At 35.1% G+C, this 56,113-nt stretch overlaps 2 protein-coding genes across 8 annotated transcripts; one reads left to right on the top strand and one right to left on the bottom strand.

The window, feature by feature from the left end:
- Positions 1-2,100: 2,100 nt before the first annotated feature.
- On the bottom strand, positions 2,101-13,902 carry LOC121410543 (mitochondrial tRNA-specific 2-thiouridylase 1-like). 4 transcript variants are annotated; one of them, XM_041602702.1, is made up of 10 exons: positions 13,866-13,902; positions 9,788-9,953; positions 8,439-8,629; positions 7,902-8,074; positions 5,591-5,644; positions 4,366-4,432; positions 3,860-3,960; positions 3,329-3,470; positions 3,017-3,099; positions 2,101-2,562 (listed from the first exon to the last, which is right to left on the bottom strand). In XM_041602702.1, the coding sequence occupies exons 2-10, from the start codon at positions 9,928-9,930 to the stop codon at positions 2,431-2,433; spliced, it is 1,086 nt and encodes a 361-aa protein (XP_041458636.1). In that variant the 5' UTR covers positions 9,931-9,953; positions 13,866-13,902; the 3' UTR covers positions 2,101-2,430. The 4 variants fall into 4 exon arrangements, with proteins under 4 accessions (XP_041458636.1, XP_041458635.1, XP_041458637.1 ...); XM_041602701.1 differs by lacking the exon at positions 13,866-13,902 and adding an exon at positions 13,375-13,859; XM_041602703.1 differs by lacking the exon at positions 13,866-13,902 and adding an exon at positions 13,632-13,859.
- Positions 13,903-22,126: 8,224 nt separating this feature from the next.
- Positions 22,127-55,596, top strand: LOC121410542 (myotubularin-related protein 14-like). 4 transcript variants are annotated; one of them, XM_041602699.1, is made up of 22 exons: positions 22,129-22,453; positions 23,668-23,856; positions 25,636-25,769; positions 27,077-27,133; positions 28,771-28,868; positions 31,212-31,326; positions 34,234-34,309; positions 36,369-36,435; positions 37,365-37,487; positions 37,958-38,102; positions 38,924-38,998; positions 40,119-40,182; positions 41,232-41,317; positions 42,844-42,920; positions 43,242-43,278; positions 44,001-44,068; positions 44,395-44,459; positions 46,823-47,006; positions 50,611-50,719; positions 51,434-51,462; positions 54,214-54,336; positions 54,609-55,595. In XM_041602699.1, exons 3-22 carry the CDS (start codon positions 25,665-25,667, stop codon positions 54,796-54,798), a joined length of 1,893 nt encoding a protein of 630 aa, XP_041458633.1. In that variant the 5' UTR covers positions 22,129-22,453; positions 23,668-23,856; positions 25,636-25,664; the 3' UTR covers positions 54,799-55,595. The 4 variants fall into 4 exon arrangements, with proteins under 4 accessions (XP_041458634.1, XP_041458632.1, XP_041458633.1 ...); XM_041602698.1 differs by lacking the exon at positions 23,668-23,856 and having other exon boundaries at positions 22,128-22,453; positions 44,398-44,459; XM_041602697.1 differs by lacking the exon at positions 23,668-23,856.
- The last annotated feature ends 517 nt before the right edge of the window (positions 55,597-56,113 follow it).

The following is a 56,113-nucleotide window of genomic DNA, read 5'->3' as shown; positions in this document are numbered from 1 at the left end:
GATCAGGCGTTTCCCAGAAGGGATGGCCTTCCGTTGTAGGATTGAATGATAGCAGTGCTCGTTGAGGATACCCTCTACTCTGTGCAAGCTACCTACCTTTCCTGCACCACAGTGACCCCAAACCATGACATTACCACCACCATGTTTCAGTTGGCTTGATGCACTGGGGTAGCATCTTTTCTCCCTTTCTCCGTCTCACATAGGTACATCGCTTGCTGCCAAACACCTCGAACTTTGATTCGTCACACCAAAAAACCTTCTGCCACTGCTCCAAAGACCAGTCTTTATGCTTGCTAGCACAAGCAAGCCTTATCTTCCAGTTCTTTTCTTTGAGGAGTGGTTTCCTTGAAGCCACATGGCCCATCAGCCCTGCTCCACAGAGACGCGTCTTCTAACAGTTGAAGAACATACAGGCATCTCACGGGTGTTGTTGAGGTCAGCTGTAATCTGTGGGCAAGTCAGGCAACGGTTGCGTAGACTGCTCACCCGAATGTATTAATCTCAGCAGGACATGTTGTTTTGGCCTACCACTTCGTCTACTGTCCCTATTAGACCCAGTGGCCTCTTTGCATTTCAGGCTGTAGTGAACAGCATGGATACTGGCTATTTCTCGCATCGAGTAGCCTTCTTTCCTCAAAACTACAATTGACTGACGTGTTTCCAAAGAAAGCTGTCTTGTCTTAGCCATTTTAATTTTGTGACTGACTTCTGACTAAGAAAAACTGAATAGGCAAAATGAATGAAGGTGCACTGGAATAAGTGTAAAAAACTCTCAATAACTTTTGAGTTCATGAATTTCGAATTGCACTGATGTCAACTCCACTTTCATGCATTTTCTTTAAAGGATTAGGAATTTGTCAAGTTCAGATGTCAGTTTTCCAGGATAAAGATGCAGATTTCCATAAATTAACTGTCTTATGAACAATACTGAGCAACAAATTCTGAGGACATCACAAAATAATGGGAAATATTTCAGAATAGAACCCCAAACAGAACAATGTTAAAAGAAGTTAGCATTTTTTAGAGAATGCCATCTTGACTGGTAGCCTGCCCACCTTGGCAGTTGGCAGCTGCACATCTCCTAAGAGCTTTTAATTTGTTTGAATCAATGATAAAATGTACAGTAAAGTCTATCAAAGTTTGAAAAAAACATACACTGAAGGCAGGTGTTCCCAAACTTTTGCAGATACATGTAAAATATGACATTGATTGAAGTGACAGCCATGCAGTCTGAAACACCACAGACTTGTTCTTTGGAATGAAGTTGGTATTGAATACCCTTGTTCTGACAAAAATGATAGCAATGATTGTTGACTATTGAGATAATTGGCAAGTTCATCTCTCTCGCCTTCTTTCCTTTTAATAGCAGAAAATATACTGACCTAGTTCTGAAACCAAAGAAATAATATAATGCCTAAATTTACGTTTATTTAAAAAAACCTTTAAAATTTACTCTTATGTGTTTAGATTAACGAAATCACAATCACATTAGAAATATTGTCTTTATAAGACTAAAGACAATTGTAGTTTTGTCTGATGTGGTTAGGAGAGTGCAAATGATTTAATGAGAGAAATGCTATATGCTGATAATGCCTTTGGTTGAGGAGTGAGAAATGGAGGGGCAAAGGGAGAATTTATGGAAATGGAGAAAAAAATGATATCAGAAAGGAGCTGGAGGGATGGTACAAGTGAATGTTTTGTGATGAGGATTAGTGATTGAACCTTTACGAAAGCTTTTTACTGGCTTCATGTGCAATAGAGAGAGAAGAAAATAAGTGTGTCTTAACCTTTGAAATTATTTTTGAAACATAATTTAAAGGCAATGGCATAATGATTTGCGTCCACTTTCTCATCCGTTTCCAGCAAAGTTGACTTGCGTCTTGAATATACATTGGCACAAAATTTCATTTGTCATAGGAACCAGTAGTACCTTTGCCCAAATTCATGTGTTTCTCTCTGTGACCAATCATGGTAGTATGAATTTGCTGAACTGGAACACAATTCTTATATTAAATGATTAGATTTAGGCATTTAGATTCATCTCATATTGGTCAAGGAAACATGCTTATAATTGGAATAGACACAGAGGACAAAGAAGAATACTTTACAGGCACTCTGGTATTTATTTGTCTATAATCACTATTCATTTTGGCCCAGTATCACTGATATTAAGTTAATTCTGATTTTCCACCGATAGTCTCCCTGTTCATCTCAGGAAGTGATGATCCTCCTTCCATGTCATAATGCAAAATAAGTGCTCTCTGAATCATCATACCAGTTGTTATTATCTTCCTTGGTAAAAGACGATTCTACTTCAATCGGTGATAAGAGTAAAGCTCCTTGATTCACAAAGGTTACAAGATGCTGTTCCCATTGTACATTGACATTTCTTCCACTTCATTAATTAAAGTTTCCTATTTCGTAGCATCATCAACTATTGAGCCATTCTGCTTTCCATTCTCCACTCTGGTATTTCTTCCAGTTCATCTCGTACAGTGATGGTCCTCGTTTCATAATGACGGCACTGCCTAGGCATTCATCACCATGGTAGAACACAGCAAACTAAAATAAATATGAGAACAAGATTGAAAGTCATGTGAGGGTCAAAATATCTTAAGTAAACCTGGGTGCTGTTTTTTCCCAGATGATTTCATGAAAAGTTTTCTTGATTACGATGATCGAATGAAGAAATTACCATCCTGGAACAACAAATGTGCCCAACAACTTTGTTTTAATCCACAGACAAAAAGCTCAAAAGAAGCCCATTGTATTTACATGTACATGTCTTGACACAATATGATTGACATATAAATCAGGAAGCTAGCCCAAATAGTGTGTGTGTAATAAACAGACATTATGCATTGCTGCTATTATCCCTTTTACCTGCCATATACTGTAGGGGAGAAATTACATGAATTATTGAACGGACATGCACTCAAATATGCATGTACATGGCTAAGTCATATCTTCAGATTTGTGCATATTGAACAATGAGAGTTTAAGAAAATGTACATACCTGACCTGGTGTTAGAGCCCTCATTGGTTTACTGAGAGAAACAATAACAGAGCCCATGGAACTCAAAGTCAAAGTACATTTTGCTGAAAGACAAAAAATTAGACCATGGTTACTTATATTCTTGAAAACATGTACTTTTAAAATATTGACACAATGAAAATATTCAGCAGATGCTAAGGATTACTAGATAAATAATTTCATTTTTCAATTTATGGAGATATGTAAGACATGAACACGTGCATTGGTACCTCTGTTCGACACACATGTACTGGTATTTCAATATCTGTTAACTGGTTTACAGGTGGTACTTACTGAGACCATGGACATGCTGGAATCTGAAATCACAATCCATCATCTGGTCCTCTATTAATTCTCTTGGTGGCTGGTGGATCCAATGGACTGGTCCAGTCATAAAGGTTTCATGAAACAAGGCAGGGTGGTGGGTACTAGGTGCCTTAATGATATAGAAATTAGAGTAATTGAATAAGATATTACAGATTAGCATGAAGGTTAAAATGCAGGGTTGGGTATACTACACAACTGAAAAGTTGGTGTCTGCTCAAAAGACCATGTTACAGTTTTAACTTAAACTACTTTGGCATCTCCAAACCAATGCAAACTTGTGTATTCTCATTATCACACTTCAATTTTGTATCCACCTTTAACTATGAACAAAGTATCAAAGCTACCTTGGACCAAACTCATGGCCCTAGCTGCACTAGCCGAAACCCATTAAAAGAAAGGTATAGTTGACCATTACTGTAAAAGGGAATGGAAACCAGGTTGTCAAAAGAAAAAACAAAATTGCCACAGTTTGTAATTATTGAATTCGGAAAAACTTACCACAAAGATAGTGTTATTTTCAGCATCTTTGTCTACCACAAACCATCTTTCCTTCATGCCACCAATGTTGGCTCCTTGACCAAGAGTGAATAAGAAATGACCTGTTGATGTAAGCAGATATATCACCAAGATGTATGAACTGCATGGATTTTCTTATATTATCATCACCTATATTTCTATTCCATGGCATTTTTCTTCTGGGAGTATTATAAGAAATATGAATATCAATATTGAAATCAATTTTAACAAAGCAAGATTTAGAAGATATTGGCATATAAGGGGCAAACATTACATACACAGAATAGTGTAAGCTACATACAAATGTAGAATGTGAAATCACTCTACTACTTTCCGAAACATATTCAGAATGATAGGACCCCCCCCAAAAAAAAAGCTCCCTATTTTACAAATAAGTCTGTATCCATGGGCTACCTTGAATAAAATTTACTTTGAGAACTTATAACAAAAACTTTACAAAGCTGTTTTGAAATGGAATGTTGATTTACCTTGGTGTTCACCTACTACTGTGTCATTCTCTACAGAAATAAAAGTTCCTTGTTTGGGTTCAAGATACTGTCAAGATTACAAATGGATGCCAATTAATCAAGGAGCAATCATTATATACAGTATGTAGTAAAAATACCTTTAAAAAATACATGTAATTAGAAATGAAGGTGAAGGTTTGAGAAAAATCCATAAAAGATTAAGAAAGTTATTAGAATTCAATTTTTTTTTAATTGTGATGTCATACATGAGCAGCTACCCTTTATGTTATGTAATATAAATACCCGGTACATGAATCTCCATTTTTTAATTTATGGTTCATGATGATGAATACATATTTTTGTTCAAGAGTGGTTTTAAAATGATTTCTGTCTGTTGATATTTTGAAGGTACAATTAAAAAAAAATTACAATTTTTTGAAAAAAGTGACATTTGATTATTTAGAATTTACTTAACATGGAAAGCTGGTCGCATGTGACATCACAAATGAAAAAAATCATTCTATAAAATTGTTAATCTTTGATGAATTTCCATAAAATATTCACCAATATTTCTTATCATTTTTTCTGCTATTTTTACAATTTCTTTGTAAAGGTGAACTTGCCCTTAAAAGTGTTCCTATATATTACTTGACTTCTATGTGAATATTGAATTTTTCCATCACAGCACCATGCATGAGCAAGCATACATTGCAGATAAAAGTTTTAATATGAAATATGAAAATCATGAAAGGGCTTGCATGGTTAATGCAAAATATTTAAAAAGTACGCTTGTGAAAAGATAATTTCCAGCATTTTTCAGGTATTTCTGAACTACATAAAACAAATGGAAAATACTACATTGCATGAATCGCCAGCAGACACTGCCTATTCAAATAAAATTTCCACACATAATATAGATAGAAAAAATATCTGTATTCATGATATGGCTATTCCAGGCCTGGATATTCTTTGAATTTTGTCTTTATGAGAGCTTACTCATGCATAATCTAATCTAACACAAAAGTTAACTTTAGTGTAGGACCACTGGGATGCAGGGATTTAGATTAAAACATGAACATAAAATGACACCACTTTGATAAAAACAACTGACCAAATTATTGGCAGTTTTAAAACTTCAGGCTCCTAAAGTTTGAAACATCTAATAAACATTACACCGTTATCTTCAAATCGATTGACTTGATAATTATTGCGTATCAAAAACAAGTTACAAAAGTATTATACATACCTCCTTAATGAAAGTTTGAAAATGCCTTCTTCCAATGAAGCATATCCCCATACTCTGTAATGGAATTACATGATAGCCAAGTTATATCTACAGTTACATTGTTAATACAGTCAAATAAATGATAACTTTCTCATGCTTTCCCTATTCTTCCCTTTTCAGCAATATATGATGTTACTGATTGCACAATATATACATTTAATATCAAACATAAACTATACTGAAAACCTAAACAAGTGGAATGCCTCTGGCCGTCTCACCTGCATCACGCGGTTCAATATAGCAGCAGTGCTCACTTTGAATACTACTCTAACTCGCACAAGATGTTCAGTGATACATGGTTACTCTTATTTCCCTTTTTTATGAACTAGACCAATAAACTTACAGAGATATGATGGTTATTCAACAAAAAACCCCAACATGGCCAAAGTTCATTGACCTTACATGACCTTTGACCTTGATCATGTGACCTGAAACTCGAACAGGATGTTCAGTGATACTTGATTACTCTTATGTACAAGTTTCATGAATCAGATCCATAAACTTTCAAAGTTATGATGGTAATTCAACAGATACACCCAATTCGGCCAAAGTTCATTGACCTTTGACCTTGGTCATGTGACCTGAAACGCGCACAGGATGTTCAGTGATACTTGATTACTCTAATGTCCAAGTTTAATGAACTAGACCAATAAACTTTCAAAGTTATGATGGTAATTCAACAGATACCCCCGATTCGGCCAAAGTTCATTGACCCGAAATGACCTTTGACCTTAATCATGAGACCTGAAACTTGCACAAAATTTTCAGTGATGCTTGATTACTATTATGTCCAAGTTTCCTAAATGACCTTTGACCTTGGTCATGTGACGTGAAACTCATGCAGGATGTTCAGTGATACTTGATTAATCTTATGTCCAAGTTTCATGAACTAGGTCCATATATTTTCTAAGTTATGATGACATTTCAAAAACTTAACCTCAGGTTAAGATTTCGATGTTGATTCCTCCAACATGGTCTAAGTTCATTGACCCTAAATGACCTTTGACCTTGGTCATGTGACATGAAACTCTAATAGGATGTTCAGTAATACTTGATTAACCTTATGGCCAAGTTTTATTAACTAGGTCCATATACTTTCTAAGTTATGACATCATTTCAAAAACTTAACCTCAGGTTAAGATTTGATGTTGACGCCGCCGCCGTCCGAAAAGCGGCGCCTATAGTCTCACTTTGCTTCGCAGGTGAGACAAAAAAATGGCAATTTGAAAACAATCCTGCAATTCAGGACAGGACTAAAAAAAATCAATTTTATATTTTAATAACATGTGTCTTGTTTACAACAAAAAGTAATTTACCCCTCTTTTTTTGGGGGGGGGTGGGGGCGTTTCATTTGTTATATGAGTTTTGCAAAGTTGAATAACGAAACAAATGTTTTACTTTGGATATTCTTAAACATGTCTCTCACTAAAACTGAAGCTGCTAATCCAATTGAAATTTGGGGAGATCGGCTTTCTGGGATCCATGCTAGTATCATACACTTCAAATTATAGGAGCCTAGGTTAAGTTAAACTAAAGTTATCGCATTTACAAGGACTTCAGAAGGGAATTAGATGAAAACCTGTCACTGTGACCTTGAACTTTTGACCTAAAAATCAATAGGCTTCCTGGGATCCATGCTAGTATCATACACACCAAATTATATGAGCCTAGGTTGAGTTAAACCAAAGTTATCGTGTTTACAAGGACTTCAGAAGGGTAAGATTTCATTGAAATATATAAACAATTTGATGCAGAAGTACATGAAATTGCGGATACACTTAATTGTATGTAAATCAAACGCACACAAATATGCAGAATTCTACTACACAGTCGGCTTACATGAGTGGCTGTATTAATAGAAAACAAGAGTTCGACGAATCAAAATACCGGTACACATCTTTATTATATATTTTGAACTTAGAGCAAATAGGCTAAAACTATGTAATATTACAGTTGAAAATAGTTTTAGTAGAATTCTAAATTGACCATGCAGTGTTCCAACTTACCCCATACCATGTTCCAACTTACCCCGTATATGGGGTAATTTGGAACGCTTGCAATGGTCTTGTTTAAAGTGAATTTTTTCAATACCATCATAGAGTTAAAAATTTTATGGGGTACATTTGAAGCCCTTAGATATATGCTTTACACGGATATATTTATTGTTTCTAAAATAAAATCTATTTGGATATTACAGCCATTTTTGTCAAAAATGTTTCAACTATCCCAAATCTCCCCTAAAGATCAACTAGAACCAAACATTGCTGATTACCTCTTTCCTCTGTGCTGCCCTCTTCAGTCCAACTTCATTAGCAATGCGCTTTACTATGTCCTTGGTTAGATGACCCAAAGGGAAGAGAGTTTTTCCTAATGCTTTCTGTGTGATTTGTGAAAGGAAGAAAGTCTGGTCTTTCCAGCTATCGAGCGCTTTCAAAAGTTTCACTCCTGCAAGGGAAAAACAGATGTCACCTAGGATAAATTATGTATTTTATATTTTTGTTGGTATGGCCATTTTTCTCTGCACTTTTTCATTTCATCAGGTGGAGAGAAAAAATGAAATAGGGGATGCATGCAATGATCTCATGTTCACACTGTTTTAATAATTTACTAGTGAAGAACAAAATTGTCAAATTGATTTATCTTTCATGGTAAATGGCACTGATATGTAAACTAATTACAGGCTAAGGCTGCACATTATGACAACATAGACCATAATACTGAAACTTCAATGAATGAATGAATGAAAAATGTATGTCCATTTTTCCCAGATAATTGTTTGACACACAAAAAATACAAAGTCAAAAGATACCTCTAGCAGCAGAATTCTTGTCATACAGAAACTGTTCCCCTATACTCGTTTGAGCATAATGGCCCGTTGCTAATCCATCGGCATCATACTTCGTCATTGCATGGTCTAGAAATTTGTCAAACTTGATGTATTTATTGCATAAAATATCAGGATTTGGTGTGAACCCCTGTTGGTATTGCTTTAAGAAATCACTGGATTGGGTGAGATTAAGATGAACACTTTCATTTTAAACAAGCCACTTCAAAAATTTCTCTGCTTATTTCTGCCCAAAAATAATTTCTAATTTTAAACAAACATCACAATCATGAATTAAACAGAAAGTGGAACGCCTCTTGGCAGTCTTGCCTGCAGTATGCGATTCCATGTAGCAGCAGTGCTGACTTTGAAAGCAGCTTTTGAATAATTATTCACAAAATAAAACATTCATTCATATGATAATAAGATACTATGTCCATTGACCAAAAATGACCTATGACCATGATCATGTGACCTAAGACGTGTGCAATTCAATCATTCATACTTGATTACCCAAGATAGTATAGGTCTAGATGTTTCATGAAAATGAACAAGATCCATAAACTTTCTAAGTTATGATGCCAATTCAAAAATACCCCTAACATGGCCAAAGTTCATTGACCTTAAATGACCTTTGATCTTGGTCAAATGACCTGAAACACGCACAAGATATTCAGAAATACATGGTTGTTCTTAAGTACAAGTTTCATGAACTAGATCCATTGATAATAAAGTTATGACAAATCCACAAATACCCCCAACATTACCAAAACTCATTGACCCTAGATGACCTTTGGCCTTGGTCATGTAACTTGAAACTAGCACAGGATATTCAGAGATACCTGATAGCTCTTATGTCCAAGTTTAATGAACTAGATCCATAAAATTTCAAAGTTATGATGACAATTCATCAAATACCCCCAACATGGATGGCCAGTTTGACTTAAAGTGACCTTGGCTTTGACCTTGGTCATGTGACCTGAATTTGTAAGTTGTGATGACATTTCAAAAGCTTAACCTTGGTTAAGATTTCAATGTTGACAACGCCACTGCTGTCTGAAAAACAGCGCCTTCTCTGCTATGCAGGCAAGACAAAGAAAAAAAATGTGTTCTCAATATCATTGGTTCCTCTTTGCTTATCCTGTCACTAAGGTTGCCTGAAAGAATTCGAAATTTTACTGCCGTTATTTCTTTAAATTAGAGAGTATAAGTTGCAGCTGCATTGCTGAAGCAAGGGTACATAAAATCATTATTACAATTACTATTAATATCCGTCAGAATTCTTATAAATACAAAGTATCATGATCATCAAGATTACATGTGTCCTTCCTTACCTAAACACATCATGCCAGTATTCCTGAACAAAATTGACCTGATGGAAGGGAATCTGAAGAATGTCACAAGCATTTTGGGCGTCCTCACAATCTCTGTCTGCTGTACACATCCCGGTCTCATCCAACACATCCCAGTTACGCATGAATAAACCTGTCACTCTGAACCCTGGACCCAAAAATGCAGCAGAATCAATGGACATAATTTGATTCAACTAAAGGGCAAATTATGATATGGGATATCAGTGTTAAATGATGTTGAAGAGAATCAATGGATTCAAAATGTTAGAATTTGTTCCACATGTATAATAAGAAGGAATTGTTGTTTAATTACTACCTTTTTGAGGCAATGAGGGAAGCTGCACAGTTAACTTTGTAGAATCTTTAACCAGTGGAATTCCTCTGGCTGTCTCACCTGCATCACGCGATTCAATATTGCAGCAGTTACAATTAAATAATCATTCACAAAAAACACCATTCATATAATGATACAATACTTCATTCATTGACATTTGACCTTTATAATCATGTGACCTAAAACATGTCAGTGATACTTTATTACCCCTATGTCCACATTTTATACACTATATCTATAAAATTGGAAAGTTATCACAGCAATCTAATAATTATCTCTAAAATGGCCAAAGTTCAATGACCTTAAATGACCTTTGACACTGGTCATGTGACGTGAAACTCTCATGAGATGTTCAGTGATACTTGATGACTCTTATGTCATGTTTTATGAACTAGACCGACATACAGAATTATGATGGTAATTCAACAAATACCCATAACATGGCCAAAGTCCATTGACCTTTGACCTTGGTCATGTGACCTGAAACTCACACAAGATGTTCAGTGATACTCGGTAACTCTTATGTCCATGTTTGATGAACTAGACCAATACACTTACAGAGATATGATTGTAATTCAACAAATACCCCAGCATGGCCAAAGTTTGTTGACCTTATATAACCTTTGACAGGTCTTGGTCATGTGACCTGAAACTCGGACAGGATGTTCAAAGATACTTGATCACTCGTATAGCCAAGTTTCATAAATCAGATCCATAAACTTTTAAAGTTATGATGGTAATTCAACAGACACCCCATTTGGCCAAAGTTCATTGACACTTGACGCTGGTCATGTGACCTGAAATTCGCACAGGATGTTCAGTGATACTTGATTACTATTATGTCCAAGTTTCATGAATCAGATCTATAAACATTCAAAGTTATGATGGTATTTCAAGAGATATCCCATTTGGCTAAAGTTCATTGACCCTAAATGACCTTTAACCTTCGCCATGTGATGTGAAACTCAAGCAGTATGTTCAGTAATACGTTATGGCCAAGTTTCATGAACTAGGTCCATATACTTTCTAAGTTATGCTGTCATTTCAAAAACTTAACCTTTGGTTAAGATTTGGTTTTGACGCCGCCGCCGTTGGAAAAGCTGCGCCTATAGTTTCACTCTGCTATGCAGGTGAGACAAATGGTACTACTCCTCACTAGACCTGCCAAATTATAGAGTACCGAAGTGAAGCGATGATGTCACAAAAAAAGTTTTCAGCATTCAGCGTTTTTGATACCATATTTTGTTAGAGCATGATGAAAACCCCCCACTACCAAAATTTGATGGGAATCAGTCAATGGGGGCCTCAGATATGACTTCACGAATACATAATTAACATTAGAACCAGGCCAATTATAAACCATGTACACTGATTTCAATGGGGCTATGTATTCATGATCGAGGTCATATATTGGGGCCCCATGGACCGATTCCCACCAAATTTGGTTGTGGGTTTTACTCATCACTCTCTACCAAAATATGGTATCAACAAGAGCACATAATACACCTGCCTGTAACACAGAAAATGGAGTTTTTGCTCTAGCAAGAAAAGTGGAAGGTGGCTACTTCACCTTTGACCTTCTGACCTCAAAATCAACAGAATTGCTGGGATCTACATATATGCTAGTATCATACACACTAAATTATATGAGCCTATGTGAAGTTCAACTAAAGTTATCACGTTAACAAGGACTTCAGAAGGGCAAGATGAAACATGTTAGTGTGACCTTGACCTTTAACTTTTTGACCTCGAAATCGTTAGGCTTCTTGGGATCCATGCTAGTATCATACACTCCAAATTATATGAGACGAGGTTAAGTTAAGCTGAAGTTATCACGTTTACAAAGACTGCACGTCTAGGACGGCATATAAATAAGCTGATATGCAAAAGTGAAAATTGATAAGGTCACACTAAGGTACTCTATACAGTGCGTATAAAAAAAATGGGATAGTAAATATAGTTCTTAAAGGTCTATATAGCTATAAAAAATTTGTTTCAAATTATGATATCTATATTTTGATGCTCTGAAATCTTATCTTTGAAATGCCATTTAAAAAAATGAATTTTGTTTTTCTAGTTTTTTATGAATTCTTGTTTAAAAATGAAATTGATAGCATAGAAATGTCGGTAATGAAGTTATATATCTCATTTACTAGACCAAAAGCTTCAGTCTCTGTATTTTGGCTGTTCCGCTGAACTGCACTCACCAATACATGGGGATGATAGTAAAATGTCGGAAATTGTTGAATAAATCCCCAGAAAAGACCGTTATTCCTGTCTACTCATTTACATGATTTAGGGCTAGATCTTTTTAAAAGGAAAATTGTAGAAATCTCAGGGGCTAGTTTCAGGTTTTTTTGGCTGTACATGCAGATGAATGGGCTGGAATTCCTGCCCCTGGCTAATAAAATAAAAAGAAACAGAGAGTGGGTGACGTCATTGGTCCCCTCATTTGCATACAAAACAGGATACTGTAGGCCTATTGTGAAATTAAAGGGGAATGAAACCTTTGGAAAAAATAGGCTTGTGTAGAAACAGAAAAATCAAAGAATAAGAATAAAGAAAGTTTGAGAAAAATCAGACAAATGAGAAAGTTATGAGCATTTGAATATTGCAATCACTAATGCTATGGAGATCCTCCTATTGGCAATGCGACAAGGATGTGTGATGTCATTGATGAACAACTTTCCCTTTGGTTGACTATAAAATACCATCAAAATGTCTCTTTTTGCTTTTTCTTATGATGATACAAACTCTTTATCCATGATGTATTCTTAAAAAATATGTATTACATGCCCTCATGTAGAAAGAACACATGATCTATGGATAGATGTGATAAAAGAGGCAATTCAAGTGAAATATATACTAAAGTAATGGGGAGAGTTGTTCACAAGTGACATCAAACATCTTTGTCGCATTGCCAATTTGGTATCTCCATAGCATTAGTGATTGCATATTCAGATGCACATAACTTTCTCATTATTAGTCCAATTTTTCTCAAACTTTTGTTGATTTGTTTCTTTAATTTTTCTGTTTTCACACAAGCTATCTTGTTCCAATGGTTTCATTCTCCTTTAAGCAAAATATTATTAAAATAGAACTTTCTTATTTTACATCCGATTTTGATCAAATTTTCAGTGTTATGCCTGTTTTGAATATTTCTCTTTCTATTCAAATCAGCTTTTTGTTGGGGGTGGACTTGTCCTTTAACTGAAGTTTTAGTTAGGAGATCTACCTTTGCTTTTCAGGATCCAAGCAGCTACACTGCTGTCTACACCTCCAGACATAGCACACACTATATGCTTGGCCTTGGCCATGTTTTTGACGATGGGATCAGCCCCGTCCACGATCGATGAAGCAGAACGAGCTCACTCGCGTAGCTCGATGACTGGACCACTGCCAGCTAGTACACTGCATGCACTGGCACTGCTCGGTCTCGGGAGCTCGCGAGCCGGACAGCTAGCCGCCGCGCCCCGCTCCCGGACTACTCACTCTGCTGCTGCACATCCAACGGTCCAAGAACAGCCGAGTCTGTCTGACTTCAATCTTTAGTCTAGAAACGTCTTGTTCCGAGTTAGCTAGCTAACCTCGCGTGGATATTTGGTGTAAGCGTCCCACTTCGGAGCTTAAAGCTCTGCTGTTGTGCTATTTTTTCTTAATTTCGAGAAACTAACAATATCAAATTATGCATTTAGGCCTATGCCCGTATGCCAATAGATGACTTACGTTACGTGACGCCGGTACATGCTGCCAGCTGTTGTTGCTAACATTTAATTTTATTCATAGGATAATTGAACGAGCGGCCAAAGTTCTTTTCTTTTTTTTTTTTAAGAAAACATTTTGGCTGGTAAATTTATTTGGGTACTTTTTCTATTAAACCTCTACCCGAGTTTAAACTGTGAGGAAAAATTTCGACATTACTATTGGTATCAATTTTACCCCTTTCTTCCTCCTAACAGTTTTTTTTTTTTTGGGGGGGGGGTCAGTCATTTCTTTCCCAATAAGCATGACAAGGATCGAAGTTCGTAATTTTGTCCAGGATCAGGGGAGCGTTTCATCAACATTTTTGTCTGACACTGAGATGTCAGATCTGACAACTTTACTTGATATTGATTGGCTAAGAAGCAGAGGTGTTACTATGATACTAAGTCAAGAATAGAAACGATATTCCGTCTTCAAAAAAAGGCACTTCGCATCTGTACACAAAGTTTGGCATTGACTAATCCAATATTTCACAACTTAAAGACATTGAAAATCGAGGATATTAACACATACCAAATAGCCATATTTATGTTAAATTTTCCACAAATAAGCCATTCCAATTCCATTTCGCAATTTTTTTATCTATAACAAAGTCATACATACTTATCCAACGCGCCAACGCGTCATTCAACAGAATATCCATTTAACAAACCCAAGAATCTTACTCACTCATAAAACAATTCGCCACCATGGTCCAGATATTTGGAATGCCTTGCCACATAACATCAATCAGTCCGCGTCTCTCAATTTTTTTTTAAGCTTCTTTGAAAAAGTTTCTTATTTCTAAGTATTCTTAAATTATCACCTGCACTCACCCACTAGCACTCACTCGCACTTTTAAAAAAAAACTTCATCTTGTCTCTCCCCATTAAATATCTAAACTTTTATACTTTCTCTTTTGTGACATCATTTTATCGAATTCTATTTATAACCTATTACGGTTCCCATGTAGCCCTCCCTCATGGCTGCTATTGTTTCAAGCAGTTACCTGCCTATTATAGCTGGCCCCTGCATTTTTACCCACTTACTATTTTACGCGCTTCATTTATGTATTTTTCAGCCTTATTCATTATTTATATTTTCGATTGTCACACAAAAATGTACTCATTTATGTCATTGTTATTGTATCATTCTATTTTCATTTGTTGATTTATGAATAAAATGCAGAAACTCCTGCAAATCATAACTGTCGGATAAAATGGGACTTGTCGGATAAAACGTCCGACAACTCCTTTCATGAAACGCTCCCCAGGGGCAGGGCTCAAGTTCATTTTTAAGCTATAGCTCTTCTTGTCATTCTTCTCTTAAGATCAGAAAGGACTTGCTGGCATGAGCTTTACAAGAGACCCCACTATCATCATCAGGACGGATCCAGGATATGTAAAAAATAATAATAGTATTGCTTCTATAGCGCATTTCAGTGTTCAGAAAAAAGTGATTATTGAGCCCCCCCCCCAAAAAAAAAAAAAACACCTAAGAAGGTCTGATCACTCTCAATTAATGGTGACATAGGCGGCGGAAGCGGGGGGGACAGGGGGGACGTGTCCCCCCCTAAATTTGTTGTCGATGACCTTTTTTTTTTTTTTTTTTTTTTTTTTTTTTTTTTTTTTTACTTTTCAATTTATTTTCCTACGTCCCCCCCAAAATTTTTGGGTTGAGAACCTTTTTTTTTTGCTTGTCAAAAATTTTGTGGTTGTCCCCTCCTAAAATTTTTTGCTTCCGCCGCCAATGAATGGTGATTTATGTCGCATTGCCTTTTTGTGTAATTCATCTTGCTTAATATGGGGAGCTTCAAATATAAAATTCAATATACAAAACATATTTCTCGGAAATCGAACTCTCATTATTTTGTTTAATCTTCAAATTAATTGTTAAAAAGTCCTCTGTAAAAATTGTTGTTTTATGGTCTGAAAATTAACATTTTCTACTCGCGCTACACGCTCGAAAAAATTGATTTGTCTTATTGTACCTAAATCCTGTATTCCATAAATTTCTCAAAATATCCCTTTTCAGGTCGGATTGTCAAAATGTATATCAGTATTAACGCTGCACACTGGCATTTGGTGAGATATACTTTTCGGCTCTCCCCTGAATTTGTGCTCGCATTGATTGTTGAAAATATATTAACTCGTGCATCTTATTTATAATTACAAAAGTGTTTTAAATGTCCAGTTTGAGGGCCATGATATTAACAGATTTCCCGCTCTTATTAGGCCTATTAGATTTTATAGAATAATAATTTAATAATCAAATTGTCCCTCTTTTCAGAATGGAATATCGACAATTTTTATCTCGCGCTTAAGAAGAGAATAGCTAGGAAGACAGGCATCATTTTCGTACGGTAACATAATGTTCTTAGAATGTCCCGGTCCTATATGCCAATTTCATGATTAAAAAAAGATATTTAGAATGCCTATAGATTCTAGGTCGAAATCTGAAACACGGTTGCGCATGTTTATTCGCAGCTTGTTTTCCGGATCACTTTCATGACTTTAGGCCTATCCAGTTTCAGATCACAATATCAAATTTTTTCTGCTCGCGCTTTTCGCTCGCATTATTTATTTTAGCAAGATTTCCGATTAGGCTTACTCATTCTTCTTATGATGTATAAAATATAAATGGAGTGTCACATTTTTTGTCTCACCTGCATAGCTGAGTGAAACGATAGGTGCTGCTTTTCCGACGGCGGCGGCGCGCCGTCAACATCAAATCTTAACCGAAGGTTTTTTTAAATGAAAGCATAACTTAGCTTAAATATGCATGGACCTACAGTGGCGTAACTACGGGGGGGGGGCATGTGCCCCCCCCCCCAATCGGCTGGCCAAAAAAAAAACGGGGAAAAGGAGAAAAAGAGGTAAAAAGGAAGAGAAAAGTAGTGGGGGAAAGAAGAAATTGTTGTTTATCATAGTGTTATATTATATTATGTTATATAACATAAGAAGCATTTTTTTTTCACAACTTTATGAAACATTATTTGCTTAATTGTGTCTTCATTGTTCCTGGTGCTCGCATATATTTTATAACGAGATATGTAGACCTGCTGTACTAAAGCCTCCCGTTTTCAAATCAATATACAACAAAATAATATATTTCCTCGCAATTAGAGTTATTATTGTTTTAAGTAGTGATATGTTCTTCTTTTTTCATGACTACTGAAAGTTATTGCCCTATTTTAAGGTCTTAATATAAAAAAACTTCCCGTCCGTGCTAATGTTCGCATTCACTCTAAAAAATGAAGTGCTAATTTAGCTCTTAAAGAGCGTGTATAGTGACTGCACTTCGGAGTGCTGATTTGTCTAGTTCAAATTTGAATTAGACAAATCAGCACTCCGAAGTGCAGTCACTATACACGCTCTTTAAGAGCTAAATTAGCACTTCATTTTTTAGAGTGTTAGTGGATTGGTGAGATTTCTGCTCTTCATGAACTCCTAAAATCAGTCCTTAAAATGTCAATTTTTCTGATCTGAATATCAAAAAATTTTAGCTCGCGCTTCGCGCTCGCATCATTTGGTTAGTGAAATACGTGGGGTCTTAGTGAATTCCTACAAACAAGCCTTGGAATGCCCCTCTTCATGTCTGAATTTCCTAGATTTTCAGCTCGCGTTTCGCGCTTGCAGTATTTCATTAGTGAGATGCGTATGATAATCATGATTACAATGACTTCAAAAGTGCTCCATGTGTTTAGATGTAATTCTAACAAAATCAGCAAGCGCTTGGCACTCGCATTGGATGACTATGGTGAGATATGTATACTCTGACTTAATGGATTCGTATAACTATAGTCCTTAAAATATCCATGTTTGTGGTTAATTATATACAAAAATTTCAGCTCGCGCTTCGCGCTCGCATAATTTGGTTAGTCAAATACGTAGGGTCTTAGCGAATTCCTACAAACAACCCTTAGAATGCTCCTCTTCAGGTCTATATTTCCTAAATTTTCAGCTCGCGCTTTTGCGCTTGCAGTATTTGATTAGTAAGATGCGTATGATAATCATGATTACATGACTACAAAAGGTGCTTCATGACTGTGTTTAGATGTAATTCTAACAAAATCAGCAAAGGATGGCAATAGCATAAGATGACTATGGTGAGATATTTATACTCTTAATGGATTCTAAAATATAATCCTTAAAATTTCCTTGTTTAGGGTCAGTATATACAAAAAATTTAGCTCGCGCTTCGCGCTCGCATTGTTTGTTTAGCGAGACAGTTAAGTATCATGATTACAAAACAATTCAATTTTTAGCCCTCAATATCAAAAATTTTCAGCTCGCGCTTCGCGCTCGCATTATTTAATTAGGTCAGTATACCTGACAACTGAGCGCGCTCCCTAAGTGACCCGAAATTTTTGCTGGTGCCCCCCCCCCCTATGCCGTGACCCACGGTACGCCACTGTGGACCTATATAGTTCATGAAACTTGAACATATCAAGGTTGATCAAGTATTACTGAACATCGTGCCTGAGTTGGTATGACCAAGATCAAAGGTCAATTAGGGTCAATGAACTTTGACCAAGTTGAGTGATATTTGTTGAATTACCATAGCATTGAAAGTTTCTGGATCTGATTCATTCAACTTAGAAATAAGAGTAATCAAGTATAACTGAACATCCTGTGCGAGTTTTAGGTCACACGACCAAGGTCAAAGGTGATATAAGGTGCAGTGGACCATGTGGGGAGTATTTGTTGAAGGGATTTACCTGTGGAGGACTGTTTGCAGTTACCCATGAAGATGATATTTCAAATAATGCGAGCGCGAAGCGCGAGCTGAATATTTTTGACATTCCGACCTAACAAAAAAAATTGGTCATTTTAAGCACATTCGTAATCATGCATGAGAGGGATAAGTAGGCCCTATGTAATTGATCCGAGCTCGAAGCCCTAACTGATATTTTTTAATCATTATTTCAACCTAGGACGGGGACATTCTAAGAACATTTTTTTATCACATGTATGAAAATGGTGACTATCTTCCTAATATTCCTAAACGTGAGATGAAACTTGTCGATATTCCATTCCGAAAAAGGACCAAAGTAGATATTAGGAATTCATGAAAACCTTATTTTCTTTTTCATTAATCTACATGTAATATGCTTAATGAGAGTGTTGAATTTAGGCTTGAAAACCTGATATTTTAAGCAGTTTGTATTCATGAATAGGCCGCATATAGATTTAAACATTTTCACATTAATGGAGCGCAAATCGCATGCAAACCGATTTTTTTTTAATCCACTCAGAATTTAAAGTATAGCTTCTTGAATTGACATAATATGCGAGCGCGCAGCGTTTGCATAATATAGCCGCCTTATATAGGCCTATACGTTTTGACAATCACTTCTGAAAAATCGACATTCCATTTTCAAATAGCACTTGAAAAAAAAATCAATTTGTAAAATGAATAATATAATGAAAGCTCGATATCCGACAACCGCGTTGCCCTGAGGATTTAATTTGGGAGGGGGTTGTAAAAGTGCACTCCCTATACCCTATAGGGGGTGGGTGTAGGCATGGGGAGTTTCCCTTTCCCGCGCGAAGCTTTCGATGTTTCATGAAAAGGAACCGGCTCTCTTGTCTCTATAGTACCTATATATCAGCTCCAATTCAGTTGAATTTATTGTGATTTTGAACCTTGTTTCCAAAAGTGATTGTGAACCACAAAAAGGGATGAAATTAAGGAAATCAAAATAATTACACCGGGGGAAGCGCGGAACCTAAAGCGCTTTAACTTTTTTTTTGTTGAAAGAAAAAGGGTCCCGGGAAAGGGGTAAAATATATAACTTCATATACTTCGGCCTAACCTGTAATTCCATGCCCTTTAACTTTAACGGGCAATAAACCCCATATAATAGTCCTATATAGCCAACCGCGTAGCCAAGATTTAATTTTGGAGGGGCGGTGATGCACGCGAAGTGTGGCAACACTTATACAGAACGCGCTCCCTATAGGGGGTGGGTGCAGGGAGGGGGAGTTTCCCCCTCCCGCGCGAAGCTTTCGGAGTTTCATAAATTAAAATGACTATAGGAGCCGTCTCTCTTGTCTCTAGTACCTATATCAGCTCCAATTCAGTTGACTATATTGTGATTTTGAACCTTGTTTTCAAAAGTTATTGTGAACGCATGAAAAAGGGATAAAATGGACGAATTTGAAATAATAATTACCCCGCGCGAAGCGCGGAAGCTTGAGCGTTTTATCAAGTTTTTTTTTCCAAAGAAAAGGGTCCCGAGATAAGGGTTCTCTAAGTTAAAATGAATGCTTCCCTTGAAAAGATCAGATTTGATTACAAACAATTATATCTTAAACTCGCAAAACATGAGGAGAAGAAGGGTAATACCCTTTTTAGACAGGCTAAAATTTCCTTAACCCCGTACTATTGGTGGGGCTAGATGGCAATTTAGCCCCACCTATAGTACGGGGTTAAGCTTAGCCCACTTTCGTTTTACACAGCGTTTTTGCAAAGTGGGCTAACCCCACCTATAGTACGGGATTATTTGGCCCTGCAAAAAAGCAGGGTTATCCCACCAATTGCGGTGCTAAGAGCAATAGTACGGGGTTAAGATCCCATGTGTAAAACGAAAGTGGGCTAAGCTTAACCCCGTACTATAGGTGGGGCTAAATGGCAATTTGGCCCCACCTATAGTACGGGGTTAAGGAAATTGTAGCGTGTGTAAAAAGTGTACGAGTGAAGCACTTGTACTACGAATGATCGACAAAAACCACTAGTCCGGGGTTAGCGAGTTTCGTGTGTAAAAAGCAAGCACTCCTTATCCGGGGTTAGCAATAACAATTTGGCATGTGTGAAAAGGAAAAAAAATAGTACGGGGTTAAGGATAGTACGGGGTTAGCGATAGTCCGGGGTTAAGAAAATCCTGTGTAAAAAGGGCATAAATGTCGGGAGGAAGATATTTCTCCCTGCCCTGAGCAATGAAACTCTGAAATTTTAAAGGGCAGACGTTCCATCAAATGCAGATATCCCTAATACCCCATCGGCTCTAATACACTTGATTTTCTAATACTATTGAACTTCATTAAAAGGAAAATAATGCGCAAAATGTTTAATCTTCTGTGAATTATTTAAATTATATGAAAAAGGATGATTTCTTTTACTATAATCCAGAAGCGCTTAATTTTGAATGATTTAAGTGTCATTCTAAATTTCAAACTGAGGGCGCAAAACAGGACAGGAGATGAATCTGCAGGGAAATAAAGTTTAATAGAATTTGACAAAATAATATTGTAATTTTGTTTTATTTAATTCGACACGAATTGTATACCTTCCTCTTTTTAAATTAGGTACCTGTTTGCCCCCAAATTATGATTGTTTAGTAATGAGCTGAAAAGCGGGAGAAGTTGCCAATATGGAGGTGACGGCAGAAATTGATTTAAAGATTTTACCCGGCTAGAGTCGACCCGACCAGAAGTTGCGCGATCAATTTGAAAAAAAAGAGATAACTTCATATACTTCGGACTAACCTAATTCCATGGAGCTATAAAACATGTCTAATTCCATGCCCTTATGTATACATTTGAACTTTGACTGACAAGAAACACATATAGCTGAGGTGGAAAAACAGTAGAGAAAGGGTGAGGGGATACAGAGGAGAGCTGCAATATTAACAATTATCCGCGCGCAGCGCGGAAGCAAAAGAGCAAGAGTGAAGGAGTTTCTCTTTTGAGAAAAAATAAAGAATAAAAAGAAAAGCCCACAAAGATACCTTTCTTCCCTTCCTCCCTTCGCTTTTCCTTTTCTCTTCTCTTTTTCCCTTTTTTTTTTTTTGGGGGGGGGGACCGCCCCCATCGCCCCCCTGGCTACGCGCCTGCCTATAGCCGAGGTGGAAAAGCATGGTCAGAGAAAGGGTGAGGGAAACAATTAAGGAGAACTGACTGCTTATTGTCATTTAACACGGAAGCAAAATTTATATATATAAATTTAGAGCGAAGTGAAGTAGTTTCGGTACTACTAACTTCTTTTGTTAAAAAAGTTTAAGAATAAAAAGAAAAACCCACAAAGCTACCTTCTTTCCCTTTCCTCCCTTTGCTTTTCCATCCTCTTTTTTTTCATGGCGGGGGGGGGGGGTGGTAACCCATAAACAGAGGCGTTATGTGTCTTAATCAAGTCCATGGAGCCGGAGCTATATTGATCCATGCGCAGGCTAGGCATGAGGATGAAAAGTAGACAACCAACTCTCGCTCTTATATATGACTTTGTCATACTATGAAGAAAAAAATAACTGTCGCATGACCCATACTATCGACGCGACTAGACTGTATATGTATGTATGAATCAATAAGGATTTTGGAATTTGGCCCCAGTTTCAAGTCGGAGATCATTTAGAGTCTACTGCGACAAAATTTGAGTTTTAGTCGAAAAATTAAGGAAGACACAAGGAGTCATTTACGTTTGCATTTCTTGAACGCTTTGGCTTAATTTTCGCTCAAGCAGGAAAAGAGAATCGGACATTTGTAGATGGAGTCGACGAGCACTGACTGAGCTTAGCTTGCGCTGTATGCTGCCTGAGTTGGGCGAGCGATCCGCTAGCTGCCAGGTTCCGTACGGTATGTCTCCATATGTATACCCAGTTGTTGTGTCCGGGTAGGTTGTGTGTCCGGACGATCAATTTTAGAAAGTCATTTGGAATAATTTACAAGCGAAGTTTTCATTTTTAGTACACAATGTTCAGAAATATAAAGAACAACAAATACAAGATGATTACAAGCATTGCATTGAATTCATATTTTTAGTGTGATCCAATTAGCCGGTGGAAAGGTGGGGGGGGTGGGGGGAGGAACAGGTCCCCCCCAAAAAAAATTGAGATGGTAACTTTTTTTTTTCTTGTCAATTTGTTTCCTCCGTCCCCCCCCCCTAAATTCTTGTGGACCCTCCTTAAAATGTCTCTTGCCCCCCCCTCTAAATTCTGGTGGACCCCCCTTAAAATGTCTCTTGTCCCCCCCCTAAAATTTAAGTTGATGACCTTTTTTTTTTTTTTTTTGCTCGTCAAATTTTTTACATGTGTCCATCACAAAATTTCAGGTAGACCACATCTAATTTTTTGGGTTTCCACCGCCAATGATCCAAAGACAAAAAAGAAGGCTACATAAAGATAAAGCGTCCGGACACCCGACCCCCATCCTACGTATTCAATTAGCAGTGAATGTCTTACTCTTCGAAAGTTTCGCTTATTTAAATAGTTATATGAACGAGCCAGTTACATCCAAATGAGAGAGTTGATATGTAACTCACTATTTCTTTTCTTTCATTGTTTGTATTATATACAATTTTTCTATTTTTACGAATATGACGATTAGGACCTCCTTGCCTGAAGCACAAAATAATGGAATTCTACGTGTTCAGGGAGGAATGAAACTTCATTTCACATGACATTGACGAGAAAATAAAAATATTTCATATAATAAAATACAAAAGAAATAGTGAATGAGTGATGTAATCAGTTCCTCATTTGCATACCGACCGAGATGTGCATCTAACTGTTTTGTGAATTGAAGCAAAACTTAAAATGCCATAACATTTTTATTTTATATCTGATTTTAATGAAATTTTCAAAATATATTAAAATATTAAAACCAAAAAATTCTTCCAGGTTCATCAAAAGGCCAGGGTCTTTCAGGATTCCTTCTTTGTAAGCACGATTAAGGACTGGAATAAACTCCCCTCCTCGATTGTAAATTGCCCCTCCCTGGAGTCATTTAAACTAAATCTGAAACAACTTCAAGTCATTCCACACACATTGCCCTACTGTCTTCACTCTTAGCTTGGATGTGTCTCCCAACGACATTTTGCTGACCCAACTGTTCAAATTCAGAGTAGTAGAGGCGCCGGTTACCTGGGACGAAGTTCGTGCAGGCTCCACACATCCACTCCACTTCACTTCCGCTACACTACGCTCCACCTACCTGAACTTCGGGATGGTGAACTTGATTGGATATTCCTAGTGACAAAGGTGGGATCAAAATTGGTTTATTGTGAAAATTAAAGAAAAAAAATATAACGTGAAAGAAATATAGCTTAATTTCTTACTCTTCACACTTAAAAACTTTCAAATCATCGCATGTGATCTTTTCCCACCTTTGTCACTCGGAATATCCGATCGAGTTCACCGTCCGGAAGTTCGGGTAGGTGGAGCGTAGTATAGCGGTAGTGAAGTAGAGTGGAGCCTGAACGAACTTCCCCCGAGGTAAGGCACCTGCTAGCTTAGTCTTGAGGACTCCATGATGATGTCTTAAAAAAAAACTGTGACATATACTTCTTCATCATTGAAGTCTTGAATCCCCTCCCATACATTATATGCATAAGAGACCCATGTGAACACAGATGGATTTCTAGGAAATCCATTTTTTTTATTAAAAATTACGTAAATGTTCGTGATTTTATTTATCTCTACACCTTCCTACGCCTAATGCGGAGAAATGTTTAAAAAAAAATAAAATGAAATGTTAAAAACAAACGTTTCGTACCAGACCGATGTCGTATAGATCCCTTGATCCAAATGTACACAATGCAAATACAATAGGGTCGTCCCTTGAACTACTTACGTATAACATACATCCGGTAAGCAATGCCATTTTGAAGAACATTTTATAGATGAAATTATTATTTCACAAATAATGAATTTTATTACGTGATTACATTAGCAGTATTATACTAATAGTGCTTGACGCTGCTACTGTCGAATGACATTGGTGGCCGAAGATCAACCAAGCCATGGAGTATGCAGTATACCATATAAACTTTCTGCTGAGCCCTCCTCTATTGAAGACTTGGCCACTGAAGCTGGTGCAGCATAGATGTTAAACTGCATATGGGGTGTTAGTCATCTATTATGAAACAAGCATAACACCTTTGTACCATTTCTAACTTTCTGATATTCTCTTGTGTGGATGGGTCCCAAACTACCACAGCATACTCCAAAACAGGTATCAGAGTCTTGTACACCAACACCTAAAGTTGTCTTTGATGAACAGGCCTTCATGTCCTCTACAGAAAGCCCCATACAGATTTAGCCTTCTTGGTTATTATATCCACATGATGATTCCATTTCAAGTTGCTCTGCAGATTTACTCGCAGATACTGTACTTTGTGGAGTGTTACCTGTAAGCGCTCCCCATGAATGTCATAAGGAAAAGACACTATATTAAGAATTTTCTCTTTTTAAAGAAAAAAAAAACTGGATTTGGGTCTTTTTTTAAAGAGTAAGGAATTACCAAAAATTTATATCAAGACCTGTATTCTAAGAAAAATGTAAATCAATCATTAACTTGGGGGAATATGCTCCCTTGTCAGAAAGGATGATAGACTTCACTTCAGTCTGTGGAGGAAGTGAAGTGAAGCAAGATGGAACAACCAAAGAAAAGAGATTTCAGCTTTTGTTTTGGTCCAATGTGGCAGATGTAGGCAGTCGGTTGTATGTATATGTATATTATTGTAATTTTGAATTTTCTAACTAAACATTGGATTATATAATTAAAAAGCCTGCCATCAGCTGTAAGCTTTTTTTTCAGCAAGATGCTGTTACCTGTTTCTTAAAGGGTTTTTAAATGGGAATATAAGGATCTTGTAATTTTGGACTGACTCATGAAGTAATAATAAAATCATTGAGATCAAAGTCCTGAGTGTTTGAGTAAGGGTATTGATAAGGACAGAGACTGACTGATTCTCAGTGACTGAAGTAGACAGGAGCAATATTCTAATATAATTCTGTATCTGGTTTTCTATTTTACAGCATACACAGCATTGATAAGGAAAAAAAAGATGGGGGAAAGTCAAGGAGCAGCAGTTGTGAACGAGACTGACTTGCGTCAAATATTGGGTCACTTCTCTAAGACTCAATACAGAGCTCGTGATGGCAGTAGCAAAGTAGGTTTACAAAGCCAGATTTCTAACATTAAAGAGGAAATCCACCACAACAAAAGTTGGTTTGAATGAAAAGGGAAGAATAAAATGGCACATTATAATGAAAATATCTCCCATATCTGATGTAAATTAAAAAAAGTTGTGATGTTTTGAATTTTACTTTTTTCACAATTATGCAAATGAGAAAGTTTCTGATGTCACACACTTCATGTTTCTATTGTGTTCTATTTAAATACATTATTGTAATGTTTGCAGATACATGTACTTTGTATGACTACTGTATAAAATTAAATAACAACAGCTTGAACAACATGCAATACCAATTCATTTCTTGTTTGAGAGGAATAAAATTGTTTTATTAATATGTTATGAGGATTATTTCTATATTTCATATTTATAGAGTATAATAAACACAAAAGAAATTGTAAGTGGGTGATTTCATACTGACCAGGATTAGAATATAAGGGCTAAATTAGCATGTACATGTGTAAGTTGTTAGCATTTAGGATGAAGGAACACATTTTGATAACTAAAATTACTGAGTTATTCATATGTACATGTACTTTTGGAGGAAAATAGAATTCTGAAGGTCTCCAATTATAAAATCTTATTATTGAACAATTGCAGTCCATATTAATAACCTTTTGTAAATTCAACAGTTCTTATGATGTCTATTTGTTCTCTCTGTTAGATTTTTAACCAAGTCAATGATTTAGAGGATCCATTTACATGTAAATGTATGAAATCATAACAATGGAAATAGAGCTGTTTGAAAAAGAAAAAAATTAACATTGTTCTCCTGATGATGTGGAATTCTTTAACAGTGTACACAAGTGTTTCATTCGATTTTATTCAGTTTCAATCTCATACATGTGTATTTCATTTTTACTTAGAATATTAAACATTAAATGCTTACAATGTTTATCTCTATGTTCATGTATATAGTGAAATCACAACTACATGTAATTGAGTTGGAATAGCAATGAGTTGAAAATCCAGATATGTTGGTAAAAGTTGGTTTATGATAGAGTGATTGAAATTAATGAAAATGAAATAGAGCAAGAATTCATTTTGAAAATTTTATTTTTATTTGTTATGTACCAATATTATGATACAGACATCATCCATTTCATCCACTGTGGGGCCATCCTAGAGCTTTTATCTTTATTCTGTAAAATTCAGTTTGTGTTGTGTGTGCCTTAATGTTTTAGATCTACTTGAGATATATTCTAATGACAAATATATTCAAATGATATTTTTTTGTGTGTGTTTCATAATTTGTCTTTGTATGGTATCTTATTTTGATACAGGTTGAAGGATTTGAGAGGAAATGTTTGGCTTTATTTGCAAAGGATTACAAATACTCAGTAAGTTGATTAGCATTTTTTGCCTTGATCTTGCTCTATAGGCGGTTTCAAACCGCCTCGATCACAAGAATCCCCGTTAAATTACGAGAACTTTTTAAGGCTAAAAAATACCCGTTAATTATTCCTGCATTCACACCGCCCCGAAACACATCCTTCGGGATAAGTTCCCGAAGTTACGAGCATGCGCAGTGTGGTCTGATAAGCAGGCAAGGCGGGAGATTCAAAATCTCTAGCCCAGCAGCCACCCACGCCGCCGCGCCCAACGACACGCTGGGATAAAAGTTCCCGTAATTTGCTTTCACATCGCCAAAATACCTGCGACCTTGGAAAAATCCCCACGAAAGTTCTCGTAATTTCGCCAAGTACCTACTATTTAGCGGGTATTTTCTTTCGGGGAGATTACGCGTAGTTTGCTTTCACATTACCAAAATACCTGGTATTTTCTGATCGGGGTAAATTTCCCGATCAGAGAATACCTGGAACTGGCGAACTTCGAGGCGGTCTGAAACCACCTTATGTGAATAATGGTAGAGATTGACATTTCATACATTTTGATTCTCTGTTAATAACATGAAGGTGATTTAAAAAAATTCAACCTATGCAAATTTAGTTCTTTAAACTTTAAAGAAAGTTTATTCGAGAGAAGTTCAAGCATACAAACATGATAAAGATGGTATTTCTACAACCACTTTCATTGTTTGCTCATGTACACCAACCACCCCCCCCCCACACACACACCACACCTTCACTCTCCAGTCTCATTGTTTTACTGAGAAAAAATGTGGCTCTAAGAGACCTATATAAAGTCTTGTGATGGGCTCATGGGCAAGCTTTAGGAAATGCCAGTTGTAATCAATAGTATCCTAGAACAGAATATTATTTATTATTTGCATAGTTTTGCGGTTTGACATTGCATACATGTACATGTACACAGTGAGTGTATTGCCAACCGGGCTTGTATTACCAAACACGCGCATCATACACGCCAGAAAATAATTTCATAAGCTCATAAGTTTGCAACATCCTTCCAAATGGAACTTGAATAGAAAAATGATGAAAAATTGTCAAAAACATGTTTTCAAAGTGTTGTATTCTCAAAATCATGAAATATGGTCAAAACAGTTCATCAGTGATTACAATGTATGTTGTTTTCTCAACTTTTCCCATAGAAAACATGCGAGTAAGTAATACAATACCTTTTTCAAATGTTCATAATGTTACACATGCAAAAAGCGGTCCGATTGGAAGCTGATATCGTAAAAAAGAAAAATGATTTTGGCAAAACTTATACGTATTTATATTTTGTCGGTATTTGTGTATTTATAGAAAGTTTGGTGAATTTTATTAGAATATTGTGCTTGATATAACTAAATTCATGAAAAGTGTTCAGTAATATGATCCACTACCATACATGTATGAGACCACTTTATTTCAGATTGTAATAAGATGAACTGACAGAAATGTATTGTAAAAAGTTGTTATTTCAAAATATATTATTAATTATACAATAAAATAGGATATTTTTTTCAATGTTAACTACGGTAGTTTGTCTCTTTCAAAAGTTATATTGTGTCTTTTAAAGGATTTGGTTAAAGTGTAATGTTTAACTGACATATTTTCTTTTATTTAATTGAAAGGTAATCCTGAATTCCAATGGGGAGTTATGTGGTCACTACCCAGGCAAACTAGTTGTACTAGAGTATATGCTTGGAACAGATGGGCTGCTGGGAGAAAGGTAATTCCTTCAAGTGTATCAAGCACTGATATCAAAATGTTCAAAAATTTTATGTAGGATATGGGATCAAATATGTCCATGTCTGTGGTTTCGTTATGTAGGAATATAATCATGATTATACCCCTATCAAACAAAGTTTGAAGGGGGTATAGGAATTAGTGTATGGTTGGTCTTGATTGACATTGGTCTTGAGGTAAAGATGTGCAAGATATATGTAATGTGTGTTTCAGAAATCATGCTGCCATGGTTACCGTAACAACATATTATGCAGTGAAAATCTTGCGGTTTGAATTACTTCATCAATTTTCAATCATTTCTCATTTAACTTTGCTCATGCATTAGTTTCGAGGTAAAAATGTCCAAGACACATGTTTTGTGTGTGTTGGAAATCAAGTTGCCATGGTAACAACATATTTTCATAAATTAGGTAAAAATCTTGCGGTTTGCACTTATTCATTAGTTCTCAACCAATTGTCATGAAATTTGGCTCCACATTGGTTTAAAGGTAAAGATGTGCAGGGTATATTTTTACATGTGTTGGAAATCGTGTTGCCATGGCAACAGCATAAATGTAAAAAAAAATAGGCCAAAATCTTGCATTTTGAACTTCTTCATCTTTTTTTAACCAATTCTCATATTTAGCTCATGCATTGGTCTTGGGGTAATACTAGGAAAGACATATTTTTTTCCATGTGGTGGAAACTGTTCCCATGGCAGTGGCATACGACCGGGGTATTTATCACCTTTAGTTATAGTTAGAGTGGGGTAAATAAAGCCTACTTTTTTATAATTCCAATTACATCTTTTTAATGTAAGGCAGTAGAAACATGATTAGATCTGGTACAGTTACATTAACTGAACTTTGTGAAATTTTGAAATCTACGCTGAAAAAATGTTCACACCGAAGATCCCCAACACAGATAAGCGCACGTGGGAGAATGTATAATTATTGCTTAGAGCGTCTGGCCCGACGCTCTACCCGAATCCTGTGTTTATTTGCTGATTTCTCAGCAATTACACAATTTCTTCCAGAATCCTTTGGCACATGCATTTTATTTATACAAACAGACACTTTGGTGGTAATTTCATTGGATTCTGTACGAACTCATTTTGATATCGTTACCAAAACTAGCATTTACCTTTAACATTTACAACAATCATTTTAAAATTTTGTTATTTATTAAAAGTCCCCATTTTGGGATTTTATTAATCCAATATTATGGAAAAAGAGATTCTCAGATTGTATTTTCTGCTGTCTTAGTTACATTATTGTGTATCTACATATTGGTTTTGGACACAAACATATATAATCAAATGTGGTGATGTCTAAACTGCATTTTAAAGTTTTAATAGATGTAATCCTATAGAGTTTTAATTATGTATTAATGTGGGTGGCCTCATTTGCCCCATCGGTCATGTTGAGTTCATAGGAATCCAGTCAGACAAAAAAAAGAGGAAAAGTGGTGAAATTTACTACAGTTCTGGCATGCTCAATAATACCTTACACAAGTAAACTCAGGGGGAGGGGGGCACTTACATATATTGGTGGTACGGGAAGTCTCGCTTTGATGACCCCCTTTTTTCAGACCTAATTTTCAGTTCCATAGATACTCCAAATGACAAAGTTCAGTTCAGAACCCGCCCAGCCCCATTAGCAAGACCCCTGTTATGAGACATCAGTTCCCCAGCCTTGCCAAAATTGTCAAAAGCGAGCACCGCATGTGAGAGATGCACGTATGGCTTCGCAACTCCCCACATATATTATAACTAGTAGCCGCTCCTTGCATGGCTAGTGGATGGACAGCGCTATGGTGAAACGTACCTGCATTGCCACCATCTCATTACGTAGACCCTGTTTTTCACATTATACCCTTTTACACAGTTCCTTAGACCACCATTTCAGAGTTTTGTATGGCACACCCCCATCAAAAATTAATTTGAGTGCCCCCCCCCTCGGAAATAAAATAAGATAAAATTTTATAAACATTTCTGGGTAGGTAAAGTACTCGCCTCTCTAAAGTAGCAATACTACTTTCAAAATTTTGATGTTGAGGTGTTGCTGGATTAGGTTGTGGTCCTGGCCATGTGCACTGGGGTGTGAGGCATTCTCTATGCTCAAATCTGTGCTAAGGAACTGTCTCAAATACTCCACAAACAGTAATCCATTTGACCCTACCATTCTTTAGTGAACTGAAAAATAACAGGTGGCCTTATTTAACCCATAGCCTTATTTACCCCCACTCTACCGTACACCATATCTATAAACTTCTTGAAACATCCATCAAGCATAACCAAATAATTAAAAGGATTCCTTGTTTAATACATGTAATGACCATATTACAGAGACCATGTGGAGAGTATGTATGATGTTACCAAGCTGAGAGAGATGATGTGCCGCTCAAGATTTGCAAGGTGTAGGGAAAGATTTGTCATGCCAGTTATCCTTTGTGATGGCAAGGTAAGTTTGTTCTTAGTATTCAAAACGAATTATTTCTTGATATATATATGTTTCTTGTTATCATATTTTCCAATGTGTATTGATATTTTTTAGGGTTTTCAATTTTTGTGTTGTTGCTAGTCATCAGTGTAAATTCAACTAAGGTAATTGGTCCAGGAGAAATTTGCTGCATATTTCTTTGTGATGTTTAGACTGTTTTTGTGAATTCTTCCTACGCTTTTGCTATATGGTTTCCAATTTTGAAGCATCACAGTCACATTACGGTGCACTAACACCATGCGCTGCCTACGGCTGAATGCGAAGACGACCCCAAAGTTAAAAAATCAGCCTTTCTGCTGCAACTAGATTGTCCACTGTATTGTGAATCCACCAAATTAATAGCAGATGATTATATTTTGGACTTGATAATAATGTGAGAAGTTTCTGATTAAGGAAATTTTGAATACACTGCACACTACAACAAAGTAATAGTTTACTGTTAAGTTTATGATTTTCAAACTTTCTTGATTTTCTGAGTATTCACCATCTATGACATTTATGTTTTAAGCACCTTACTGAAAGTGAGAATGATGCATCATATTTAAGAGTAAGACTTTTGTTAATAAAGGAAAATAAATGCTCAAAATTGATGCATATCACACCCTGGTAAAAACATGTCAAAACTTTATTTGGATCAGTGTATTGCCCTTTAGGTTTAGGGAAATGCATATAAATCAAAGAGGTTCCAACTACGTACAACTATGTACATCAATTTGTTTGTCAATAATGAATGCAAACCTACAAAATTTATTCTAATCTAATAACAAAGGGAGGTTGTCTCATAATTGCATTTCTAAGTAATTTATGTGTTTTTGCATAAACTGTTGGTCAAAACAAAGCAGATTGACTCTTAATGATAGACATTTTATGGCACCAAACCCTGTCATTTTAAAATTGCATTGTGAAAGTAAAACTAATTGATTAAGTGTGGCTCTGTCATAAATTATTAAAGATTATTATAGATTAGTGCTTCAGATTATAGTCAAATACTTTGAGTGAAACCCTAAGTCCCTGTCCTATCGAATTTGATGGTGTCATCAGGTCTTTAATTTCTATATTTTTAAGACAAGCTCATTTTTCCAAACGGCATGTTACTGTATAACTGCACAATATGGAAAAATTACAATAGCACAAAATATATCCAAGGTCAATGAAAGCATTGAGATAATTCAGTAGGGCATCCCAAGGTCAAGGTCTTGATGGGCTTGGATTAAGTTAAGCCCTCTTTCATTACAAAATTTGAATAATAATGTGATGCAAACTTTTTTTATTTATTCATAAACACCTTCAGACTTTTCTTCTTTCTGGGGAGAAGTTTAGAAATGAGTGGTATACAGTGCATATCAAAAAAAACGTGACAGTTTTGAAAAGTCCATAAGAAATTGGTTTCAAATCATTATGTCTATATTTTTATGTTAATAGATGCTCTAAGATCTTATCTTTGAAATGCCATTCAAAAAATAAATTTTGTTCATGCTTGAGCAAACACGGGACATTTTTGTTCAAAAAGAGGCTTGCGCCAAAATGGCAGAAATGGGAAATTTGATGAGTAGAGTTTGGCTACTCAGCAGACTTCCTCTTAATCTTTTCATTATCTTTGCCATAGTTTTCGAATTATGCTGTCAAATTTCATTTACAAATTTACTTATTTTCCTGAATTATATGGTTTTTCATTTAAACGTCTTTTACCTTTGAATTTTCCTTCATAAGTAAGAAAAGAAGAGACTTTTTGTCAACTCAAGTAAGAAGATTCGCATTATTAATTTGGAGAATTTGTAATTATTCAAATCCTTTTATTATGTGGAAAAATATGTCATTTTACCTTTAATAATTATTATGTGAAACAAATCATGTTATGGTACGTATAAAAGGAAGGAGTCCTATTTTCAAGGGGTTATTGAATCCTTCACCAAGTTTAATTATGTGTTTGACAGGACACACAGGAAAGGATTCATGTCTTTCAATGGCAATGGTGTATTGAGTCAATTTTGAATACGCAAGATATGGCAGATCGGATAAAATGTATTAAAAAGTTGTGAAGCGAGGAAGCCCAATTTCCACTTTTTTATTAAAATATCGAATTTTGTGATTTTGACATAATATTCAGAAAATGATATCATATTTCACTTTCTATGGTTTCTATTATTTTCCTTTCCACTTTTTTGTTTGGTCATTACTTTTTTTATGGGGGGGGGGCACCCCAAGCCCCCACCCCTCAGTATGCCTCTGTTCAAAGGCACCATAACCTTTGTAGCATACAATGAAAGGATTTAAAATAAAATGACCGATCTCCCATACCTTGGTTAAAAAAAAGTTCTTGCCTAAAGAAGAAATATTCAAAGCTAAAAGAGAACATATCAAAAAGGAACAACAGAAATATTTAAGCAAATAAGTGGATTTTGAAATGAATTTTGACCGCATAATTCGAAAATTATGGCAAAGATAATGAAAAGGTTAAGAGGAAGTCTGCTGATTAGCAAGAAGTCCGACAATCATATTGATAATTTTATGCCATTTTGGCGCAAGCCTCCTTTTTTTCCCAGACAAAAACATTCCGTGTTCGCTCAAGCATGAACACAACTAAATTATATTAATGGCATTTGAAGGATAAGACTCCAGAGCACGTATTGACACCAAAATATAGAGATCATTAATTTGAAATAAAAATTTTGTAGACTTTTCAAATCTGTCCCGTTTTTTTTATACGCACTGTAGTATCCTTTTTACTAACATGAATGTGAGGCGATATTAGGGAGAATTGAATTGAAATATGGACCTGCCAGGGAAATAAATTGCTTTGTCTGTTTGCTTGAATACATGCTCTTCTTACTTTGATAATAAATCCATGTGATTTGTACATATTTGTAGCATATTTGCAGATCAGCCACTCTCTCTGGAGGGCCTGAAATATATGGACGTTCAGGATTCAATTACTTTTTCTCAGGTACCATTTTTTGTACATGTACAAATGTAATGATAATGCGTGTATGAGGAGTGAGATTGTATTGTCAGTACATGAGAAGTAGAATCAGTGCTTGGGCTATGTTAATGGTTATTAATTGTGTTTCAACAAGATATATATACTACTAATTACAGGATGTCATTATTTATTTTACTGACTTGTTGATATCAGATATGTAGGTGAGCAATGTCCTACTAGTTAACAATATTGCAATATATGTATGTTAACTATAGATTCTATGAATATATAGATATTCTGTTATATTTTGTTGTACCTTTATCTGTTTGAGTATGGTAATTATTTCTTTTCAAATTCAAATGGTTTTAAAATGGTATTCAAAAGGTTTTAATCTATTTCCTTAACACGAAATGATAGCGCTGCAAAATTTAATGACTTTTTCTTTAAAGTCTCGTGCAAATTTTGAGACCAAATTTGCAACTTATGGGTATAGCATTGTTACACCATGTGACTTTCTACAAGACAATTTCATGCAAAAAATGGCTCATTTTTATACTTGTGTACAAAGTTTGTGGGAAATGAAATTCATAAAAGGGTGATTATTTTTTGTTCTAATTGATCTGCTTAATTGATTTAGGGTCTATAGTTAAATGGTCTGTAATAAGCTCCATTGAAAAAAAAGAAAAACAAAAGATTAAAAAACATAGAAATATATATAATTCTAAAAACAAAGAAATACATAAGGAAAAAATTGGCTTTCGCAATTTTTCTTTGTGGAAGTCTTTAATTTAGATTACAAAGATGACATCTGGAAAAAAAGAAGAAATTTATAGTGAAATCGGGTGTTAAATTTGCAAATAATGTTCTTTCACAAAAATTTATTATGAATAATTTTTTTTTTCATATTAAATGAAAAATGATTATTTTCAGATTTTTTTTCATACTGGCTTGTAGTGTATGTGGCAAAGAACATGAGTGCCAAATGTGCGATCGCATGAACAGTGGCTGAGATCAGAAGAGGGGCCATCATCCTCCCCCCTCCCGTCCTCAATACATCTCAAATAGCCCAGTATTAATAGGGTCAAGAAGATTTAAAGTGGGTCAGTCAATATTTTTGTCTTGCCCACCAGAGGTGAAGGCGAGACTTCGGGATCCAAATGTCGTCCGTCCGTCACAAACCTGTAATGACACATAACTCCACAACCGTAAGTCGCTTTTCAATCAAACTTGGATGGTAGATGGACTTGGGGGACGTGCATGTTATGCTGCAGTCGGAGGTCACATAGTAAGGTCAAATGTCATTTTCAGGTCAACGTTAAAGTTTACATGCAAGACTCTCTTATGACACCTAACTCAGGAACCGTAAGTCGCTTTTCAACCAAACTTAGATGGTAGATGGACTTGGGGGACGTGCATGTTATGCTGCAGTCGGAGATCACATGGTAAGGTCAAAGGTCATTTTCAGGTCAACGTTAAAGTTTACATGCAGGACACCTAACTCCGCAACCGTGAGTCGCTTTCAACCAAACTTGGACGGTAGATGGACTTGGGGGACCTGCATGTTATGCTGCAGTGGCAGGTTACATGATAAGGTCAAGGGTCATTTTCAGGTCAACGTTAAAGTTTACATGCAAGACTCTCTTATGACACCTAACTCCGCAACCGTAAGTCACTTTTCAACCAAACTTGGATGTTAGATAGACTTGGGGGACGTGCATGTTATGCTGCAGTCAGTGGTCACATGGTCAAACATCATTTTAGGTCAACGTGAAAGTTTACATGCAAGACTCTCTTATGACACCTAACTCCGCAACCGTAAGTTACCTTCCAACAAAACTTGGATGGTAGATGTACTTAGGCGACCTGCATGTTATGCTGCAGTCGGAGGTCACATGGTAAGGTCAAAGGTCATTTTCAGGTCAACATTAAAGTTCATGTGCAAGGCTCTTATGACAAGTGTTATTCCATCCCAGTCATTTCACAATGTAATTCTCTTGCGTGCCCTCGCAAATCACGATATTTCTGGTTATTTTTCAAAAGTGGGCGAGACACAAAATTGCTTTTGCCTTGTTTTCCTTAACAGGAGGTGAAAGTGCAGAACCAGAGGATGAAGAAACTTTTACCAATCTGAGTAGGAGTCCATCTACAAGGTCAGTGGTATACATAGCTAGTGCAAAGTGGATGCTTAATATGTTGGGCTCCTGGTACAAGTTTGTGAGTAGACGGGTTTAGTTTGTTAAAATATGATATTGCATTAAACTGAATCAGGTGAAAAACATCCTCCTTTCATTTGAATTTTTATACGCCCAGTCTCCCGTCCTAGATGGGACGTATTATGGTATCACGCTCGGTGTCCATCCGTCCGCAAATTTTTCCCTGTAAATGCAATTACTTCAGTTTGACTTAACCTAGGCTCATAGCATAGATCCCAGGAAGCTTAAAGATTTCAAGGTCAATGGTCAAGGTCACAGTGACATGTTTTCATCTTACCCTTCTGCAGTCCTTATAAATGCGATAACTTCAGCTTAACTCAACCAAGGCTCATATAAATTGGTGTGTATAATACTAGCATGAATCCCAGGAAGCTTATCAATTTTGAGGTCAAAAGGTTAAAGTCAAGGTCAGAGTGACATGTTTTCATCTTGCCCATCTGAAGTCCTTTTAAATGCAATAACTTTAGTTTAACTTAACCTGGGTTCATATAATTTGGTGTGTATAATACTAGCATGGATCCCAGGAAGCCTATTGATTTGTAGATCAAAAGACATGCTTTCAGCTTACCCTTCTAAAGTCCTTGTAAATGTGATAACTTCAGTTTAACTTAATCTAGGCTCATGTAATTTGTTGTGTATGATACTAGCATGGATCCCAGGAATTCTATTGATTTTCGAGGTCAAAAAGTTAAAGGTCAAGGTCACCTCCTTCCACTTTTCCTACTTGAACAATAACTCCATTTTCCGCGTTAACTATAGGCGGGCGTATTATGTTCTCTTTGAGTTGACATTTTAAAGGTACAAATCTTTAGAATATTTATCAAATTGAACTATCTATCAATTTCTTGTTATATTTTGCACTACAGTAGCAATGATTGGCCATTGTTTGACCGGTACAGAGGTCAAGATATCAAGTTGTTGAAGATGCTGTCTGTGACAACTGTATGTGACCTCATGCTGGAGAATAAGAAAGTTAAGTTTGGAGTCAAGTAAGTGACTTTGTAATGATCTGACATTTGCTCAACTGACCTTAAGTTACAATTACAATTATCTATTGGTTTGTTGCGCTTATTGCAAAGACAATTGGTCTTTTGCCAAAATTTCCCAATCCCATTTTGGACAGGATTGTAACTTGGATTTTGGTTACATCAAAAATTGTGGGTGAGATTAGGTGTGTTGAGTATTTATTTTGTGTTTGTTGTACTTACGTACATAATGTTTTGTCTGTATTAAAATTCTATGGAAAAAACAGCCAATATCCATAAGCATTATTTTAGGGTTTGATGAAGTTTTATCAATGGAGGGCTGGTCCATTGTGTCTAATGTGTATAGTTAGCGAGAATTATTGCAGCAAAATATATCTTTAAATTATTCAATAACCTAATAAGATAAATAGAATGAAAGCAAAATATGTAGATGATAAATAAAAATGAGATTATGTTATATCATCATTTGACAGTGTAACATCATCAGAGAAAGTTGACAAGGAGCATCGGTACTCTGATTTCTGCTTGCTTTCGTTGCCATATCCTGGATGTGAATTCTTCAAAGATTTCAGAGATAATGGCTTCAATGGTGTTAATCTCTTCTTTGACTGGTCCCAGGTAACCAAAATACATCATATACATGCATTGACATACGCCGGGTGGGGGAGGGGGGGTTACAGGGGTTTTTAGACCCTTTTTGTATGCAGGGAGGTAGGTCTTAGGGTCTCCACCCCCCCCCCTAATAAATCTCTAATGTTTGGTGGAGACCTTTTTTTTTGGCTTTTCAAATTTTCATTCAGTTCGAACCCCCCCCCCCTTTCAAAAAACCTACCTACGCTACTGTATACATTTCTTTCTTGATCAACAAATACTATAAAATATTGGACTTATGGCAATGTCCTCAATTTCAGAAAATGGAACAAAACAAGATAGTTAATTGATATTGTTCACAAATTTCATAGACTTGGTATTTTCACTCAAGTTGACAAAATAGGTTTGATATATACTTTATAAATCTCAAAATAAACTCTGCTATATTGAATCGTGTAATACAGGTAAGAATTCGTAGTGCCGTTCCACTTATAATAGAATGCATGAAGATTACATAATTTAAAATGGTAAACAAAATACCAATTTTCTCCCTTTTTAACAGTAGTGAGAGAATAATAATAATACAACTTTGACAAATGATAAATTTTGCATTCAGATGCTTGTAAACAAAAATTACTTATCTACAAAGATTGGATATCAACATTAGTTAAAAGGGTATCAAAAATGATTGAGAATCTGATAAGCTCCCAAGAATGGGTTACCTGTCATATGAAAAGTCATACATCTTACAAACATCTGTATGAAAAACCTCCTTGACATTGTATCGATTTTACAATATTGATGAAAACAATAATCCTTTTAGTTTTTATTTCTCAACATGTTAATAGGACTTTGTAGATGCTGATCTGAGTATTCCAGACAGAGTAGCCACTGCAACTGGCATTGATTGGCATGTTTACAGGGTGAGATAATCTATCACTTCATTTATCAATACATCTAATCACAGCTGAATCCACCACGCAAAATTTTTTGACTGCATCGCTTGCTGACTTTTTACTTTCAAGGAGCGTGCAACTTTTGAGACCAAAATTGCGAGCTCCTGATTTCGAAATTACACAACATTTCGTAAGAGCATGCAGACCCAAATTTGCTAAAAAATGTGAATTTGTGTACAAAGCCAGTACATATGATGTGTTTAGCCAAACTTCATTAATGGATCATTATTTTTCCTTTTACTGATTAAAATCAATTAATTTCAACTTGTTCATGGTCAAAATAAAGTCCCTGACAATATCCATTGACAAAACATTGTCGAAAAACAAGGAAGTACATAAGAAATTTAGAAAACAATAAAATACATAAGAAAATAAATGTGATGTTGAAATTTTTATAAAGTTCATTTGATCAGATTCTTGTAATGAGTCTGTAAACAAAAATTAACATTTTAGGGGCATTATTTAGTTATTCAGAGCAAACATTTGATTTTATGCATAAATTAGCATAATTAATTAGCAATGAGATTTTTTCAAGAATTTGATCTAACAGATTTGTAGATTATGTTGGTGGGTAATGCACATGCCAATTTTTGTTGTGATTGCGATTGACAGCCGAGATCATAAGGGGGTGCTGAATCAGCCAGACTTCTTTGGCGTTGAAGCAGCCCAGTCTATTTAGGATTAAAAGTCATTTCATATATACCGATGGTGCCATTTCTGAGGCAGACAGATAAATAATGTCAGATTACACATAATAATGCTGTATAATCTACAGCACTTACATGTTACTGTTTTGTTAACAGAATTTATTGTTTATATGTGGTATTAATGACAAGACAATAATGTTACTATGTAGTAGGTCATGACTTTCATTAAAGGATGTAATCATTGCAAGAATGGTTTAATATGGGAACACTTTGAATAAAATCATGATAGAAAAATTATTATTGGAAGTGGCATTTTCTTATATGGGAATCTAGGAATATGGACAAGCAGGAATCATCATTTCCAAATTCTGAATTGTCAAAGACTTCAATTTCTATTTTTCAATAACGACATTGTTGATGTTTTTTTAATTTTATTATAGTCATGGGATCTGGTAAGGATAACGCAAAACTATTTGAAGCTACTCCTGTTCCTCATCAAAGATGGTGAGTGATGATGAAATCTTACATAAATTTATGATGCTACTAAGTAAATCAGATGGTTAGATCAATAAAATTTCACTCTTATTAGTTATTATAAGGCATTTTAGCAGATAAATAATTGTCATATTTTGCTTGCTTCTTTCAATCCAAGACCAACGAGCTATTATTTGGAACAATTTATATGCCTGTTATATAGGAATACTGTACAAAAACAGAGGACAACATTGGTCATATTTCTGCTTGTGTGCTTGCGCAGTAGGAGCCGATTTTGATCACTAATTTCATTACATGCGAAATCTGGTTGGGACCAATTTCTGACCCAACACATTGTAGATCATGCAGTAAGTGTATGTGCACACCATGCATGATGCGGGACTGCATGGTAACAATTTACGTCACAATTGCTTATTAGCAAGGATTACTTAGCCAAGTTTGTGATTAATCTAACATCAGTAGTGATAAGCCAACAGACATTTGAATAATTCCAAATAATAGCTTTTATTACACATTATACAGCTGTAGGTAATAATAATAATGATAATGATATTGACTGGCTATTCTTTTGCGGAGCATCAAATATATTGCCCTCGTGTTAAGACTTGGTGCCAATGTGATTCAGTTGTGAGCAACATATTTTATGTTCCCCTCAAAGCCAGTCAATATTGTATAAATAGTTAATTTCTACAGTAAAAAAAAAAAGTGTCAAGTTATATATTTTCTTTTATTATATCTGACAAGGTATTATTTAATTTCTCCTATAGCACAATTTTATATATGTTGGTAATTTGTTTCCATGACTTTTTCTTAGTATATACTCCTCATATATACTCCTAATGCCAAAATCAATAATGACTACCGTAAATATTAAAATTTGAACCGAAAAAGGCTTTTTAGTTATTTTTGCAATGTGTTTTAAAATTACTGCGAAGAAAGACTGTTTATAATTATTCTTCCAAGTTATTTGCTTTATTTATTAATTTACGTATTTGTCTGACTATTTATCTTTTACTAATATTTAGTGGTATTTATGTATTTTTTCTTTACTCTTGCAGGAGATTCTGGTGTGTTAGTTCACTGTATATCAGGCTGGGATCGCACACCTCTTTTCATCTCTCTTCTCAGGCTTTCTCTTTGGGCAGTAAGAAATTACCTCTCATTTTATGTAGAAAAAGAGCCATGTGTATGGTAATAATGATGTAGTATGATATGCAAGAGTTTGTGGAATATTTGTTAATTAATATTTTTAAGATGTGCTTTCAGTATTTATTTAAAAAATGTTCACAATGGTGATTCCTTGACATTGTTGGTAAGCTATTCTAAAGTTTTATAGCTTTTCAAGTAAGTGTAAATTTAGTTTTTTAGATAAAATTTGCAGAGTTGGTACAAAAATGACAAATTAAAGGTAAAGAAAATCAGTGATAATAATATACTGAAATTTTTTCAATCTATAGGGGAAGGCAGGGTAAGCTGTGACAATTTTTGCATTTTGCATGTTAGAATTGATATGACTAGTAATATTGTAGAAATAAGTACCTTGCCTTTAAATTAGATTCTCGGGAAATCTTTTTCACCTATATATAACTTTCTACCCGCACGCTGAAAGTTACCGTGACCTTTGAAAAAAACGATGTCAAATGACTCAACTTGCCCCATCTGTGGGGTAACTTGTGCCACCGTCTGGGGTACGTTGAGCCACAAAAACTATGTACAAAATATATGCGGGAAGAATCAGGATGTCAATTTTTCATTTAAAGTATTTTCACTTGCTAATTCTCTATAAATACTAACATCTTCTAAAAGTAAAAGAACTGTCATGTGAACTAGCTCCTTTCTGCCTGCATATCAGTGGCTTTTTACATTTTTTTAAATTTTTTTTTATTATATATCACCATAAGAACTACCATGGCTTAACTAGTCCCTGTTGATTTGGCTTAAATTACCCCAGTCCAAACTTATTGCGATATTTTCACATCCACACATTTATTATGCATTCATCATGTAAAAGACTATGACAAGAATGAGAATCCATACCTGGACTAACAATATTGTTCTTATTTCTATAATATATTTAAAGACGTGTGTGGGTAAAAAGCATTTATCTATTTTACACCCTTTTTTACTTATTTGGCTGAAATTTGTATTTTTCCCTCTAAAAATTTACATTTGTTTCAAAATTGAAAACAAAGTGGTGGGGTTAAAGGTTATTTAATGGGTCATCAATATATAACACCACCACGATGTCTGACTCATTCATTATTAGCCTGGGGGTGGTGGCTCAACGTGACCCTATGCTCAACTTACCCCGCCTTCCCCTACATAATGGATCACAATTTATGGATAAGACAGCGTGGACAGTGTGCATGTAAAAAAAGGAAATATTTGGTATAAATCATACAATTTCTGCAATATTCCATGCTTTAGCAACTGCCAGTAAAGTATACGGTACATAGACATTTGTCATGCTACCTGTCATTGTTTCAATACCGTACATTACAAGAAAATGAGTTATCTGGTAATTTCCTGAATTATCATAAGAAGTTGTGAAAAGTAATTTGAATCAGTTAATTGTCAAGGGTTTATTACAAAACAGCTCCATAACTTTTAGATGTATTAATCTACATGTTTCGTTTTAGTACGCTTCCTCATTTTTTTTTTACAACTAAGGATTGCAAAGCCCATGCAAATCTCAGTGCAGCTGAAATACTCTATCTCACAATAGCATATGATTGGCTGTTATTTGGGTAAGTACTTGAGGTATCTCTTAAAAGACTTTTGTATGCAGTCTTTAAAAAGTAAAAAAATAGACTTTATCCCTTATTGATATGTATGTTATTTCATCAAGAAAATTACCCCCTTTTGTATGCATTTGTACTTTGGATCAGTTACCTTTTCAATAGTATAAAAATACAAAATAATAATGATGATTTTATAAGATATTTTTTTTTAATTCATGAGTTAAAAATCAGTAATCGGTTGCAAATTCTTTACAGAAGGAAAATATTTAAATAGTTTTTTAGAATTACTAATGTTTTGAAATTTGTTCTGTCTTTCCATTTGTTCAGGCACAATCTATGTGACAGATTAGGGAAGGGAGAGGATGTGAGTACTCATATTTCTGTTTTAGAATTGATTTGGGTTTGAATCGATCTGATTTACACTCTTTCTATGTTTCTATGTAACCGGTGGTAACAGCAAATGGTTATCTTTATTTAAAGCCCAGCTAAAGCTTTAAATATTAAAAAAGTTGATAGTGTGAATTAGACTCAAGTATCATGTTACATTCCAATCATACATAAGTGCAGTGGCTATTTGATTTTTGTTTGATTTTTCAACCTTTAAAATTCTAGTATTGCACTGTTTTATATGTAGAGTCCTCTGCAATATTTTCATTTTTCTTTATAAAATGCTCTTTGACCACTAATGTTACAAATTTAGTAATTGGATATCCAAAATGTACAGAGTCAGATTATATCCCAATATTTTCAGCCCATCCCATGCTTTGGAATAAGTATTACATCAAAAGGAAAAAAACACAGATATTTTTTTTATTGATCGGGCACCCATTCAAATAAATGTTCATGTAATTTTGCAAGTTTATCCTCTAAAACTCATTTCATATCCTCCACATCATAACTACTTTAGGACATTCATATGATCTAATAATGAATTAGAATAGTGATAGACATGATTGGGACAGGATGGGGATTTAGGAAAATATATTGTTGATTTTAAATCACTTCACTTTCTTGTCAGATTTATCCCAACTGATAAATTGGGATTTATAAATGTATAAGTTCATAAATTTTATTTCACCCCTCCAGGTTTTCTTCTTCTGTTTCAACTTTCTGAAACATATCACATCTGATGATTTCTCATTAATCCAAAGAAGGTCAGTTAACACATTTGATTTAATATCAAGCGTGATTTATAGTTTCCTTTATAAAAGCAAAAAACTTTATGATAGTGTCAGGTTCTCCCCCCCCCTTCTTCATTGTTATCATTTAGTATATTTGATGTATACATTAACCCTTTTATTGCTGAATTGCATTTTTTGTATGATTTAAATTGAATAATTTTATGTGGACTCTGTAAATGAATTGTAGAATATTTTAAGTAATTTGACAAAATATTCTTCTATGAGCCTAATCTAAGACATTACATTACATTCTTTTTTATTCTGAATGAAATGAAGTATGTTTTCTCATTCCATTACAGTAGACGACACAGAGCATCAAGTAGAGCAGACTCAGAATCATGTCTTGAACCTATGGTGTTATTAGGTCAGTTTGGTCATTCTTAATGCAAATCCTGTTTTGCTTTAGTCAGTAAAATTGAATGCTTGGTGTCTACCTTTAGATTTAATGAAGATAGAATGTAAACTTTATTGTAATGGCCTGAAAAATGAAAATATACAGGTATTCAAGAATCTCCCAATTAAGTGTGTCTACTCATTGTATCTGTTCTACTTAAGTGCATAATTGAATAGAGCAGTGCCCTAGAGTTAAATATTTAAAGAGGTGTTGGTCTACTGTGTTTAGTTCATGCACACACTAAACAATATAGTAATTACCTATGTTGCAAGAACAGATATATTCAATTCAATTCAATTTTATTCACATCTCTTTAAAAACATCAAAAGATCAAGTATACAAATCAATACAAAATACAACATACATTATACATAACATTATAAAAAGAAATGGTAAAGATGAAGTGAGGAGGATGTGGGGGATAAACAAAAGGCCATTGGCCTGTCAAGGTAAATCCCTGATTTTACCCCACTTCAAAAAATAATACAAAATAATACATTACAAACACAAAACTAACAACATTAAAACAACATAAAAGGCAATAAATTAAAACTTAAATATTCATATTCAAACTTAAGTAAATACAATTTATATTTCCTCCTAAAAGAATGAGTAGTTTTACTTTCTTTGAGGTCATCTGGCAAGGTATTCCAAGACTGGGCCTTTAAAACTGACAGTTGTTCTTGAAAAATTATAATGGTAAAAAGGTACATACATTTTATTGGCATTTCTTGTGCAATATTTATTTATGTTGACGTTATATTCAAAGTATTCATTAAAATATTTTGGGAGCAATTGTTTAGAGTAAGAAAACATAAAAGATGCTAGTTGTAATTTATTTATATCATAAATATTCAGTATTTTCAATTTCTTGAATAAAGGTTGAGTATGTGCTAAGTAATTGGCATTAGTAATAACTTGTATTGCATGTTTCTGTAATAAAAAATAATTTCTGTAGTGAATGAGATGAACAGCTGCCCCATACAATATTGGAAAACATGAGATGTGATAAAATCAAGCAATTATATAATTTAATTAAAATTCTCAATGGTGAAATGTGTTTCAAACTATTAAAAACTCCTATGGATCTTGATATCTTTAAAGCAATGTGATTTACATGTTCCTTCCAATTCAGGTTTTCGTCTATGATTATGCCAAGAAATTTAGTACTAGTTTCTCTCTTTATTAATACATCATTAAGTTTTTATTTATTTCACTATCTTGTATTCTGCAATTCCTACTTTTAAAGATCATGTAACATGTTTTATTTTGATTAATATAAAGTTTATTGACAGTATACCAAGTTTGTATCTTTTCCAATTCTAAATTAAATAAATTGTTCAATGCCACCGGATTATTACCTGATAGAAATAGACTGGTATCATCAGCAAACAAAATTATTGATAAAATATTACTAACATATTGCAGATTATTGATATAAAGTAGAAATAAAAGTGGCCCGAGATTTGAGCCTTGCAGTACGCCTACCGTAACATTTTCATATTCAGAATTACAGTTATCAATAGTCACAAACTGTTTCCTGTTAGAAAGATAGCTTTCAAACCATTTTAATGCACTTCCCCTTATTCCATAATATTTCAGTTTGTTGAGTAAAATCGAATGGTTAATACAGTCAAATGCCTTTGACAAATCTTAAAAGAGCCCTATAACAATATGTTTTTTTTCAAAGGCTTTGGCAAGTTTATCTGTTAAATCAATTAATGCATAAGTAGTACTGTATCCTTTCCTAAAACCAAACTGGTTTGTACTTAATATATCATGTTTGTCGATAAAAGTTAATAATTTCTCATAAACAATTTTTTCAAATAATTTGCTAAATATTGATAATAAAGATATAGGCCTGTAGTTGCTCATTGTATTTTTACAACCATTCTTATATATTGGTATAACTTTCGCTATCTTTAATTCATTTGGAAATATGCCCTTTTCAAGGGAAGAGTTAAATGTATTGCACAAAGGAGATACAATTGCATAAATAGAGGATTTGACGATTTTAGCACATATTCCATCATGACCAGGAGACTTATTTACATCAAAATGTGAAACAATATTAATAATAGTAGATTCAGTAATAGGGTTGAAAAATAATGATTCATACACAGATCCCTTTAAATAAGAATCAAATGATGTTGAACCTGTGTTATCAATCATATCATGTATTTTTTGTCCAACTGTACTAAAGTAATCATTAAATAAGTTTAAATATGTGATTTATCCTTTGTGGATTTACCTTCATATTCCCAAGTGCATTCTGTATACTTAATTCAAAATTTTCAACAATTGTCTGATTATTTTCCATTGAAATTCAACAGATCTAGAAGAAAGCAGAAAACACAAATTAGGCAGTAACTCCAGTCTTAGTAGTAACATCAGTATTACAAGTATCAGTAGTACGAGTTCACCTATCTTAACATCTGTTCAAGACTCAAGCAGTAAAGAAGAGACAAGAAATGGGGATATTCATCAAACATCAATTGGTGCTGTCAGATATAATGTGTAAGATTCATTCATGCTATTTTTGTGTAATCATGTTCTTTCCTTGTGATGGTTTTGCTCCTATTCATTTACATTCAAAATAACTTCAGCTATCCAAAAGAAAAGAAATATTATTGTTCATAAATATGTTCAAAGCTCTAATGACTGCACTTATTTTAATTGTAAGTCAGGGCCGTCACCAGCTTTTTTCTAGGGGGGTGCTTTTTATGAAAAAAACCCACAAAAACACAAAAAACAACGTATTAACTCAATTTCATGCAGTTATATAGCCCGCCGGCCAGAATGGATATAGAAAGTACATACTGGTCAACATGCCTATTGTTCCTCAATGCAGTTTCGGTGTCTGTGAAGGATACTGGCTTACCATTGCTAGATGGTCATACAAATGTACTGCCTACTGGTCAACATAGACGAGGTTGGCCAAAGCCATTTTCCGGGGATGCATATTAGCAAACCTATTAATTATCTTCTCTGTGTCATGAGGATAGTTGTAATGGATATGTATCAAAGCTAGGGAAGACAGCCGCTCCATGCCCATTGTTGCTCTCGTGTAATGATGTAGTCTGCGAAGGACACTGGCTGACCGCTCACACTCTGCACTCGTCACTGGTAGTGTGCATGCTATCTTTAGCAGGACATACATGTTGGGATACATGAGCTGATCACATACTCTAATAGCAAGAGCAGGGGAATCTGGTGGGTTTGAGTGATGCTGGAATCTGGCTCTCCATCGCTCATATTCCTCCTGCACTAATCCTGGTGATGGCAGATCATCGGCGTACATATCAATCAGGCTGTCAATGTTGCACTCACGCTTCACAGCAACTTGAGGAACCAGACAGAGTAATTTACTTGCCCTCTTGGAAAGATCTAGAAATAAAAGTGGACAAATGTTGCACTTATTATATTCAATTTGATACCACTATTTGCTTTTTAGTTTGGATATCATTATTTTTATTGTTACCATGTTAACATACATGTATATTTTCTTCAGTTAAATCAAATTAATAATATTCAAAAGGGCAAATAAAAAGAGTTTGATATGCTAAACAGGTATTCCCATAAGAGGTTCATTAACATTTGATTCACTGTGTAATAAATCAATACCTTGTTCCAAAGGACAGCAGAGAAAATGATATGGAAATTTCATGTCAAAATCCAATTGGTCAAATAAAATACTTCTCTACCAAGATTTGTTGTTGTTTAATTTCAGTTCAATGTGATTATGACAATGATTCTGATGGTGATGATGAAAATAATGATGATGAAATGGTGTCAGGTGATGTTTTCTAATTACCTGAAAACTGCTTCTCAAGCTCTGTAATGATGTGATCTACAAAGGGCACAGCATAGTTCACTCTGAAGTAAGTCTCTACCCTGTGGTCGCATGTTCCTTCTTCACAGTTGCAGGATGTGGCCTCTGCATTTGGTCTGTGAGTTTGTCTTGCTGCAAGCCTGGGCATCTCCACTGACACATCAACCTGGAATGAGAAAACATATAATTTTCTTTATGTTCCGGGAGCATTATATATGATTGTCAAACATCTGAGCAGGTCTTTCACTTGCTCTATCTTGATGTCTGATTTGCATAATAAATTAAGTATTGAGTGTAATTCTTTTGGGAAATATGATGAAGTGCCATCTGTTCAAAGTCACCCGTTAGTGTTTAATCATTACATTTATGATAAGTTTTATTATCTGATTTTTTGTATTTTTTATCTGGTATTTAACAACAGTTGTCACTTGCTTATTTCAATTACTTTTTGAAATTTAAAAGCATGTCAATAATGACACCATATGATAATTATAATAAAACCATTCCCAAAATGTACAATGCAGTCTTTTGATTGTGATTTTCTAAAGTGAATACAAGCAGCACACTATTAAGAAATCTGCTGCAAATGAATTTACACAAAGTAAACTTATAAAAGAATTATCCTTTGCATTAGAGATTGTGGATTCTTCTCCTTTAAAGAATACATGAACACTTACCCTCTGTGCCATCCTCTGGGCATGTTCAAACCACTTTTTGAACCTTGCTTCAATGTTTTCCCTCAGATCCTTGTAGTCTGCAATTACATCATCAACCTGGATTAGGAATAATGTAAAATGTATTCAAATAAAAGGGTTATTTAATCAAGTGTAGTTGAATTGTAAACAAAAACACAATATATAATTATACAAACAAAGTGACCCAACAATTAATACTTCAAAGTCTTCATATCATTTTTTTTCCATTGAAATGGCAATATCTTTTCTAATTTTGTCAATTTTTAAAACAATTTACAAGCAGCCACAAAATCATGATTTGATGAAAAAGAATCTCATTTTTTATTTTCACCACATATTATATCATACTAAAACTTTCTATTAATTGTAATGTACAATGAAACTTTATTATAAGGACATCCAAATTGGGATCATAAATGTATATTAAGTTTCTCGGTATATCGGTAAAAAGGAAATACATAAATAGAGAGGTGGCATCAGCAAAATAAGAAGGTTATGTTACAACCAACCACATTATAATGAGGTTATAAAATATTCAGTGTTCCAAAGTATTTTAATTCAAACAAAATGTTACCTTGTTGTAGGCGTCATAAACATCAAGAGCTCTCTTCTGCAGGGCCTTGCTAATCTCCGCTAGAGCACCAAGTCCTTGATATACCACCATGAACACAGTGATAAACTTGAATGAGGCAATGCTATGGCACAAGGAACTTGCATCACTTCTGGAAGCAGCCGACCATGAACCAGAGAAATCCTGGAGTTCATACTCGTCAGTATGTAGTCCGTGGGCTATATGTTCAAGTGCTTCAACTATGAACACATAAGAAGTGTAGAAATGGTCATATGCTGCTTGGCGCTCTGCCCATCGGGTGCGACATAGATCGAGAAGGGCCTTCCTCTTACCAGAAGTACAGTTATTATTTATTATGCACTCCAGAAGTCGGAGCCTTTTGGGGATCCGTTGAAGAAGAGGCAAATAGCCTTCATCTGGTCGATGACATGTTTCACCTCCGTCTCCTTGCACGCATGGCCAATGACAAGGTTGAGGGCGTGGCTGCTACAGTGAGTGTAGATCTTTTTCAAAAGAGCCCTCAAGTATTTTTTTTTTGGTTCTGAAGGGGGGTGCGTTCGCACCGTCCGCACCCCCCCTGGCGACGGCCCTGTAAGTGCTAATTTTAGGGGAATGTTTCATCTTGTTACAACACAGTACTTGAAATCACAATTTTTTAAATCCCTTGGGGATTGTCAACATCAGATGTGATGCTCTGTTTAGCAGAAGACATTCAACACCAGTGCTCAACTTGAACTGCCAGAAATATGTCATACTGTCCGAGGTCAATCCCAACACCAGCCTGATTTCAAGTACGGTGTTGTGGCTGGTGTTGGTGTTGTCACAACACCAACACAAGATTTCAACACTACTTGAATTCACCCATTTTCATCACTACATCATACATTGTAAAGAATGAAAGACCCTATGGATACATGTAATTATGATAGATCTTAATTCCAATTTGTGCAAGAAGGAAAAAGAACATGAAATTGTTTGAATTTTTTAAGTAATAGGGCTAATTCTGTTGTTTTGTCTCTTCAGACCAAAGTCATCAATCCACCGGCCTGAGAGCACTAAGCAAACAATCATCCAATCAGCAACTAGTCCTGTAGCAGTACCCAGGTCATGTCGAAGGTCATCGGCTGATATGGTGAGGGGGACTCTTCTTTTCCAAACCCTCTGCAAACTGATACCACAATTTGCATGATTAAATCAAATAAAATGATAAGTGTCTTCATTTGTCATTGAATCAGGTGGCTGTCTAATCAAGCTGCTTTATGAATTTACACACAATCGTACAAACAAGTTAAAATTTGCAAGCCTAGTGGGTATCTCAAACACAATTACCTAAATTTCAATTATGGAAATGTGGATTACCATTTATTTCCCTTGTCCTTGCAAAGTGTATTATTTGCCACAACAAATATAGATTGCTTTATTACATGTATAAACCGTCAGATTTGTTCAAGCAATAAAACAAATTTTGGGCTTGCCTAAAATGTATTGGCAATCCATATTAAAGTTGTGCATGAAATCGTGCATGAAATCATGCATAGCTTTCTGAATAGCTGTACCCCCCCTTGAAAAATCTGGGGAAAACTGCTTTGTTTTGATATCTCATGTTGAATATGCATAAAATATATCTTCCACCACTGCCAAGCCCAGGAAGAAGAATTTGAATGGGAATTTTTTTTTTCCTTATTTGTACCACAAATGTTTTTCAGCATGTGTTACCCTTGTGAATATTTTGCAGTTACTGATCTTGAATGTATATGAAATATATTAATATAATCAATACAAAGTGGAACTTATTTTGTGTTTTTGTGATACTTACATGTATATTTAATTTAATTTCATTTTCCAGGCAAAGTCAACATCATCAGCATGTGGAAGGTATGTATTGATTTCTAAACATAATGACTTGAAAATGAAGAGGTATAAATACTGTTGTATACAGTGCATATAAGAATACTGTTTACAATTTTGGAAAAGCTTTTAAAATTATGTTTCTTAATATGCCAGAATTTTTTAAATACTGAAAGATGCTCTAATTTCTACTCTATTCAATGACATCATAAAGATCTTTTTCTTGTTCATGCTTGAGCAACATTGACCTATTTGTTCATTTTATGACAAATGGCTTATGCCAAAATTACTGCTATGGCACAATTTAAAGGGGAATGAAACCTTTGGAACAAATAGGCTTGTGTAGAAACAGAAAAATCAAAGAATAAGAATAAAGGAAGAAAAATCGGACAAATAATGAGAAAGTTATGAGCATTTGAATATTGCAATCACTAATGCTATGGAGATCCTCCCATTGGCAATGCGACAAGGATGTGTGATGTCACTTGTGAACAACTTTCCCCATTACTTTAGTATATATTTCACTTGAATTGCCTCTTTTATCACATCTATCCTTAGATCATGTGTTCTTTCTACATGAGGGCATGTAATACATATTTTTTTAGAATACATCATGGATAGAGAGTTTGTATCATCATAAGAAATAGCAAAAAAGAGACATTTTGAGGGTATTTTATAGTCCACCAAAGGGAAAGTTGTTCATCAGTGACATCACACATCCTTGTCGCATTGCCAATGGGAGGATCTCCATAGCATTAGTGATTGCAATATTCAAATGCTCATAACTTTCTCAGTATTTGTCCGATTTTTCTCAAACTTTCTTTATTCTTATTCTTTGATTTTTCTATTTCTACACAAGCCTATTTGTTCCAAAGGTTTCATTCCCCTTTAAGCACCAATTGAAAATGAGTTATCCCAATTAAATGAATTGCTCTTTGCATTCATTTGTTATTTTGATGATATGTGTCAATATATCATAATGATTGTGACGTTATATTTGCTCTTTGCTTGGTTTAGACTTGTATGTTTGTTCAATATTTTGCTTGGCATAAAACAATGAATATGGATTTTTAATTACCCGTGGTTTGAGGGTCTTTCATATAGTATGACTGTGAAAAATGAAGGAATATTTATTTTGCTAGAAGATATTGTCAGTTGAGCAGCTATTGACAGGAATTCTTATAATTAGTTCTGTTCCTATTGATTGGGTGGCTGACATGTTGATTCTATGTGTCCATTCCCTTCTCAATGTCTGATCATTTTCCCATCTATAAATGAAATTATTACATATTGCTTGCCCTCAATCATGCATAAAACAAATTAAAAAGTAAGTTATACGGCAGTGACACATTAATCAGTGAAATATGATCATTTCAATGCAAGCCATTTTTCACACCCTTGGCAAATGATGTCAGTGTTTGCTCATGCTTGAAAAAAAAGCAATCTGATGAAGGAGACTTTAGAGTAGAGGTTCTGAATTATGGGGCACACACTACTGTTGACAATAATAATTATGATGGCATATCAGGCCTTGCAAAGTGGCACATGCAAATCACTATATATAAAATTATGATTTTTTCCCAATTATTTTTGTTTATGTTGAATTTGTATCGAGATTTCATCGATTTTGCCAAATAAAAGGCCCAGTATTGAAAAGTTTTGCAGGGATCTGCTCCTTGAATCGCCAATCAGGCCTTCATATGGGGCCCTGGACCCCAAGCCGCGACACTTTGCTTGCTCCGCATGTTGGATATTGGCAAAGTATAGAATTCTGATAACAAATATGGTGCTTCAGCAAAACTTATTGAGAACTTCTGCTTTAAAATGTATATCAATGAATGAAAAAAAATCTTTGTATTTCGAAACACTATTTGGCAGCTTTTCCAAAATCTAAATTTTATCATATGCATTGTATACAGAAGAAGATAAAGATAATGTTGTTGCTGATGACAATAATAATGATTACGATGATGGCATTAATGAAAAAGATTGTGAAAAAGAGAGTGATTATTGTGTTGATGATGGTAGTGGTGGTGGATGTTGAGGTGGTTGTGATGTAGATGATGGCAATGATGATGGTGATGATGATGATGATGATGGTGGTGGTGGTGGTGATGGTGATGATGATGATGATAATGATGACAATGATGATGATGATGATGGTGGTGGTGATGGTGATGATGATAATGACGACAATGATGTTGATGATGATGATGAAGATTGTGATGATGGTTGTGGTGATGGAGGTTGAGGTGGTTGTGATATAGATGATGAAGATGATGATGACGATGATGAAGTTGATGATGATGATGAAGTTGATGATGATGATGAAGTTGATGATGAGGAAGTTAATAATGATGATGATGAGATGGTGAATTTGATGGTGCTGTCAAGTTTGATGATGATGAAAGTGTTACATGAGAGGAATTGTCAGAAAATTTTATCTGACAATACCGTAGTTACAGTGTTTCTTGGCCAATCAAATTTAAGGAAAGCTGTCAGATCTGACGACTTGTCGGACTGAAAGCTTGGGTTCTTATTATTTTGTATTTAGATTGTTTAAAATGTAAATTTTAAGTGATGTTTCATTTGTATTATTAAGTTTTTGTTAAGAAGAAGCATTTTTAATTTAACTGGACAAGATATTTTATCTGATGAATTTTCAATGCCTTCTATTATTATTATAAGAGGGTGATTTTCATATATTGGGGTTAAGTATTAAAGAGCAAGTGCTGAGTGGGAAACACAAAGAGGTCATTCACATTTGTAATGTTTCAGTTGGCAGATAATATCAGGTACAGGGAGTGTAAAGGGGTACTTCTCCGCCCGAGACTCTCCTCTCACTATCAATTCAGACATCTCAAGTGGATCATGTAGCTCAGCTAACAGCAACCCACCAATGTAAGCATTCTCAAGGCCCTTTTAATGTTTGGTGTTTACCTTGGCCAAATCAGGTTGATTCCTGATTCTGTGTTTTCACTTTCCGCTCTTTACCTCCTACTTTCTAATTTTGACTTGTTATGTAGCTGTGGTGTGTTGTCTGATGTTAGTTGTCTCAAGTGTGGAGTTCAGGTCTTCAATTTTTGATATAAATTTAAAGATAATCTGAATCAAATGCATTACAAGTTTTATGTTACAGCTCTTCTGTTGTCTTTATTGATCTCTTTTTCCAGACCTGAACACATTCCTGAGGACAGCTTAAGAAAACAGAGACTAGACCAAGTCCGTATGGAGTTCAATAAGATATACTCATCAGTGATTGGACCAAGGTATGCAATGGAACCCAGCACTGGTTTAGGGAGTGTGATAGGAAGCCTTGTTACCAAAGTAGGACTCAAAGGTGGAAGGGGACAATATGTATAACACATGACCTTTCACATATGACTTTATCTTTGTGATGCTCTAATTCTTCATGTTTCAGATGTGCCTGTTAGGAGTGCAGATGGCATGTAAAGCACATGGCATGTTGCATATCACTCTGATGTCTGTTTGTACATGGAATTTTACCTTTCACAAAGTCTTCACACTTAGGAGGCTGTGGTTGAAATGAAAGATGGAAGCCCAAGATCTCTCACTTATCACAATACTTGTTCAGAAGTAGAAAGTCTTTGGGAGGTGGAAGACTGAATACATCGCCCAGGCTTATTACAGATGGCTTGATCCAAGTCATCTGTGACTCCTCAAGTATGAGAATTTTTAATTAATTTGCAGCCCAAGTTCTCAATTTCAAGCTCCAGTAGAATGATATAAAGGTGTAAGTTTGATTTTGATAGCTTCCATATTTTTCTAGATCATTTATGCATAGAATCTGATAAAAATACAATGTTTTTCTGGTAGATTTTATAAATTTGGGATGAGTACTCTGCTGAAGTGAATACCGGTATAACAAAAATAGTTCGAATGATTTGTATGTTATTTCCCCCAACACCAAACCTTCAGGATTGGGAAATGTAATTTCTTTTTTTTTTTGCATTTCTATGGTTACATCCTGAAGACTCATCATATTGGCAAGTGCTATCATTGATGTGATCTATTAAGTTTTTCTAAATCACAGCTGATGGTAGAGCTATAGGATATATTATACAAATAATTAATGTTTATGAGTGCAATGGACAGAATACTTCATGAGGTGAAAGATAAAATGATCCATTCAACGAGGCATAGCTGATTTGAATGGATCATTATTTGATCTTTCGCCGAATGAAGTATTCTGTCCATTGCACGAATGAAAAAACATTCATTATTTGGTTTATATTACACCTAAAAATTGATAATTTTTTTCATATGAAATTTATGAATTTCGATGCAAAACATGCTCATGCAGTGCGAGTTCAGTCTGTTGATTGTTATGTCATTACCACATGTGCACTGCCGGTGCCTGCAGCTGCAGCAGCAGTCTCAGTGTGCGCGTGCAACAGACAAAATCGTATGGATCCAAAATTGCACAATGAATGGATAAAAAATTGCACGGTTGATGACGTCATTGCAAAATGGGCTGAATGAACGATATCAAACAACCAATCAAATCACAAGGATCTATCTAGGTGTCATATAAAGCCTCATGCATGCTTTTAACAGCATTATCAAAAACACACATTGCACTGGGAATGATCCACTGTCTATATCTTCTGAGAAAAACTATAGGAACAGGTGTGCATTTGACATCATCAGTCAATTA

Source organism: Lytechinus variegatus, chromosome 3 (genome assembly GCF_018143015.1).
Source record: "Lytechinus variegatus isolate NC3 chromosome 3, Lvar_3.0, whole genome shotgun sequence".
Lineage (NCBI taxonomy): Eukaryota > Metazoa > Echinodermata > Echinoidea > Temnopleuroida > Toxopneustidae > Lytechinus > Lytechinus variegatus.
This window is presented reverse-complemented; position numbering and strand designations above follow the sequence as displayed.

What these genes read in the sequence shown, in the direction of transcription:
- LOC121410543 (XM_041602701.1), bottom strand. Translation starts at nt 13,456, where the DNA reads ATGGCCAAGGCCAAGCATATAGTGTGTGCTATGTCTGGAGGTGTAGAC. An exon ending in TTCAAACTTTCATTAAGGAG is followed by an intron (nt 4,433 to 5,590) that starts GTATGTATAATA and finishes TAATCTTGACAG; the next exon opens with TATCTTGAACCCAAACAAGG. An exon ending in CCAGCATGTCCATGGTCTCA is followed by an intron (nt 3,100 to 3,328) that starts GTAAGTACCACC and finishes TTTGTCTTTCAG; the next exon opens with CAAAATGTACTTTGACTTTG.
- LOC121410542 (XM_041602697.1), top strand. Translation starts at nt 22,405, where the DNA reads ATGCTGCCTGAGTTGGGCGAGCGATCCGCTAGCTGCCAGGTTCCGTAC. An exon ending in TTATCCTTTGTGATGGCAAG is followed by an intron (nt 31,327 to 34,233) that starts GTAAGTTTGTTC and finishes ACATATTTGTAG; the next exon opens with CATATTTGCAGATCAGCCAC. An exon ending in TTGATTGGCATGTTTACAGG is followed by an intron (nt 38,999 to 40,118) that starts GTGAGATAATCT and finishes ATTTTATTATAG; the next exon opens with TCATGGGATCTGGTAAGGAT.